This window comes from Coregonus lavaretus, assembly GCF_964263955.1.
Source record: "Coregonus lavaretus genome assembly, chromosome: 1".
Taxonomy (NCBI): Eukaryota; Metazoa; Chordata; class Actinopteri; order Salmoniformes; family Salmonidae; genus Coregonus; species Coregonus lavaretus.
Genome location: NC_139988.1, coordinates 22,430,108 through 22,496,107, shown reverse-complemented (window position 1 = coordinate 22,496,107; position 66,000 = coordinate 22,430,108). Strand labels below are relative to the sequence as shown.

The following is a 66,000-nucleotide window of genomic DNA, read 5'->3' as shown; positions in this document are numbered from 1 at the left end:
TTAATTTTTTTATTTAACCTTTATTTAACCAGGTAAGCCAGTTGAGAACAAGTTCTCATTTACAACTGCGACCTGGCCAAGATAAAGCAAAGCAGTGCGATAAAAACAACAACACAGAGTTACATATGGGGTAAAACGACAGAGTCGAAAGCCTTGGCCAGGTCAATGAAAACGGCTGCACAGTACTGTCTATTATCGATCACGGTTATAATATCATTTAGGACCTTGAGCATGGCTGAAGTGCACCCATGACCAGCTCGGAAACCGGATTGCATAGCGGAGAAGGTACGGTGGGATTCGAAATGGTCGGTGATCTGTTTGTTAACTTGGCTTTCAAAAACTTTTGAAAGGCAGGGCAGGATGGATATGGGTCTGTAACAGTTTGGATCTAGAGTGTCACCCCCTTTGAAGAGGGGGATGACCGCGGCAGCTTTCCAATCTCTGGGGATCTCAGACGTTACGAAAGAGAGGTTGAACAGGCTAGTAATAGGGGTTGCGACAATTTCGGAGGCTAGTTTTAGAAAGAAAGGGTCCAGATTGTCTAGCCCAGATGATTTGTAGGGGTCCAGATTTTGCAGCTCTTTCAGAACATCAGCTGTCTGGATTTGTGTGAAGGAGAAGCGGGAGGGGCATGGGCAAGTTGCAGCGGAGGGTGCAGAGCTGGTGGCCGGGGTAGTGGTAGCCAGGTGGAAAGCATGGCCAGCCGTAGCAAAATGCTTGTTGAAATTCTCGATTATTGTAGATTTATCAGTGGTGATAGTGTTTCCTAGCCTCAGTGCAGTGGGCAGCTGGGAGGAAGTGCTCTTATTTTCCATGGACTTTACAGTGTCCCAAAACTTTTTGGAGTTAGTGCTACAGGATGCAAATTTCTGTTTGAAAAAGTTAGCCTTTGCTTTCCTAACTGCTTGTGTATATTGGTTCCTAACTTCCCTGAAAAGTTGCATATCGCGGGGGCTATTTGATGCTAATGCAGTACGCCACAGGATGTTTTTGTGCTGGTCAAGGGCAGTCAAGTCTGAGGAGAACCAGGGGCTATATCTGTTCTTAGTTCTGTATTTTTTGAATGGGGCATGTTTATTTAAGATTGAGAGGAAATTACTTTTAAAGAACAACCAGGCATCCTCTACTGACGGAATGAGATCTATATCCATCCAGGATACCTGGGCCAGGTCAATTAGGAAGGCCTGCTCGCTGAAGTGTTTTTGGGAGCGTTTGACAGTGATGAGGAGTGGCCGTTTGACCGCGGACCCGTTACGGACGCAGGCAATAAGGCAGTGATCGCTGAGATCCTGGTTGAAGACAGCGGAGGTGTATTTAGAGGGTAAGTTAGTCAGGATGATATCTATGAGGGTACCCATGTTTACGGATTTAGGGTTGTACCTGGTAGGTTCGTTGATGATTTGTGTGAGATTGAGGGCATCTAGTTTAGATTGTAGGATGGCCGGGGTGTTAAGCATATCCCAATTTAGGTCACCAAGCAGTACGAACTCTGAGGATAGATGGGGGGCAATCAGTTCACATATGGTGTCCAGGGCACAGCTTGGGGCTGAGGGGGGTCTGTAGTAAGCGGCAACAGTGAGAGATTTATTTCTGGAAAGGTGGATTTTTAGAAGTAGACGCTCAAACTGTTTGGGCACAGACCTGGATAGTATGATTGAGTTCTGCAGGCTATCTCTACAGTAGATTGCAACTCCACCCCCTTTGGCAGTTCTATCTAGATGGAAAATGTTGTAGTTGGGGATGGAAATTTCTGAATTTTTGGTGGCCTTCCTAAGCCAGGATTCAGACACTGCTAGAACATCAGGGTTGGTGGAGTGTGCTAACGCAGTGAATAACTCAAACTTAGGAAGGAGGCTTTTGATATTTACGTGCAGAAAACCAAGGCTTTTACAGTTACAGAAGTCAACAAATGATAGCTCCTGGGGAGTAGGAGTGATACTGGGGGCTGCAGGGCCTGGGTTAGCCTCTACATCACCAGAGGAACAGAGGAGGACTAGAATAAGGATACGACTAAAGGCTTTAAGAACTGGTCTTCTAGTGCGTTGGGTACATAGAATAAAGGGGGCAGTTCTCCGGGCGTTGTAGAAAAGATTGAGGGCATTATGTACAGAAAAGGATATGGAAGGATATGAGTACAGTTGAGGTAAACCTAAGCGCTGGGTAACAATGAAAGAGATAGTATCACTGGAGGCACCGATTGAGCCGGTCTCGGCGTGTATGGGGGGTGGAACAAAGGAACTATTTGAGGCAGTTTGAGAGGGACTAGGGGTTCTACAGTGAAATTGTATAATAAGAACTAACCCAAACAGCAATAGGCAAGGCATATTGACAAGGGAGAGAGGCATAAAGCAATCACAGGTGTTATTAGAGAGAGCTCAGACAACAACTGGTAATAGCGATAAAGTTTGGGCTGAGGCTAAACAGAATAAACAGGACAGGGTACCGTGTAAAGGAACAGTCCAGCAGGCATCAGCTGTGCAGCTGAGTGATCATAAGGTCCAGTGAACAGCAATATGTGAGTCCGAGAGCAGTTCAAATTGGTGCTTCAGCACAGCTAGCAGGGAGCACAGTTGTAGTTTGCGTGTGCTAGCGGGCCGGGGCTAGCAGATGGATCTTCGTGGTCGTCGCAACGGGAAGCCTGTTGAAACCACATCAGACGATTTTGTCGGCAAACCAGTCGTGTTGGATCGGCGGGGCTCAGTGTCAACACTAGGAGGTCCCGTCCGGTTGACAGAGAGGTAGATAGCCGGGAGATGGGCCTGAGGCTAGCTCAAGGCTAACTGGTGCTTGCTATAGGGCAATGGTAATTAGCCAACAACAGGTTGCAGCTAGCTAGCTGGTTGCGATGATCCAGTGCTAGGGTCCAGTGATTCCGGCAGAAAGTCCGATAAGCTCTGGGTCGATAGCACGCTGTGCAGACTGGCCGACGAATTGTCCAGGCTAGAGCTAGAGCTGGCTGGTGGATAGTGTAGGCCACGGACAATGGTGAAGACGCTAATGGTGACTAATAGCAAGTAGCCATTCAGTTGCAGCTACACTAGTTTCAGCTTAAGGTTCTTGATGAAAGTTATAAAGAAATAATAGAATCCTTTCCACGTTGGGTGAGGCGGGTTGCAGGAAAGTATATTTAGTTAAAGAATGAAAAGTAAAAATTGAGAAATATATACAAAATAGACAAAAAAAACAAGAAACGGGATATTTACACTAGGACAATGAATAAAACCGCGACCGCACTGCTACGCCATCTTGGATCATAATGTCAAGAGCCTTACAGTGACACACCGTCCAGGATGGCAGCACGTGAGGGCAACGCCAGGCATCTGCGGTTACTGATCCGGCAACACTGAATGCGTGTGTGAGCTACTCGCTGCTGCCTGTAAGGTTTCTGTTGGAGATATTCCCACATCTTTCTATCTTCCCATATGTTCTTCTCAGTGGAGGCTGGTGGGAGGAGCTATAGGAGGACAGGCTCTGTCACGCCCTGACTTATGGGACTCTAGTATGTTGAGTCAGGGTGTGGAGTTCTATGTTGTATTTTCTATGTTCTCGTTCTAGGTGTTGTATGTCTATGTTTGGCCGGGTGTGATTCCCAATCAGAGACAGCTGTCGCTCGTTGTTTCTGATTGGGGATCATACTTAGGCAGCCTGTTTGAATCATTAGTTGTGGGATCTTGTTCCGTGTAGAGGCTTGTGTTCTGTTCAGCCTGTGGACTTCACGTTACGTTGTTTTGTTTGTGTGTTTATCTTTTGAATAAACATGTACGCATTTCACGCTGCGCCTTGGTCTGACCCGTCCTTCAACGAACGTGACAGGCTCATTGTAATGTTTCTAATGGAATGAATGGAACGGAGTCAAACATGTGGTTTCCATATGTTTGATGTGTTTGATACCGTTCCATTTATTCCATTCCAGCCATTACAATGAGCCAGTCCTGCTATAGCTCCTCCCACCAGCCTCCTCTGGTTCTTGTAGACTTTTCTATCTGTTCTTACCCAGTAAGCAAAATTACATTGAAAATAAGTATTTTAGATGTAATTTCCAGACGTTGACATCACATTCACTTACACAAATAAGTACACATTTGGTCAGTGTGAACCAGATACAAATCTGAACAAATCATAGACGTTTAGGCTATGTTTCACAAGTTTGAACATCACAGTACAGAAAGGCACAGTTTAGTACAGTAGAACACAGAAGAGTAGAGTACTGTACAATATGGTACGTAACAGTACAGTAGAGTTTTATTTAGTACAGTACAGTATATTACGGAACAGTACAGTATAGTTTAATTCATTAGAGTAGAGTACAGTAGAGTACAGTAAAGTACAATACAGTAGAGTACAGTACAGTATAGTTGAATTTAGTAGAGTACAGTATGGTACAGTACAGTAGAACAGAGTACAGTTTTGTTCAGGAGAGTAGAGTACAGTTTATTTCAGTAGAGTACAGTTTAGTGAAGTAGGGTACATACAGTACACTATACTTTACTTTTCTTTACTTTACTGCACTCTACTGTACTCTACTTTTCTTTACTGTAGTGTGTACTGTACTGTAATGTACTGTACTCTACTGTACTGTATTGTGCTGTACTGTGCTGTCCAAACTTGTGAAACATAGATGTCTATGATTGGTTCAGATCTGAACATAGAAGTCTATAATGACTTCTATGTTTGGGCCAAATATAGACCTGTCTGGACCGGACGTCTGTGGACATCTATGATTCGTTGAAAAATCTACGTCTGTGGAAGTTGAAATCAAGGCTGGTCCGGACTGCACCAAAAAAGTAAGGCCGGTCCGGACACACACACACACACACAAACACACACACACACACACAGCAGTGGAGGCTGATGAGGGGAGGATGGCTCATAATAATGGCTGGAATGGAGCAAATGGAATGGCATCAAACACATGGAAACTGTGTGTTTAATGTATTTCATACCATTCCACCTATTCTGCTCCAGACATTACCAAGAGCCCGTCCTCCCCAATTAAGGTGCCACCAACCTGCTGTGACACACACACACACTCACACCTTGTTTTGTTTGCCTAACAGTTCCATGGCTCTGTTCTGTTGTGTAAATAAATTGTACATAGGACAAGAGCGGTATCTCGTGGTAATACAATAGTACTGCTGAATATTATTTTTTTATTCCCCGGTGTCATTTCATTCACTTTACCTACTCAGTTGATGAGGGAGTGATCTGCAGTGCTTACATACAGTAACAAACATGATCAAGATTAAATAGATTATATAAATAAAAGGTTATGCCATCATCTCACATCACGCCTTTAGGAATGTATTTTTGTCATCTCACTTGATTGTGTCTTGACTGACATGTTCTCGCGACCCATGAAAAGTGCACGTCAGAACCAAGATTGGCGAGTCTCAGTTTGTCAGTAGTGCACTTAACTTGCACACACACAAACACACAAACACACACACACACACACACACACACACACACATTTACAGTACCAGACAAAAGTTTGGACACACCTACTCATTCAAGTTTTTTTTTTTGCTATTTTCTACATTGTAAAACTATGAAATAACACATATGGAATCATGTAATAACCAAAAAAGTGTTAAACAAAAATATATTTTAGATTTTAGATTCTTCAAAGTAGCCACCCTTTGCCTTGATGACAGCTTTGCACACTCTTGGCATTCTCTCCACCATCTTCATGAGGAATGCTTTTCCAACAGTCTTGAAGGAGTTCCCACATATGCTTAGCACTTATTGGCTGCTTTTCCTTCACTCTGCGGTCTGACTCATCCCAAACCATCTCAATTGGGTTGAGGTCGGGTGATTGTGCAGGCCAGGTCATCTGATGCAGCACTCCATCACTCTCCTTCTTGGTCAAATAGCCCTTACACAGCCTGGGGGTGTGTTTTGGGTCATTGTCCTGTTGAAAAACAAATGATAGTCCCACTAAGCGCAAACCAGATGGGATGGCGTATCGCTGCAGAATGCTGTGGTAGCCATGCTGGTTAAGTGTGCCTTGAATTCTAAATAAATCACAGACAGTGTCACCAGCAAAGCACCCCCACACCATCACACCTCTTCCTCGATGCTTCACGGTGGGAACCACACATGCAGAGATCATCCGTTCACCTACTCTGCATCTCACAAAGACACGTTAGTTGGAACCAAAAATCTCCAAATTGGACTCATCAGACCAAAGGACAGATTTCCACTGGTCTAATGTCCATTGCTTGTGTTTCTTTGCCCAAGCAAGTCTTTTCTTCTCATTGGTGTCCTTTAGTCGTGGTTTCTTTGCAGCAATTCGACCATGAAGGCCTGATTCACGCAGTCTCCTCTGAACAGTTGATGTTGAGATGTGTCTGTTACTTGAACTCTGTGAAGCATTTATTTGGGCTGCAATCTGAGGGGCAGTTAAATCTAATGAACTTATCCTCTGCAGCAGAGGTAACTCTGGGTCTTCCTTTCCTGTGGCGGTCCTCATGAGAGCCAGTCTCATCATAGTGCTTGATGGTTTTTACGACTGCACTTGAAGAAACTTTCAAAGTTCTTGAAATGTTCCTTATTGACTGAACTTCATGTCTTAAAGTAATGATGGACTGTCGTTTCTCTTTGCTTATTTGAGCTGTTCTTGCCATAATATAGACTTGGTCTTTTACCAAATAGGGCTATCTTCTGTATACCACCCCTACCTTGTCACAACACAACTGATTGGCTCAAACGCATTAAGAAGGAAAGAAATTCCGCAAATTAACTTTTAACAAGGCACACCTGTTGATCGAAATATATTCCAGATGACTACCTCATGAAGCTGGTTGAGAGAATGCCAAGAGTGTGCAAAGCTGTCATCAAGGCAAATGGTGGCTACTTTGAAGAATCTTAAATATAAAATATATTTTGATTTGTTTAACCCTTTTCTGGTTACTACATGATTCCATATGTGTTATTTCATAGTTTTGATGTCTTCACTATTATTCTACAATGTAGAAAATAGTAAAAATAAAGAAAAACCCTTGAATGAGTAGGTGTGTCCAAACTTTTGACTGGTACTGTATATATACATATTTAAGTATGGCTAACCCTTGTTTAGGCTCCCAGGCTCTAGCCATGTCCCTTACGTTTCCAGTTGTTCTTTACTCTGGTACTTAATGAATCCACATTGTTCATAATAATAACCATAATAACCAACTGATCTAAACATTGTGTTGGTAGATCTCAGGAGCCATAGAGAACAGCCCAGTGTGAAAGAGTTATAGGAACCTGCTAATCCAATCTTAATCTACAGTAAACAGACCAATATAGGTGGTAGGTGTGTGTGTGTCAGAGAGTTAGTAGGGCCTTGGGAATTCAGGGAATGTTTTTGCCACTCAACACCAGTATCAAAGCCATGTGTGTCAACTAGCCTACCATAAAACAGTGTTGGTGACAACAGCAGCTGTCTAGATACGCCGCTCGTAACAAAGTCCTGTTTTAAATTACAAAACAAAAGAATGTAGTGTAATCGAGTTATGAAATGATTGTTTTTGAAAATACAATCTCTTTTTGGGCTTATTTGTGGTCTATTTGTTATGTTCTGGCCATCCGACCATTCACTCCGACAAAAACCGTCCCACGGCTGAAGCTAGTTGTTCTGGTCTCTGGGTCTGTCCCAAATGGCACCTTATTTCCTATATAGTGCACTACTTTTGACCAGAGCACTATGGGGCAGCAATCTGTCCATCATTCATCTCTTCAATCTTTAGAATGGAATGAGTTGATTGACATAAATCACTGAGCCTTTAGAGCTCCCTCCATTAAGGGATTCAGTCCGTCATCACGACAAGGAGCTAGTTACAGATATGTGTGTGTGTGTGTGTGTGTGTGTGTGTGTATGTGTGTGTGTGTGTGTGGTGTGTGTGTGTGTGTCTAAGTCTAAGGTAAGTGAGTGAAGTTAGGATTTCCATCAAACAGGAGACAGCTCATGATGTTGTTGTGAGTGTGACAACTCTAACTTCATTTGCACGTAAGCAGAAAGGCATGGTTTTAGTAGTTTGATATGTAAGCATAATTTTAAGACCTCTATACCTACAGTATAATTAGTATACATGTAGCAGCACGAGCGGTATTGTTCACTGACAACGTCTTGACTATTTTGGCTTCTTTCCAAGTCAAAAGTTAAAATGTAAATCCTGTTGAAATCCTTCTCACATCACACTATTATTATTACCACAGTGCTTAATCAAACCTTTTGTGGCCTCAAACTGTAAAACATTTCCTGTCAAATTTCCTGTAACTTACTAGCAGCAATTGGCCAGTAAGTTACTGTAATTTATTTTAGAGTACAGCTACTGTAATCCATTTTACGGTAATCAATTTTACGGTACCTAATGCTGAGCAATTAGTGTTTTTTGAAATCGGTTCGGTTTCAGTTAGATGATAAAAGATAATCACGGTTTTCGATCTCAATTTTTACATGAAATGCGCTATGCATTATGTGGGTAGAATACTGTAACAACACAGAGTAAAACAATTAATAAAAGTATCATAATGGGAGTGACTTCCCATTACTGCTTATCATCTTATTAAGCGTCATTTATTCACATTACTTTAATAAAACATTTCAGTTGTTGTGCATATTACATTTGTTTTATTTGATGACTTTATTATTTAATTCCAAGTCATCATCTCATCTCTATAGAGCTGCTGCCTATACTGTCGGACAAAATCACAATTTTAGTAGTTCTTCAAAGTAAATAAGGCATACTTTTATGACTGCTGAATACCAACTATCAATCACTTAGATCATGTATTTTCAGATAGAGTTACCTTGCGAAGCAACTCCCTATTGATCAGGCATTCTTCTGTCTCTCTCTGCGTTTGCCCAGACCGGACAAGTAGGCATGCAATGGATTATGGTCATTGTAATTAGTTTAGCGCAGAAAAGGTGGTAATTATTTAGAATATTGGCTTGTTGAAAACTACAACTCTCTACTACATTGCACAGTTCGGGCTTGATCTGATTTTTCTCTAGAGAAACTGCGCATTGGGCTCACAGAAAAAAAAAAAGGAACGAAATGGAATTCAAATAATTGAACCGACGTCAAATAATTGAACCGACGTCAAATAATTGAACCGATGTCGATCAGTTAGTTGTTAAAAATCGGAAAATAACCAAAATATCTGTTAATGTTCAGCACTAATGGTACCAAACATGTTACTGTAATCTAATGTACAGTATATTACTGGAATTACCGACCCAGCGACATATTACCCAGTGTTCTTTGCAATTTTTCGTTTTTAGATTTACATTTTGGCCATTTAGCGGGCGCTCTTGTACTTAGCAACTTACAGTGCATTCAACCAAGGTTGATAAAAAAAACACATATCACAGTCATAGCAAGTGAATAAGTTTCTGTAACCGTTACTGAAAATGTTGCAGTTAAGGATACATTGGCCTTCAAAATAATTGTAATTACAAGAATATATCTTATGATGTATCTCTGACTAGTGCCAATCCAATCCTGAGATATTAATGGTAATTTGAGGCCAGAGCAAAGAAACACAGAACAGTGAAAGTGACCATAAAGCTCTAACAAAATAATTTCTACAGTATTTTACTGTAAGTACTAAGTATTTCAGCAAGCAGGTTGGCTGTAGTCATTTGTATATTACAGCATATTAATGAATAGTACATATTTTATATCGCTTGCACTTCTAGAGGCCTAAACAAAGGCTTCCAAACTGCCCGTAATCACAGGGCAAAACAGATCAAATGGACATGGGTCAACCATTAAAAAGTTTAAGACCCACTACCACTCCGATCTGTTCCCTATATACATTTAATTGTTAGGAAACTACTACCACATATCACTTAAAATGGTACAGGAATCTCACTAACAGGTGCAACAAATAGAGCCTCTTACAAGACACGCCTCAAAATATGAAAATGAATGAAAAACAACAATCCCATGCACCCACTAGCGTTCAAAATCGTTTTGGTTCTCCAAAAAATGTGGTATGGTACTGTATTCTGAATTATATTAAATTACTTGTAGCAAATAGCCAGTAAGTTACTGTTTAGTTTCAGGAAAGGTTCTATAGAATTACTAAAATACAGTATATTACCATATTCTGTGGGGGTACAGGATTCTCACTCACGGATGCAACAAATATAGCCTCAAATATGTTAAAGAGGCAGAGACTCCCCGCCTACAACATTTTCCCACAATGGACCATCATTAATACTGTAAAACACATTTACGGTATTTTACTGTGCAGTCTACATTGTATTACTCTTGAAATCACAAGAAGTTCTTACAGTGTGCTGTAAAACAAATGTACAGTATTTTACTGTGCATTCTACGGTAATCTACTGTATTCAGTTTATACAGTATCATACTGTTGATTAAAACAGTAAGTTACTGATAAAATTACAATAACAGCTAACAGTGCAGGTTAAAGTTGGATTACCTAAACATGTACTTTACATATGTCAAACAATTGAACTACAACAGATGATTCTTAACAAAATGCTGGGAGAACAATTTGTTTCATTTGTCCAGACAATCTGTTAAATCTTGTTTCAGCTTCTCTCTCCCTCCCTCCTCTGGGTCCATTCATTGCTCTCTCTCCTTGTATTTGCCCTTTATCTCTCTCCATCTCTTTTCTCTCTCTAGTCTCCTCAAGTTGCTCTCTCTCCTTGTATCTGCCCTTTCTCGTTTTGTTGTTATTTTTCTTTCATCCCTAATGGTCACAATCTGTGCTCCTCCCTTTATTCTTCCAACCCTCCCTCTCTTCCTCCCTTCCTCTCTCCACTCGACTTGTTTTGAAGACCTAGTCTCTCTGCAGGCAGCAGACAGGCAGCAGTGTTCAGTGTTAGGGGTGAGTTGGAGGAGGATGACACACACACACTGACTGATTGCAGGGATCTGAGGAAGACTAACTGGGATAAAACCAACATAAACTAAGGCTGACGGTGGGATAAACGTGGGCTAAACCAGGCTAAACCAGGATAAAACCAAGACAAAGAACCAAGCAGGATCTTTTCCATATAGCCTTGTGGATCCATAACCTTAGAAGCGGTAAGTGTTGTCGTATTTTCTAGAACGCTCATTTTGTTTAATTGAATCTTAATGTCAGGAATAACGTGTAGATATCTATTAAATTTGAATAACACATGCTCAGATCCAGTTTCTATAGTTTTGCCACTGGACACTGTCCCTTATGAAATGTGTTAACAAAGCCTGTTCTAACAAACACACACACAGCTTCTGTGGAGCTGTGACACGCTGTTCCCAGATGTCGTACTAAAATGCCCTCTTCCCCAATGTCACAGGAATACATCTCTCTGAGGCTTTACAGCGGCTGCAGGGTCAGTGGTAAGAGTTAACCACTCTTACACTCAGCAAAGGGTTTCACTAAGCAAAGTGTTGAATGTTTTGTTTGGAAAGCAGAAACTGTCACCATGAACTGAGTAAGTACTGTAGTGGTGTCATCTAGTCTATATTCAGTTCTGGGACTGCACTGCATTTGAGATAAATCATGAATCATTTCAACACCTCACTGAACTGCGCTAGCTGACAGTCGTTGGATACTTGTCGATAATTGCTGTGTTTGTTTTGTTCTGAGATGAATGCATGGTTTTTACCTCACCCTGTCTCCCGTGACAGTGTAGTCAGATAAGTAAATACTTGCCTTGGTCCCAAGTGCACTATATAGGGAATAGGGTGCCATTTGGGACGTATCCCTTGTCTCTCTGTTAGACAGTAACAATGGTGATAGTATAAAGACAGTGATATAATCAGAGAGCAGAAGTAGAGCTGGTTTGAGAGGGATAGGCATCTGAGTGTCCTGAAGAGGCAAAGAAGTAAAATGTGAAATGAATGTGGGACAGGAATTCTTTGGGCATACCATCACAAAGCCTGCAGGCTGCAGCTCAACTTACTGCTTCTACACTGCTCATGTCCTGCCTTGGGAGGACAGAGAGAAAGAGAGAGGGAGTGTCAGAGAATACAGAAAGCAATCTAAACGTCATACCTTACATAACAAAACGATGTTCTTCTACAGTAGTTCACAAACCAAAAGTATTGCTGCAGTCAAAAGGCAGTTCACTTGTTCAATTCTTGACTGCATACTCTACACTGTTTTTATAATTATATCAGTAACTTACTGTTTTAATCAACAGTATGATACTGTATAAACTGAAAACAATAGATTACTGTAGAATGCACAGTAAAATACTGCACATTTGTTTTACAGCACTGTAAGTCCTTTCTGTAATTTCAACAGTAGTACACTGTAGAATGTACTGTAAAATACCGTAAATGTGTTTTACAGTATTCATTAGGGTGCATTGTGGAAAAATTTTGTGGGAGGGGAAAGTCTCTGGCTCATTAACATATTTTAAGGCGAGCCTTGTAAGAGGCTATATTTGTTGCACCCATGAGAAAGAATGCTGTAACATCCCGTGGGGTTCGTGCTGATTGAATGGAGATTGTGACAGCCGGTTAAATGGCGTCCCTTGAGAAGGCAAGAATAAGATCTATGTCAGGAGAAGTGCAGTATCATCATAAGGAGACATATACTTGGAATACGGAGGAGGAATGGAGGGAAAAAGAGAGGCAGAGGAGGTCTAAGAGAGAGAGGGAGGAAGAGGGTGGTATTGAGTCAGTTAAAAATGGCAGAAAAAGGGAGATGGTTAGTTAAAGAAGAATGGTAGAAAGTATAAATCAAATCAAATCAAATTGTATTTGCCACATGCGCCGAATACAACATGTGTAGCCATTACAGTGAAATGCTTACTTACAAGCCCTTAACCAACAATGCATTAAAAAATTATAATAAATAAAAGCAAATAACTAAAGAGCAGCAGTAAAATAAAATAACAGTAGGGAGGCTATATACATTTTACATTACATTTTAGTCATTTAGCAGACGCTCTTAACCAGAGCGACTTACAGGAGCAATTAGGGTTAAGTGCCTTGCTCAAGGGCACATTAACGTCATTTAGCAGACGCTCTTAGCCAGAGCGACTCACAAATTGGTGCGTTCACCCTATAGCCAGTGGGATAACCACTTTACAATTTGGGGGGGGGGGGGGGGGGGGGGGTTAGAAGGAATACTTTAGCCTATCCCAGGTATTCCTTAAAGAGGTGGGGTTTCAAATGTCTCCGGAAGGTGGTGAGTGACTCCGCTGTCCTGGCGTCGTGAGGGAGCTTGTTCCACCATTGGGGTGCCAGAGCAGCGAACAGTTTTGACTGGGCTGAGGGGGAGCTGTGCTTCCGCAGAGGAAGGGGAGCCAGCAGGCCAGAGGTGGATGAACGCAATGTCCTCGTTTGGGTGTAGGGACTGATCAGAGCCTGAAGGTACAGGGGTGCCGTTCCCCTCACTGCTCCAAAGGCAAGCACCATGGTCTTGTAGCGGATGCGAGCTTCAATTGGAAGCCAGTGGAGTGTGCGGAGGAGGGGGGTGACGTGAGAGAACTTGGGAAGGTTGAACACCAGACGGGCTGCGGCATTCTGGATGAGTTGTAGGGGTTTAATGGCACAGGCAGGGAGCCCAGCCAACAGCGAGTTGCAGTAGTCCAGACGGGAGATGACAAGTGCCTGGACCAGGACCTGCGCCGCTTCCTGTGTAAGGCAGGGTCGCACTCTCCGAATGTTGTAGAGCATGAACCTGCAGGAGCGGGTCACCGCCTTGATGTTGGCGGAGAACGACAGGGTGTTGTCCAGGGTCACGCCTAGGCTCTTCGCACTCTGGGAGGAGGACACAGCGGAGTTGTCTACCGTGATGGCGAGATCATGGAACGGGCAGTCCTTCCCGGGGAGGAAGAGCAGCTCCGTCTTGCCAGGGTTCAGCTTGAGGTGGTGATCCGTCATCCATACTGATATGTCTGCCAGACATGCAGAGATGCGATTCGCCACCTGGTGATCAGAAGGGGGAAAGGAGAAGATTAGTTGTGTATCGTCAGCGTAGCAATGATAGGAAAGGCCATGTGAGGATATGACAGAGCCAAGTGACTTGGTGTATAGGGAGAAAAGGAGAGGGCCCAAAACCGATCCCTGGGGGACACCAGTGGTGAGAGCACGTGGTGCGGAGACAGCTTCCCGCCACGCCACTTGGTAGGAGCGACCGGTCAGGTAGGACGCAATCCAGGAGTGAGCCGCGCCGGAGATGCCCATTTCGGAGAGGGTGGAGAGGAGGATCTGATGGTTCACAGTATCAAAGGCAGCAGACAGATCTAGAAGGACAAGAGCAGAGGAGAGAGAGTTAGCTTTAGCAGTGCGGAGAGTCTCTGTGACACAGAGAAGAGCAGTCTCAGTTGAATGACCAGTCCTGAAACCTGATTGGTTTGGATCAAGAAGGTCATTCTGAGAGAGATAGCAAGAGAGTTGGCTAAAGACGGCACGCTCAATAGTTTTGGAAAGAAAAGAAAGAAGGGATACTGGTCTGTAGTTGTTGACATCAGTGGGGTCGAGTGTTGGTTTTTTGAGAAGGGGAGTAACTCTCGCTCTCTTGAAGACGGAAGGGACATGGCCAGCGGTCAAGGATGAGTTGATCAGCGAGGTGAGGTAGGGGAGAAGGTCACCGGAGATGGTCTGGAGAAGGGAGGAGGGGATGGGGTCAAGCGGGCAGGTTGTTGGGCGGCCTGCAGTCACAAGTCGCAGGATCTTATCTGGAGAGAGAGGGGAGAATATACAGGGGGGTACCGGTTAGTCGAGGTAATTGAGGTAATATGTACATGTGGTTAGAGTTAAAGTGACTATGCATAAATAATAAACAGAGTAGCAGCAGCGTAAAAGAGGGGGTAGGGTGGGGGGGCAGTGCAGATAGTCCGGGTAGCCATGATTAGCTGTTCAGGAGTCTCATGGCTTGGGGGTAGAAGCTGTTGAGAAGCCTATTGGACCTAGACTTGGCGCTCCGGTACCGCTTGCCGTACGGTAGCAGAGAGAACAGTCTATGACTAGGGTGGCTGGAGTCTTTGACAATTTTGAGGGCCTTCCTCTGACTCCGCCTGGTATAGAGGTCCTGGATGGCAGGAAGCTTGGCCCCAGTAATGTACTGGGCCGTACGCACTACCCTCTGTAGTGCCTTGCGGTCAGAGGCCGAGCAGTTGCCATACAAGGCGGTGATACAACCAGTCAGGATGCTCTCGATGGTGCAGCTATATAACTTTTTGAGGATCTGAGGACCCATGCCAAATCTTTTCAGTCTCCCGAGGGGGAATAGGCTTTGTCTTGCCCTCTTCACGACTGTCTTGGTGCGTTGGTGATGTGGACACCAAGGAATTGAAGCTCTCAACCTGTTCCACTACAGCCCTGTCGATGAGAATGGGGGCGTGCACAGTGCTCTTTTTTTTTCCTGTAGTCCACAATCATCTCCTTTGTCTTGATCACATTGAGGGAGAGGTTGTTATCCTGGCACCACACGGCCAGGTCTCTGACCTCCTCCCTATAGGCTGTCTCATTGTTGTCGGTGATCAGGCCTACCACTGTTGTGTCGTCAGCAAACTTAATGATGGTGTTGGAGTCGTGCCTGGCCATGCAGTCATGGGTGAACAGGGAGTACAGGAGGGGACTGAGCACGCACCACTGAAGGGCCCCCGTGTTGAGGATCAGCGTGGCAGATGTGTTGTTACCTACCCTTACCACCTGGGGTGGCCCGTCAGGAAGTCCAGGATCCAGTTGCAGAGGGAGGTGTTTAGTCCCAGGATCCTTAGCTTAGTGATGAGCTTTGAGGGCACTATAGTGTTGAACGCTGAGCTGTAGACAATGAACAGCATTCTCACGTAGGTGTTCCTTTTGTCCAGGTGGGAAAGGGCAGTGTGGAGTGCAATAGAGATTGCATCATCTGTGGATGTGTTATGCGGTATGCAAATTGGAGTGGGTCTAGGGTTTCTGGGATAATGGTGTTGATGTGAGCCATGACCAGCCTTTCAGAGTGAGCTGAAGATAGGAGGAGTGGTGAAGTTCTTGGAGCCCGAGGTTTGCACCGAGGGTCAGGATAAATATGAGTCTGTGACAGTAGGAGTGAAGTTTTTTGGAAAAAGTGGAACCTTGTCTTTTGGCTGATCCATTTGTGGTTTCAGGGTGGGTGAAAACAGAGTAGGGTGCTGTGGAATCGGTGAGGGTAACCAGAAGTGGTCTTGTGATAATTGTTTATGTTTCTGCTCATCAGAGGGTGCACGCGCTCCGCGTTAAACGAATGGGGGCAAGATATGTGAATTGTTTTGCGCTCAAGAAAAGGGCGCCATTGAATGGAGTGATTACTGGGGTAGCAGTACATTTAAAAGTTGACCAACTGAAGGGGAAGATTCCCGGTGTTTGTGATGCTCGTCGTTTGGTGCGACGCAGACAGGGTGGCGTGAGTGGTGAAACAGAAGAGTCATTGTCTGTTCTTTTGAGTTTTGATGTTGTCTTTGCCCAACAAAGTGATGTTAGGATATATAAGTTATCCTGAACGAGCTTTTGTGCTGAATACATTACGTTGTTATAGGTGTCAAGCTTATGGGCATGTGGCAGCAGTGTGTAGGATGGAGGTTCCTAGGTGTGAGAAGTGTGCAGAAGGGCATGAGACAAAGGAATGTATAGCATTGGGGAAAGTAGTGGTATGTGTTAATTGTAGGGGTGCCAATGGGGCTGGGGATCAGAAATGTCCCGTGCGAGAGAGGCAGGTTGAGGTTTCCAGGGTGAGAGTAGTGCAGAAGTTGTCATATGCTGAGGCAGTGAAGAAAGTAGAGGAAGATGGGTCAAGGGGGAGGGATCCTGAGAGGTGTGGTGTGAGTAGTAGATCTGTACCAGTACAGAGGGATAGGCCAACAAGTGATATATGTTTCAGTAAGATTGGATTTTTAGCATTTAAAGCAATGGTTATCAACTGTACTGCAGGGATGGAACGTAAGTTGCAGAAAATTGAGGTTGTGGTGGCAGCTGCAGAGAGGTATTTGGGTGTGCGAGACTTGACATCAGAAGAGTTGAAAACAAATTGTGTGTGTAGTGTTAGATGATATTGTATTTGTTTATTTATTAATTTTTTCAAGCAAAGTATAAGGGAGTTGTACTCCGGTCTAGTAGGTAGCGGTAATGCAACATTTATTGGATGCCAACCTCTGTTAAACCTCATCGAAGAAGAAGAAGAATGCTGTACCCGCACAGAATATGGTACTATAGTGTTATTTAGGAATTTTACACACTTTGTTCTGAACCTCTACCGTAACCTATTGGCCAATTGCTGCCAGTAATTTACTGAAATGTAGAATACAGTACCATACCATGTTTTTGGAGAGCCACATTTATTTTTAACATTAGTGGGTGCATGGTATGACATTTCAAATTTTTGTAATTTAGCAGATGCACTTATCTAGAGCGACTTACAGTTAGTGCTTTCATCTTAAGATAGCTAGGTGGGACAACCACATCACAGGCATAGTAAGTACACTTTCCTAAATAAAGTAACCATCAGCAAGGTCAGAGCGAGCAAGGGGGGGTGGGGGCGAGTCAAGTGCAAGTGCTGGTTCTGGATGGGGTGGGGGCGATTATTTAAGATACTCTTTGAAGAGATGGGTTTCATGTGCTTTCTGAAGATATTGGCTCATTAACATATTTTAAGGCTGTATTTGTTGCATCCATTAGTGCGAGTCCTGTACCAATTTAAGTGATATGTGGTATTAGTTCCCTAAATAGTTTATGTGTATAAGAAATAGATCACTAGTGATGGGGAAACTAAGCTTCCTGAACCATTGAGGCTTTCCAGCCAATTGTGTTGAAAATAGGTTCATTACTTGATGCTTTGATCAACACAGTGTACACTAGTGGCACCTGCTGGTCAAAAGAATTTAGAACAGCCAAATTATTATAGATGACGTACCACATGCCGTAGCTCGTGCACAGTATAGCCTTTTTGTCTTCTACCGAAACCAATGCCAAATCAATCAGGTGCTTGTTCGACGAAACGAAGCTTCGAACGTCATTGATCACGTGCTTCTGATAAAGCGATACAGGCATCTGCACACTGCTACGAAGTAAATTAACCGATTCTGACGCATGCCTCGGAGCTCCGGTATCAAACGTAACATCACTTCAGTGGTAGTGGGTCTTAAACCTTTTAATGGTTCCCTATTTACCCATGTCCATTTGATCTGTTTTGCACTGTAATCACAGCCAGTTTGGAAGCATTTGTTTAGGCATGATAAAAAACCTGGTATTCAATAATATTATGTAATATGCATTGCATATGCAATGTATCCTTAACTACAACAACATTTTCAGTAACTGTTACAGAAACGTTTTACTTGCTATGACAGTGATATGTGTTTTCTTTAATAACCTTGGTAGAATGCACTGACTGTAAGTTGCTAAGGACAAGAGTGCCCGCTAAATGACTACATTTTTTATGTAAATGTGAAAATGACAAGTCAATCAAAGACCGTAGACTTTCTGAAAGAGGTGTTTTGAGGCGTCTTGAAGTTCATACGGAATTGGATAGGCAGCCAGTGAAGTTCGATGAGGATCAGAGTCGGACTTAGAGGCCCCAGGCAGAGGCCAGTAAAAATGTATTACCTTTTAATGTGCCATGAACCAAAGCAGTCATAAAAAGTTTTGGGATACCTTCGCACACTCATCCAAAAATAATTCCAGCATCCGAACAGTGCACTGTGTACCGCCAACTTTCCTTCAATTTGCAAGCATTTTTACTTAAGTACTTTACAGCACTGCAGGTCTGTATACTCTACCAGTGAGTACAGGTCTGTAAACTCTACCAGTGAGTACAGGTCTGTAAACTCTACCAGTGAGTACAGGTCTGTATACTCTACCAGTGAGTACAGGTCTGTATACTCTACCAGTGAGTACAGGTCTGTATTCTCTACCAGTAAGTACAGGTCTGTATATTCTACCAGTGAGTACAGATCTGTAAACTCTTCCAGTGAGTACAGGTCTGTATACTCTACCAGTGAGTACAGGTCTGTATACTCTACCAGTGAGTACAGGTCTGTATATTCTACCAGTGAGTACATGTCTGTTTCCATGTTGTTGTTTTTAGCCTTCACAATGTCATGAATAGGCCTGCGTCCCAAATGGCACACTATTCCCTATTTAGTGCACTACTTTTGACCAGGTTCTATAGGGCTATGGTGGGCCCTTGTCAAAGGTAAGCCACTATTTAGGGAATAGGGTGCCATTTGAGACGCAACCTAGGTGTTTTGTTTAATTGATCCTCTGTCGCGCTACAGGTGAAGATGCTCATGGCATGTTATCATTACTGCATGTGTGTGTGTGCAAAGATGGGCAGTATTTCTGTTACATGTATTTTAATTACGTATTTGAATTACTTTTGAGTATTCCGTCATTTGTATTTCATATTTCACTGGCTTGAATGAAATACAAAACTACAGTCCAATGTCTTTTGTAACAATATATTTTTGAGACCTTTAATTTGTATTTTACTTGTTTCTATACCATTTGTTTTTATAGTGGTTCATCATTTTGTGGCCCCCTTTCACCCTGCATTGATATCAGAAGTCTCATGGCACTATGGTATGATAAGACTGTCTGCTAAATTACCAAAATGTAAATACAAAAATGTACACTTGCAAAGCAAGCTGGGTATTATTATAATGAGCTCTGCCCCCGAAAGAAGGCCAATAATAATACCCAGTGTGCTTTGCAATTGTTCATTTCACATTTACATTTTGGTCATTTAGCAGACACTCTTAAAGTCAGTTAGTTCAACTAAGGTAGATAATCAACCACATATCACAATCATAGCAAGTAAAACACATTTTTTGTTACTGAGAATGTTGTTGTAGTGAAGCTGTGTAATTGCAAATGTCAAAATCAAAAGTAACAGTCAGTATCTGGTGTGGCCACCAGCTGCATTAAGTACTGCAGTGCATCTCCTCCTCATGGACTGCACCAGATTTGCCAGTTCTTGCTGTGAGATGTTACCCCACTCTTCCACCAAGGCACCTGCAAGTTCCCGGGCATTTCTGGGGGGAATGGCCCTAGCCCTCACCCTCCAATCCAACAGGTCCCAGACGTGCTCAATGGGATTGAGATCCGGGCTCTTCGCTGGCCATGGCAGAACAGTAACATTCCTGTCTTGCAGGAAATCACGCACAGAATGAGCAGTATGGCTGGAGGCATTGTCATGCTGGAGGGTCATGTCAGGATGAGCCTGCAGGAAGGGTACCACATGAGGGAGGAGGATGTCTTCCCTGTAACACACAGCGTTGAGATTGCCTGCAATGACAACAAGCTCAGTCCGATGATGCTGTGACACACCGCCCCAAACCATGACAGACCACCCTCCACCTACAAATCGATCCCGCTCCAGAGTACAGGCCTCGGTTTAATGCTCATTCCTTCGATGCGAATCCGACCATCACCCCTGGTGAGACAAAACCGCGACTCGTCAGTGAAGAGCACTTTTTGCCAGTCTTGTCTGGTCCAGCGACGGTGGGTTTGTGCCCATAGGCGACGTTGTTGCCGGTGATGTCTGGTGAGGACCTGCCTTACAACAGGTCTACAAGCCCTCAGTCCAGCCTCTCTCAGCCTATTGCAGACAGTCTGAGCACTGATGGAGGGATTGTGCGTTCCTGGTGTAACTCAGGCAGTTGTTGTTGCCATCCTGTACCTGTCCCGCAGGTGTGATGTTCGGATGTACCGATCCTGTACTGGTGTTGTTACACGTGGTCTGACACGAGGACGATCAGCTGTCCGTCCTGTCTCCCTGTAGCGCTGTCTTAGGCATCTCACAGTACGGACATTGAAATGTATTGCCCTGGCCACATCTGCAGTCCTCATGCCTCCCTGCAGCATGCCTAAGGCACATTCACGCAGATGAGCAGGGACCCTGGGCATCTTTCTTTTGGTGTTTTTCAGAGTCAGTAGAAAGGCCTCTTTAGTGTCCTAAGTTTTCATAATTGTGACCTTAATTGCATACTGTCTGTAAGCTGTTAGTGTCTTAACGACCTTTCCACAGGTGCATGTTCATTAATTGTTTATGGTTCATTGAACAAGCATGGGAAACAGTGTTTAAACCCTTTACAATGAATATCTGTGAAGTTATTAGGATTTTTATGAATTATTTTTGAAAGACAGGGTCCTGAAAAAGGGAAGTTTCTTTTTTTGCTGAGTTTATATACAAAAGGGATGTAATCCAAACAAAGAGCGAGGCGTAACCTCTACACAATACACAGGACGAGACCCGTAAACAACAAAAGCACAATACACGGTACTCACGAGAACAACGGACATGGGACAATAATCAACAAGGACAATGGGCAACAGAGGGCACATATATACACATACTAATCAGGGGAAATGGGAACCAGGTGTGCGTAATGAGACAAAACAGTCCGGGGTTGGTGGTAATGATCCATGTCAGTGACGCCTAGAAAGCCGGTGACGTAGATCTCCGGAACTGGTGAATGGAATGAGCAGCAGTACCGGGGGGATCTGTGACACTTATTCTAAAATAGATTAAATTACATTTTTTCCTCATCAATGTATACACAATACTCCATAATGACAAAGCGAAAACTGGTTTTTAGACATTTTTGCAAATTTATTAAAAATTAAAAACATAAATACCTTATTTACATAAGTAATCAGATCCTTTGCTACAATACTCGAAATTTAGCTCAGGTGCATCCTGTTTCCATTGATCATCCTTGGCTGCGACCTCAGGTCCTAAGGTGCTAACCTTAGAAAAGTAATTCAAATTTCTTCTCCTTCCTCTATTACTAATAGGGATAGACCAAATGGTGTAGTTCTATGCAATCTTATAGCCATACCAACTATATCAATATCAACCATCAGACAGGGCCTGCAAACGCCTATTGAACGTAGCTTGTTTGAGTTGGAGTTTCCATGTGACTTTAAAAATCATAAAGGTCTTGGGTTGATGCATCTGAACATTAGGAGCTTACTTCCAACACTGGATTACATCAAGATCTGGGCTATGCAGACGAATCTGGATAGTCTGGTATTGACTGAAACTTGGACCTCTGGGTAAATTCTGGACTTTGATGTTAATATTGAGGGTTATCATGTGTTCAGAGCTGACAGACAGGGTAGCGGTGGTGGAGTGGCCATTTTTATAAAACAATATTTCTCTGTCTCTTTACAAAAATCAATTTCCCTTGCCAATTTTTTTTGCTACTATCTTTAAGCCTTTGTCTGGGGAAAATCCATAACCGTCTTCCCTCGGCTAACCTTTTTTGCACTCAAGGAGTTAACTAGTTTGTTGTCTTCTTTGACTAAATCAGCTGTTATTATCCTGGATAACCTAAATTATGATTGGGAAATGGAGGCCTCAGATCATCTAAACAACATGTGTAATGATCTAAACCTAACCCAGCTGGTGACTAAGCCTACACAGCCCAACCCTAGAGATCCTTCAAAGTCAACTCTGATTGATTTTACTTTAACGAATACACCAGAGAAATATGTTTCTACTGGTGTCTTCACCCAAGACATCAGTGACCATTGCCCAGTTGTTTGTGTTAGACGTGAGAATACAAAAATCTAAGCCTTGTGTCATCAAAAAAAGGAACTTTAAAAACTTCAGTGAACAGGCTTTTTTTTACATTATCTTTATTGTAGTGACCTTGATTGTATTTCAGCTATCCCTGAACCTGATTTAGCTTTGAGCCTCTTTGCAGATGTCTTCAATACTATTGTGGATAATCATGCTCCCTTCACAAAATGAATGGTTAAAGGTAGATCGAATGCCTGGTATACCCCGGAATTATCAGAAATCATTCATAAAAGAGATGATGCGTGGGTCAAGGCCAGGAACACAGGCTTAGGCCCGGACTGGCAAGCTTTTAAGCAACTGAGGAATCATTGTGTAAAACAAATCAGAAAGGCAACATCTGATTATTATGTAACCACTCTTTCAGATTGTAATGGGAACCCGACTAAATTATGGAAAACTGTCAAATTCTGGATGGGTTCTACTTCCTCCTCTCAGCCACAACAAATTAATTCAGACACTGGCCTCATTACGGGGAAAAAATGCCATCATTAATGCATTTAATCACCATTTTATTTCAGCGGCCTATCTCTTTGAAATAACTTCTAAGCCTATTCACAATGATACTGGGCTGGATGCTGATAGGGGAAACTTGCTGAATGATCAGAGAAATTATAGTCAAAGCTTTTCTTTTAGGCTAGTTACAGAAAAATAAGTCCTGAAATCCACAGGGGCTGACCAATTGGATCCTGGTCTGCTTAAATGTGCAGTGCCCATCATTGTTGGCTCAATAACCCACATTTTTTATTTAAAATTACGCCTGAGCTCTGATGCCTGTTCTTGGTTTCATGATTATCTTAGTGACAGAACTCAGGCCATCGTGAAAATCATGGGGTGAAGTCTGAATTTCTTGAAGTACATAAAGGTGTACCACAGGGGTCGATTTTTGGACCTGTTCTCTTCACTATTTATATAAACACCATTGGTCAATCTGTTAAAAATTGTAAACTTAATCTATATGCGGATGATACTTTTATGTATGCTATTGCCCCAACTGTTGATCTGGCTGTGTCAAAACTACAGTCAGATTTTATACCTATGCAGGAATCCCTTGCTGATTTAAAACGTGTGCTTAATACGGGCAAAACGAAATACATGTTGTTTTTAAACTGTTGTAAGAATGTTTCAGATGAACTACATGTTCACTCATTAGATTGCTCTCCAATCGAACGTGTTCCCGCATATAAATACTTAGGCATTTGGATTGATATGGATTTGACATTTAAAAAACATACAGTGGGGAGAACAAGTATTTGAAACACTGCCGATTTTGCAGGTTTTCCTACTTACAAAGCATGTAGAGGTCTGTAATTTTTATCATAGGTACACTTCAACTGTGAGAGACGGAATCTAAAACAAAAATCCAGAAAATCACATTGTATGATTTTTAAGTAATTAATTTGCATTTTATTGCATGACATAAGTATTTGATACATCAGAAAAGCTGAACTTAATATTTGGTACAGAAACCTTTGTTTGCAATTACAGAGATCATACGTTTCCTGTAGGTCTTGACCAGGTTTGCACACACTGCAGCAGGGATTTTGGCCCACTCCTCCACACAGACCTTCTCCAGATCCTTCAGGTTTCGAGGCTGTTGCTGGGCAATACGGACTTTCAGCTCCCTCCAAAGATTTTCTATTGGGTTCAGGTCTGGAGACTGGCTAGGCCACTCCAGGACCTTGAGATGCTTCTTACGGAGCCACTCCTTAGTTGCCCTGGCTGTGTGTTTCGGGTCATTGTCATGCTGGAAGACCCAGCCACGACCCATCTTCAATACTCTTACTGAGGGAAGGAGGTTGTTGGCCAAGATCTCACGATACATGGCCCCATCCATCCTCCCCTCAATACGGTGCAGTCGTCCTGTCCCCTTTGCAGAAAAGCATCCCCAAAGAATGATGTTTCCACCTCCATGCTTCACGGTTGGGATGGTGTTCTTGCGGTTGTACTCATCCTTCTTCTTCCTCCAAACACGGCGAGTGGAGTTTAGACCAAAAAGCTCTATTTTTGTCTCATCAGACCACATGACTTTTCCCATTCCTCCTCTGGATCATCCAGATGATTGACCGTCATCTTGAACTTCTTCCATTTTCTAATAATTGCGCCAACAGTTGTTGCCTTCTCACCAAGCTGCTTGCCTATTGTACTGTAGCCCATCCCAGCCTTGTGCAGGTCTACAATTTTATCCCTGATGTCCTTACACAGCTCTCTGGTCTTGGCCATTGTGGAGAGGTTGGAGTCTGTTTGATTGAGTGTGTGGACAGGTGTCTTTTATACAAGTAACAAGTTCAAACAGGTGCAGTTAATACAGGTAATGAGTGGAGAAGAGGAGGGCTTACTGGTTGGTAGGTGATCAAATACTTATGTCATGTAATAAAATGCAAATTAATTAATTAATTACAGACCTCTACATGCTTTGTAAATAGGAAAACCTGCAAAATCCGCAGTGAATCAAATACTTGTTCTCTCCACTGTATATATGAGCTGGTTAAGAAGCTAAGCTTTAAAGTTGGCTTTTTCTACAGAAACAGATCGTGCCTTTCTCTGAGCAGTAGGAAGCAGATTATTCAGTCAACCTTTTTATCTGTTCTTGATTATGGTGATATTATTGCTACTACTCTTAAACCTTTAGATGCCATCTACCGTAGAGCCCTTCGTTTTCTTACAGGTGACAGTTTTAATACTCATCACTATATCCTGTATCAAAAGGTTGGCTGGACTTCATCACCGCCTGGCTGGACTTGCATCACCGCCTGGTATGGCAACTGCTTGGCCTCTGACCGCAAGGCACTACAGAGGGTAGTGCGTACGGCCCAGTACATCACTGGGGCAAAGCTCCCTGCCATCCAGGACCTCTATACCAGGCGGTGTCAGAGGAAGGCCCTCAAAATTGTCAAAGACTCCAGTCACCCTAGTCATAGACTGTTCTCTCTGCTACCGCACGGCAAGCGGTACCGGAGTGCCAAGTCTAGGTCCAAAAGACTTCTCAACAGCTTCTACCCCCAAGCCATAAGACTCCTGAACAGCTAATCATGGCTACCCGGACTATTTGCACTGCCCCCCCACCCCATCCTTTTTACGCTGCTGCTACTCTGTTAAGTATTTATGCATAGTCACTTTAACTCTACCCACATGTACATATTGCCTCAACTGCCTCAACTGGCCGGTGCCCCCGCACATTGACTATGCAACGGTACCCCCCTGTATATATAGCCTCCCTACTGTCACTTTATTCTATTGTATATATAGCCTCCCTACTGTCACTTTATTTTTTACTTCTGCTCTTTTTTTCTCAACACTTTTTTGTTGTTGTTTTACTCTTACTTTTTTGTTTAAAATAAATGCACTGTTGGTTAAGGGCTGTAAGTAAGCATTTCACTGTAATGTCTGCACCTGTTGTATTCGGCGCATGTGACCAATAAAATTTGATTTGATTTGATTTGATTTGATTTGACTTCGCAAAATACCCATAGATCTCTACATGACTCCCTTTTTGATTACAAGGCCCTACTTCATAAACTTCCGTCTTATCTAACTTTGCTGTTGAGGTATCGACACCTGAGTTGCCTAACCCGTTCACAGGATTGGTTAACTATTGCTAGGGTCTCCACCGAGCTAGGTAAATCTGCTTTAAGTTTTAATGCACCGTATTGCTGGAACAAAAGTCAAAATCAATGTAATCTTGATGTTCTGGTGTCGTTCGGGAAATTTAAAGTATTGATTGGGGATTTCTTTGTGGATGAATGCAACGTTTTTCTGGGTGATTTGTGATGTTGTATTTGTGCTTACCATGACTGTGTTTTTGTATTCTAATGTGTGTGTGTATATATATATACACTGCTCAAAAAAATTAATGGAACACTTAAACAACACAATGTAACTCCAAGTCAATCACACTTCTGTGAAATCAAACTGTCCACTTAGGAAGCAACACTGATTGACAATACATTTCACATGCTGTTGTGCAAATGGAATAGACAACAGGTGGAAATTATAGGCAATTAGCAAGACACCCCCAATAAAGGACTGGTTTTGCAGGTGGTGACCACAGACCACTTCTCAGTTCCTATGCTTCCTGGCTGATGTTTTGGTCACTTTTGAATGCTGGCGGTGCTTTCACTCTAGTGGTAGCATGAGACGGAGTCTACAACCCACACAAGTGGCTCAGGTAGTGCAGCTCATCCAGGATGGCACATCAATGCGAGCTGTGGCAAGAAGGTTTGCTGTGTCTGTCAGCATAGTGTCCAGAGCATGGAGGCGCTACCAGGAGATGTGGAGGAGGCCAACAACCCAGCAGCAGGACTGCTACCTCCGCCTTTGTGCAAGGAGGAGCAGGAGGAGCACTGCCAGAGCCCTGCAAAATGACCTCCAGCAGGCCACAAATGTGCATGTGTCTGCTGAAATGGTCAGAAACAGACTCCATGAGGGTGGTATGAGGGCCCGACGTCCACAGGTGGGGGTTGTGCTTACAGCCCAACACCGTGCAGGATGTTTGGCATTTGCCAGAGAACACCAAGATTGGCAAATTCGCCACTGGCGCCCTGTGCTATTCACAGATTAAATCAGGTTCACACTGAGCACGTGACAGACGTGACAGAGTCTGGAGACGCCGTGGAGAACATTCTGCTGCCTGCAACATCCTCCAGCATGACCGGTTTGGCGGTGGGTCAGTCATGGTGTGGGGTGGCATTTCTTTGGGGGGCCGCACAGCCCTCCATGTGCTCGCCAGAGGTAGCCTGACTGCCATTAGGTACCGAGATGAGATCCTCAGACCCCTTGTGAGACCATATGCTGGTGCGGTTGGCCCTGGGTTCCTCCTAATGCAAGACAATGCTAGACCTCATGTGGCTGGAGTGTGTCAGCAGTTCCTGCAAGAGGAAGGCATTGATGCTATGGACTGGCCCGCCCGTTCCCCAGACCTGAATCCAATTGAGCACATCTGGGACATCATGTCTCGCTCCATCCACCAACGCCACTTTGCACCACAGACTGTCCAGGAGTTGGCGGGTGCTTTAGTCCAGGTCTGGGAGGAGATCCCTCAGGAGACCATCTGCCACCTCATCAGGAGCATGCCCAGGCATTGTAGGGAGGTCATACAGGCACGTGGAGGCCACACACACTACTGAGCCTCATTTTGACTTGTTTTAAGGACATTACATCAAAGTTGGATCAGCCTGTAGTGTGGTTTTTCACTTTAATTTTGAGGGTGACTCCAAATCCAGACCTCCATGGGTTGATAAATTTGATTTCCATTGATCATTTTTGTGTGATTTTGTTGTCAGCACATTCAACTTTGTAAAGAAAAAAATATTTAATAAGATTATTTCATTCATTCAGATCTAGGATGTGTTATTTTATTGTTCCCTTAATTTTTTTGAGCAGTGTATATACAGTACCAGTCAAAGGTTTGGACAGACCTACTCATTCAAGGGTTTATCTTTATTTTTTTGCTATTTTCTACATTGTAGAATAATGGTGAAGTCATCAAAATGACTAAATAACACATATGGAATCATGTGATAACCAAAAAAGTGTTAAACAAATAAAAATATATTTTATATTTGAGATTCATCGAAGTAGCCACCCTTTACCTTGATGATAGCTTTGCACACTCTTGGCATTCTTCTCAACCAGCTTCACCTGTAATGCTTTTCCAACAGTCTTGAAGGAGTTACCACATATGCTGAGCACTTGTTGGCTGCTTTTCCTTCCCTCTGCGGTCCAACTCATCCCAAACCATCTCAATTGGGTTGAGGTCGGATGATTGTGGAGGCCAGGTCATCTGATGCAACACTCCATCACTCTCCTTCTTGGTCAAATAGCCCTTACACAGCCTGGAGGTGTGTTGGGTCATTGTCCTGTTGAAAAACAAATGATAGTCCCACTAAGCACAAACCAGATGGGATGGCGTATCGCTGCAGAATGCTGTGGCAGCCATGCAGGTTAAGTGTGCCTTGAATTCTAAATAAATCTCAGACAGTGTCACCAGCAAAGCAACCCCACACAATCACACCTCCTCCTACAAGCTTCACGGTGGGAACCACACATGCGGAGATCATCCGTTCACCTACTCTGCGTCTCACACAGACACGGCGGTTGGAACCAAAAATCTCACATTTGGACTCATCAGACCAAAGGACAGATTTCCACCGGTCTAATGTCCATTGCTCGTGTTTCTTGGCCCAAGCAAGTCTCTTCTGCTTATTGGTGTCCTTTAGTAGTGGTTTCTTTGCAGCAATTAGACCATGAAGGCCTGATTCACGCAGTCTCCTCTGAAAAGTTGATGTTGAGATGTGTCTGTTACTTGAACTCTGTGAAGCATTTATTTGGGCTGCAATTTCTGAGGCTGGTAACTCTAATGAAATTATCCTCTACAGCAGAGGTAACTCTGGGTCTTCCTTTCCTGTGGCGGTCCTCTTGAGAACCAGTTTCATCATAGCACTTGATGGTTTTTTCGACTGCACTTGAAGAAACTTTCAAAGTTCTTGAAACTTTCAGGACTGACTGACCCTCATGTCTTAAAGTAATGATAGACTGTCATTTCTCTTTGCTTTTTTGAGCTGTTCTTTTACCATCTTTTGTATACCACTCCTACCTTGTCACAACACAACTGATTGGCTCAAACACATTAAGAAGGAAATACATTCCACAAATTAACTTTTAACAAGGCACAGTTGTTAATTGAAATGCATTCCAGGTGACTACCTCATGAAGCTGGTTGAGAGAATGCCAAGAGTCCTTGCAACAGTTGTTTCACAACAATTTGTGAATAAAATGTTCTACATATTTTCTTAAACCCTTTGTTGTGTGCTTATTATTTTACCATTGATATGTTATAGCTATTTTGAGACCTTAAAGAGCATCAGGTAGCTTACTGCTGGAATGTCTACCTATCAAGGCTCAGGCTAAGACCCAGATGCAGACACAGGAGGCGGATAATATGAGTCTCAGAGTTTATTACTGAACAAGGGGCAGGCAAAAAGGTAAGTCAAGGCAGGCAAGAGTCGTAATCAAAATCAGAGTCTGGCAGGTACAGGACGGTTGTCACACCCTGGTTCTGGGACTCATGATGTTGAGCCAGGGTGTGTGCATTCTATGTGTTTATTTCTATGTTGGTATTCTGTTGGGTTGTATTTCTTTGTTTGAAGGAGTGACTCCCAATCAGAGGTAACGAGTGTCAGCTGTTGGCTCGTTGTCTCTGATTGGGAGCCATATTTATACTGTCTGTTTTCACCTTGGGGTTGTGGGTTTTTGTTCCTTGTCAGTCTTTGTTACTGTGGACTTTACGATTCGTCTATTTGTTTTGGTACTTTATAAATAAAGTCTATCATGTTCGCTCAACGCGCTGCGCTTTGGTCTCCCTCATTTGACGGTCGTGACAGAAAAACCCACCACAAAAGGACCAAGCAGCGTGTCCAGGAGCAAGGAGACTGGACATGGGAGGAAGCGCCGGGTAAGGAGATCGAGAGGCTGGCGATGGCCCAGGTGGGCAAATCGTGGTCCTGGGAGGACATGCTCGGGGGCAAGGGACCTTGGGGGAGGATCAAGGACCTGGCGAGAGAGGAGCAACGGCGTCAGCAGGGCCATCGTCGGAAGGACGAGAGGCAACCCCAAAAAGTTTTTGGGGGGGGGCACATGGCGTGGGCGGCTGGGCAGCAGGAGGCTGCCACAGGGAGACGTGGAGAGAAGGCTACCGGATTACGGGAGCCATTGGCGAGTAGAGGGAGGGAAGTAGTGGAGGCACGGCGTGAGAGACTGAGGTGTGTTACCAGTCCGGACCGGCCCGTTCCTGATCCCCGGTTAAGGCCAGTGGTGTGTGTTCCCAGTACGGACCGGCCTGTTCCTACTCCACGCATCAAGCCCACGGTGTGCATCGCCAGTCCAGCCCGGCCGGTTCCTGTTCCACGTACAAAGCCTACGGTGAGCGTGGCCAGCCCAGCCCGACCTGTTCCTACTCCACGCATCAAGCCCACGGTGTGCGTCGCCAGTCCAGCCCGGCCGGTTCCTGTTCCACGTACAAAGCCTACGGTGTGCGTGGCCAGCCCAGCCCGACCTGTTCCTACTCCACGCATCAAGCCCACGGTGTGCGTCGCCAGTCCAGCCCGGCCGGTTCCTGTTCCACGTACAAAGCCTACGGTGTGCGTGGCCAGCCCAGCCCGACCTGTTCCTGCTCTACGCACCAAGTCTACGGTGTGCGTCGACAGCCCTGCCCGGCCTGTTCCTGCTCTACGCACCAAGTCTACGGTGTGCGTCGACAGCCCTGTCCGGCCCAGTCCTGCTCCCCGCACCAAGTCTACGGTGTGCGTCGACAGCCCTGCCCGGCCTGTTCCTGCTCCCCGCACCAAGGCTACGGTGTGCGTCGACAGCCCTGCCCGGCCTGTTCCTGCTCTACGCACCAAGGCTACGGTGTGCGTCGACAGCCCTGCCCGGCCTGTTCCTGCTCTACGCACCAAGTCTACGGTGTGCGTCGACAGCCCTGTCCGGCCCAGTCCTGCTCCCCGCACCAAGTCTACGGTGTGCGTCGACAGCCCTGCCCGGCCTGTTCCTGCTCCCCGCACCAAGGCTACGGTGTGCATCGACAGCCCTGCCCGGCCTGTTCCTGCTCTACGCACCAAGGCTACGGTGTGCGTCGACAGCCCTGCCCGGCCTGTTCCTGCTCTACGCACCAAGGCTACGGTGTGCGTCGACAGCCCTGCCCGGCCTGTTCCTGCCACCCGCACCAAGTCTACGGTGTGCGTCGCCAGCCCGACCCGGCCTGTTCCTGCCACTCGCACCAGACCTACGGTGCGCGTCGCCAGCCCGACCCGGCCTGTTCCTGCCACTCGCACCAGACCTACGGTGCGCGTCGCCAGCCCGACCCGGCCTGTTCCTGCCACTCGCACCAAGCCTACGGTGCGCGTCGCCAGCCCGGTCCGGCCTGTTCCTGCCACTCGCACTAAGCCAGGGGTGCGAGTCGTCAGCCTGGTAAGGCCCGTTCCTCCTCCACGCACCAAGCCTACGGGGTGCGTCGTCAGCCCTGTCCGGCTCGTTCCTGCCCTCCACACCAGGTCTGTGGTGCGCGTCGCCAGCCCATTCCGGTCCATTCCTGTTCCACGCACCAAGCCAGGGGCGCGTGTCGTCAGTCCGGCTCCGGCCAGCGGGGCTAGACAGGACCAGGGGTACTGTGGGGGGTGTATCGGAGGGTGGTGGTCTAGGCCGGAGCCAGAACCGCCACCGAGGAGGTATGCCCGCCCAGCCCTCCCCTGTTTGGGGTTTTTGAGGCGCGGTCGCAGTCCGCGCCTTTAGGGGGGGGTACTGTCACACCCTGGTTCTGGGACTCATGATGTTGAGCCAGGGTGTGTGCATTCTATGTGTTTATTTCTATGTTGGTATTCTGTTGGGTTGTATTTCTTTGTTTGAAGGAGTGACTCCCAATCAGAGGTAACGAGTGTCAGCTGTTGGCTCGTTGTCTCTGATTGGGAGCCATATTTATACTGTCTGTTTTCACCTTGGGGTTGTGGGTTTTTGTTCCTTGTCAGTCTTTGTTACTGTGGACTTTACGATTCGTCTATTTGTTTTGGTACTTTATAAATAAAGTCTATCATGTTCGCTCAACGCGCTGCGCTTTGGTCTCCCTCATTTGACGGTCGTGACAACGGTAGGCAGGATCAGGACAGGCAGAAAGGTCAGAACTGGGAAGACTAGGTAATACAAAAACTAGAGTACTGGGAACACGCTGGTAGGACTTGACGGGACAAGATGATCTGGCAACAGACAAACAGAAAACGCACATATAAATACACAGGGGATAATGGGGGAAAATGGGAGACTCCTGGTGGGGGGTGGAGATTAGTTCTAATCATTAGTTGTCTTTTTGTGTGGCCTCATCTAAAGTGTGGGCTATTTATACTATATAAATGTTTTGAGTGACCAATGTAATTTCTCACAAAAAGATGGACATGCCATTGGTAGTGTCACGCCCTGATCTGTTTCACCTGTCTTTGTGCTTGTCTCCACCCCCCACCAGGTGTCTCCCATTTTGGTTTATAAGGACCTATACCAAACATCTTATGACTAGAGTAATGATTAATAAAAAATTAACAAACTATTTACTAATCCGTTATAAATGCTTTATTACGTGGAGTTATTATAAAGTGCTACCAATACCTGTATGTATCTGTATTTTATCTAAATACAACTCTACAAAAGTACGTTGTATTTTAGTTCGACACATTGGTCATTGGAATATCTTGTATTTGTAACAAGATTAATTTTGATGTATCTGTTGCCCATCTCTACACACACAGACACACACACACACACACACTCACACTCACACTCACACTCACACTCACACTCACACTCACACTCACACTCACACTCACACTCACACTCACACACACACACACACACACACACAGACAGACACACACATACACACAGCCAGTGCAAGAGTTCCCTGGAGATATGGGAAGCAATAACACTGTGGGTTATGCAACACAGTTTACAGTAAGGTCAGGACGGTGGTTGGAGATTTAAATTTTTTCTCATGTTCCCTAAACTTGCCGTTCTGAAGAATGATGCACTATTGTAGTATGTGTGCACATGTCTCTCTGTGTGTGTGTGTACAGTGTGTGTGTGTATTTATGTATGTACAGTATGTGTGTGTGTACAGTGTGTGTGTGTATTTATGTATGTACAGTATGTGTGTGTGTGTGCGTACAGTGTGTGTATGTATGCAGTTTGTATGTGTGTGTGCATATATACAGCATGTGTGTGTGTCTGCCACTGTAGTGTAAACATCTCTGGAGGGGATCTGGAGGAAAGAGGGGGGATGGTTAGGAAGATATCGGAAGTAGGATTGTAAACATGATAGGGGCTTGAAGAGGAACACCAACTCAAACACAAAATGAAGAATCGTCCTTTGTTCAAAATCATGTCTGTCTTACGAGAAAACTTGGAAAGTGCATTCTTTAGTATTTGAACACTGGCTTTGTTAGATATCAGCTTTGAATATTACAAATCTATATTGATAACATGATTTAGGAGACGCATAAAGTGCTATCTGGTTTGCTGTAAATAGTCACTCACAACCACTGTTTCAAATAAACAACAATGAATTACATGGTCAAGTAAAAGTATACAGGGCCAATTCTGGAGCCATAAATGACCACTAACCACTCCTTGTATAATCATCAACACAACACACACTTGGTTCCAGAATGTTTGGTCATAGAGAACAGAACAAGACAACCATTCCAAAGATTAACCGATATTCCAGTGAGCTGAATGAAATGTAAAAGGCTTTGAGTCGTTACTGTTTGAGCATTGGGTAATTCCATCCCTCTTTTTTTTCAAAGTCAACCTGTCTGCGTCCCAAATTGCACCCGCTTCCATATATAGTGCATTACTTTTGACCAGGACCCATAGGGCTCTAGTCAAACGTAGTGCACCATGTAGGGAATAGAGTGCTATCTGGGACACATAATCTGTCTCTATTGATTGCCCCCTCCTACTCCTTCTGGATTAGAGAGAGGGAAGAACTAATCAGAGAGCAGAGGGTAGAGGGTAGACCTGGCCTGCGTCCCAAATGGCACCCTATTCCCTATATAGTGCACTACTTTTAGCCAAAGGGAATTAAGTGCTATACTGTATATAGGGAATAGGGTTCCATTTGGGACAGATCCACTGCTCTGAACAAACAGTGGGTATAGTGTTAGAGGTCAGGGGTCATAGACTGAACACATCAGATTAGCTAGGCGATTAGAGATTCAGCTGTGGCCTTTGAACCAGAAAAATCATGTCCATTGGGGGCACAATGAAAAAATAATCAGATGTTAAATGAATTACTAAAAATCAGCTTTTATTTGTGGAGGGGGCACACTGACTGGACCAGGGAAAAGAGTACCGCCCCCCCCCCCACCCCCCTATTCTCCCAGTAAGTGGTTCCTTCTAAGGTGCACCACGGAGCAAAGATATGCTAGGCAGGACGCTTGATATTTTTGTGCATGCAGACAGTGTTGTCAGTGGATGAGGAGAGAGAGTGTGTTGAGTGACACACACAGTATTTCATTAGATTTTAGCTGCTAGTGATGGGCAGGACTCGCAGGAGGTATGTTTGTAAATGAATTTGATCTATGTAGCATATAGAGCTCACCAGCTTGTAGTCCTAAAAAACGGAAATGAGTTGTCTCTGGTTCGTTCAGGAAAGAAATTGGGAAAGAATAGGGTTTTGGGATAAACCCCGAAAATAAGGTCTGAGGTTAACACAGGCTTAGGAGATCTTATACGTTTTTGTTCTATGGGATAATATCAGTCAGTTAACATGACCTTTATGAATTATGAAGCCTTTATGTGCTTTATGTGCTTTTTTAAAATTACATACAGTAAATGCTTCAAAATTCACAAAAAGTTACATTCGCTGGTGAAGATTATCTCATAGAACAAAACGTATAAGATCTCCTAAGCCTGTGTTTACCACAGACCTTAAACTCTACAAAAACGAATTACTTTTTTTGTCTATTCGAACCATGGTGGAGATAGTGCCTACAAAACGACGCCATTACTATTTATCTCTATTGATTCCTTCTTGATGAATAAATAAAACAAAAATGTTTTGCTGTTTCTCTGTAATACTAGCCACCTAGCAATTTTATGAAGTTGGCTTTAGCTAGCCAGCTAGATAGGTTCCCAATCTCCCAAACGCACACTGTAACAAATTGCTGTATATTTACAGCAATTTTTTTCCCAGATAGCTAAAGTAATTACAGTTGAAGTCGGAAGTTTACATACACCTTAGCCAAATACATTTAAACTCAGTTTTTCACAATTCCTGACATTTAATCCCAGTAAAAAATCCCTGTCTTAGGTCAGTTAGAATCCCCACTTTATTTTAAGAATGTGAAATGTCAGAATAATAGTAGAGAGAATGATTTATTTCAGTTTTTATTTCTTTCATCACATTCCCAGTGGGTCAGAAGTTTACATACACTCAATTAGTATTTGGTAGCGTTGCCTTTAAATTGTTTAACTTGGGTCAAATGTTTCGGGTAGCCTTCCACAAGCTTCCCACAATAAGTTGGGTGAATTTTGGCCCATTCCTCCTGACAGAGCTGGTGTAACTGAGTCAGGTTTGTAGGCCTCCTTGCTCGCACACGCTTTTTCAGTTCTGCCCACAAATATTCTATAGGATTGAGGTCAGGGCTTTGTGATAGCCACTCCAATACCTTGACTTTGTTGTCCTTAAGCCATTTTGCCACAACTTTGGAAGTATGTTTGGGGTCATTGTCCATTTGGAAGACCCATTTGCGACCAAGCTTTAATTTCCTGACTGATGTCTTAAGATGTTGCTTCAATATATCCACATAATTTTCCTTCCTCATGATGCCGTCTATTTTGTGATGTGCACCAGTCCCTCCTGCAAAAAAGCACCCCCACAACATGATGCTGCCACCCCCATGCTTCACGGTTGGGATGGTGTTCTTCGGCCTGCAAGCATTCCCCCTTTTTCCTCCAAACATAACGATGGTCATTATGGCCAAACAGTTCTATTTCATCAGACCAGAGGACATTTCTCCAAAAAGTACGATCTTTGTCCCCATGTGCAGTTGCAAACCGTAGTCTGGCTTTTTTATGGCAGTTTTGGAGCAGTGGCTTCTTCCTTGCTGAGCGGCCTTTCAGGTTATGTCAATATAGGACTTGTTTTACTGTGGATATAGATACTTTTGTACCTGTTTCCTCCAGTATCTTCACAAGGTCCTTTGCTGTTGTTCTGGGATTTATTTGCACTTTTCGCACCAAAGTACGTTAATCTCTAGGAGACAGAACGTGTCTCCTTCCTGAGTGGTATGACGGCTGCGTGGTCCCATGGTGTTTATACTTGTGTACTATTGTTTGTACAGATGAACGTGGTACCTTCAGGCGTTTGGAAATTGCTCCCAAGGATGAATCAGACTTGTGGAGGTCAACAAAACATTTTTCTGAGGACTTGGCTGATTTCTTTTGATTTTCCCATGATGTCAAGCAAAGAGGCACTGAGTTTGAAGGTAGGCCTTGAAATACATCCGCAGGTACACCTCCAATTGACTCAAATGATGTCAGTTAGCCTATCAGAAGCTTCTAAAGCCATGACATCATTTTCTGGAATTTTCCAAGCTGTTTAAAGGCACAGTCAATTTAGTGTATGTAAACTTCTGACCCACTGGAATTGTGATACAGTGAATTATAAGTGAAATAATCTGTCTGTAAACAATTGTTGGAAAATTTACTTGTGTCATACACAAAGTAGATGTCCTAACTGACTTGCCAAAACTATAGTTTGTTAACAAGAAATTTGTGGTGTGGTTGAAAAAATAGTTTTAATGACTCCAACCTAAGTGTATGTAAACTTCCGACTTCAACTGTATATATTACAGTACAGTACTGTAAAGAGCAATGCATTGTGGGGGCTCAATGGCATTCCGCTACATAAATTTTTTACTGTAGTCAGGTGTTCCAGTAATATGCTGTACATTTATGTTACTTCTGTGCTGTCAGTAATTTACTGTAAAGTACCTTGTCTAACTATCTTAGCTGGCATGCCTGCTGGCAAGGTTGCTAGACTTTAGAAAATACTGAAATGTATTTAATTCTTGGGTTATGATACTACAGATATATATCAGTGTGGCAGTTGTACTAAACTCCTAAGGCGTAAAAGTTCTTAAAGAATCAGTGTACATCATTAATAAAATGACAATTGAACAGGTAAAGAGATATGCTTAGATAACCTATTCAGAAAAATATACATATTATGACATAGAATTAGTCATAATAAATATGGCTCTAGATTGCAGGAAAAAGCTGTTTCAGGTGTTTGAAAAATGCAAAATTCTTCGACTTATGGAGGGGGGACAGCCCACCTTCTGGACCATCCCCCCTCCATCCTCACGTACTTCATGCCCCCTCTAAAATAATAGGTGCATGATGCTGCTGCTTTGAACTTCTCCAGATGCACCAGCAAGGTTATTGTGCTCTTGAGGAGATCCAGTCCCACACACACACACACACACACACACACACACACACACACACACACACACACACACACACACACACACACACACACACACACACACACACATGCCACCCTATTCCCTTTTTAGTGCACATAGGGTCAAAATTAGTGCATTAAATAGGGAATAGGGCACCATTTGGGACGCACACTCTGTCTGATTTACTACCACAGTGGTTCACAGATATTTTGTTCAGTGGTCAATTGGTAGTGTTCTATCTGGCCTGTTGACTTCAAAAGCACAGCTCTACTTACTGTGTGTGTGTGTGTGTGTGTGTATGTGTGTGTGCCACATATTTGTGTGTGTTGCTGTGGTTGTGTGTGATGCCATGTTTTCTAAAGTGGGTGCTTTAAAGGCTGACCGCATGGCTTTGTTTTTGAAAACAATTCCAACCATATCGCATCACTGGAAACAAAATCAAACGCTGAAACAATGACCCCCAGGTTAAAAGCTGATGTGATGCTAGCAATTACCTTGATACGGAGAGAGGAGAGTGTGTGTCTGTGTGTGTCCTCGTGTGTTTCTTGTGTGTGTGCATGCATATGTGTGTGTGCGTGTGTGTGTTGTGATTATAGACTTTAGGGGGATACGATCTCCTAATTGGATAAGAAAAACAATCAAGCCCTACCATTACACTGAAAGGTAATGGTCTACCATTACACTGAAAGGTAATGATCTACCCTGTATTTCACTGAATGGATCAAAGGCAATAGACCACTTCTTTTGATAATGGACGGCGCTCCCACAGTCCCAAATGGCACTCTATTCCCTTTATAGTGCACTACTTTTGACCAGGGGCCACTACTGTATATAGGGAATAGGGTGCCATTTGGGATTCACACTCTGGTAAAACGCAGTGAAACTTTCTGTCAAATTGCAGAGGAAGTCATTATTTGATTGAGGATAAAAATGATCAATGGCCATTTAAGTGAGTGGCTGTTTTAAAGTTGATTTTTAATGCTAGGGTTATGTCCTCTCTTGTCATTCTATTTGTAGATCCATTGTAGCCTAAATATCATATATTGCATTGTATTATAACTTATTGTATGACGCTGCAATATTTCTTGTTATGTCTATATCAAATATACACTGAGTGTACAAAACATTAAGAACACCTTCCCAATATTGAGTTGCATCTCCCTTGCCCTCAGAACAGCTTCAATTCGACAGGGCATGGACTCTACAAGTTGTCGAAAGTGTTCCACAGGGATGCTGGCCCATGTTGACTCAAATGCGTCCCACAGTTGTGTCAAGTTGGCTGGATGTCCTTTGGGTTGTGGTCCATTCTTGATAGACACAGGAAACTGTTGAGTGTCAAAAACCCAGCAGCGGTGCAGTTCTTGACACAAACCGGTGCGCCTGGCACCATCTGAATGGCACACATACACAATCCATGTCTCAATTGTCTCAAGGCTTCAAAAATCCTTCTTTACCTGTCTCCTCCCCTTCATCTACATCATTTGAAGTAGATTTAACAAGTGACATCAATAAGGGATCATAGCTTTTACCTGGATTCTCCTGGTCAGTCTATTTAATGGAAAGAGCAGGTGTTCTTAATGTTTTGTACATTCAGTGTATGTCTATATTCAATGTCAAAACAGCAGCAGACCAATATACATATACTGTGAGAAACAAATAACAGAATACAGGAGTCATAAAAAGTGCCATAAAACATATGCCATATACTTTTAGACCACCAGAGTAGCCTTAAAGAGTTGCCAAATATATGTGCTGCCTGCACACACACACGTCCCCTGATATGTAAAGTGGCTTGCGAAAGTATTCACCCCCATTGGCATTTCTCCTATTTTGTTGCCTTACAACCTGGAATTAAAATGGATTTTTTAGGGGTTTGTATCATTTGATTTACACAACATGCCTACCACTTTGAAGATGCAAAATAAAAATGTGTGAAACAAACAAGAAATAAGACACAAAAACAGAAAACTTGAGCGTGCATAACTATTCACCCTCCCAAAGTCAATACTTTGTAGAGCCACCTTTTGCAGCAATTACAGCTGCAAGTCTCTTGGGGTATGTCTCTATAAGCTTGGCACATCTAGCCACTGGGATTTTTGCCCATTCTTCAAGACAAAACTGCTCCAGCTCCTTCAAGATGGATGGGTTCCGCTGGTGTACAACAATCTTTAAGTCATACCACAGATTCTCAATTGGATTGAGGTCTGGGCTTTTTACTAGGCCATTCCAAGACATTTAAATGTTTCCCCTTAAACCACTTGAGTGTTGCTTTAGCAGTAAGCTTAGGGTCATTGTCCTGCTGGAAGGTGAACCTCCATCCCAGTCTCAAATCTCTGGAAGACTGAAACAGGTTTCCCTCAAGAATTTCCACGTATTTAGCACCATCCATCATTCCTTCAATTCTGACCGGTTTCCCAGTCCCTGCCGATGAAAAACATCCCCACAGCATGATGCTGCCACCACCATGCTTCCCTGTGGGTATGGTGTTCTCGGGCTGATGAGAGGTGTTGGGTTTGCGCCAGACATAGTGTTTTCCTTGATGGCCAAAAAGCTCAATTTTAGTCATCTGACCAGAGTACCTTCTTCCATATGTTTGGGGAGTCTCCCACATGGCTTTTGGCGAACACTAAATGTGTTTGCTTATTTTTTTCTTTAAGCAATGGCTATTTTCTGGACACTCTTCCGTAAAGCCCAGCTCTGTGGAGTGTACGGCTTAAAGTGGTCCTATGGACAGATACTAAAATCTCTGCTGTGGCGCTTTGCAGCTCCTTCAAGGTTATCTTTGGTATCTTTGTTGCCTCTCTGATTAATGCCCTCCTTGCCTGGTCCGTGAGTTTTGGTGGGTGGCCCTCTCTTGGCAGGTTTGTTGTGGTGCCATATTCTTTCAAATTTTTTATTATGGATTTAATGGTGCTCCGTGGGATGTTCAAAGTTTCTGATATTTTTTTATAACCCAACCCTGATCTGTACTTCTCGACAACTTTGTCCCTGACCTGTTTGGAGAGCTCCTTGGTCTTCATGGTGCCGCTTGCTTGGTGGTGCTCCTTGCTTAGTGGTGTTGTAGACTCTGGGGCCTTTCAGAACAGGTGTATATATACTGAGATCATGTGACAGATCATGTGACACTTAGATTGCACACAGGTGGACTTTATTCAACTCATTATGTGACTTCTGAAGGTAATTGGTTGCACCAGTTCTTATTTAGGGGCTTCATTTCAAAGGGGGTGATTGCATATGCACGCAGCACTTTTCTGTTATTTATTTTTTAGACTTTTTTGAAACACGTTATGTTTTTCATTTCACTTCACCAATTTTGACTATTTTGTGTATGTCCATTACATGAAATCCAAATAAAAATCAATTTAAATTACAGGTTGTAATGCAACAAAATAGGAAAAACGCCAAGGGGGATGAATACTTTTGCAAGGCACTGTATGTGAAAACAACATCCCATACATACTTGAGCAGTCAGCTGACTGACCCTTTCTCTCGTCCCATAGTCCTGATCCGAAGAGTAACATAACATTCCTAACCTACTTAAGGATAAGAGAGCAGTGACCCTTAACCTTTGGCTTCAGGTAATCTTCAAACATACTGTATCTGATCTTCAGGGCGGTCCAAGGGAGTTCTGTTATCACTACCTTAAAACTAGAGTCCTTGATTGAAACAACAACAAAGTGGCCAACCTGCCTCTGTTTTGGTAAAAAGCTGAGGAATGGGCCTGGAGAAATGTAGCCACTGTCAAATGCATAGACAGCGCTATGGATGCAAGGACTGACCATCAATGATATCAAAATTCTAGTTATGTTGGAGGTGACTATAACTATTTGAATACAGATCTGAAAAAAGGACTACTTGTTAAAACGTTTTGAATACAGATCTGAGAAAGCAACTACACAGGAAGTCACTTTTCAGAAACTATTGGATTTGCTTCCTTCAACTAATGGCAGGGTTGCATCTGGAACTGCATGTTGCAGATAGAAATATAATGAATAGAGCACCACGTCTTATAATATGTCAATCTATCTGACAGTAGATCATATTTGATCTACACAATACATTTCTATCTGAACATTCTGTACATTTCCATTCTCCTGAACAGGCCCCAGGTGTAGAAAATAAAGTCAAACCAATCAACCAATGATATTGTGTACAGATAAGAATAAATAAGTTGTGACACTATACTGCACAGCAAATTCTCCAGTGTTATTTACAAACAAGAATTTACACTGACAGTATTAAATCAACACTGAAAATGTTGAGTCTGTGGACTCATATAGACACCGTAACAGTGTTAAATTAACACACTGCTTAGCGTAAAGCCTTATTCAAATATTTCCCAAAATGCCTGTAGAGTAAATTGTAGAGTTAGCACCCATGACTGTATTTGTTAAGGACAGAGACATCCATTCATCCATTTTTGGTCCTCTGGACTTCACCAAGACAGATCCAAAGCGATTATGTTATTTTAAAAAATTACAACAAATAACAAAATACTAGTGATGGGGAAACACAGCTTACTTAAGGATTGAGGCTTTACAGCCAATTGTGTCGAAAATCTGTTCATTGCCAGAGGCTTTGTTCAACAGTGTACACTAGTGGCACCTGTTGGTCAAAATAATTTAGAACAGCCAAATTATTATAGACGACGTCCCACACACCGTAGCACCTGCACAGGGTAGCCTTTTTGTCTTCTACTGAAACCAATGCCAAATCAATCAGGTGGTTGTTTGACAAAACGAAGCGTCGAACGTTATTGATCACATGCTTCTGATAAAGTGATACAGGCATTGGCACACTGCTTCGAAGTAAACTGCTTAGCGATTCTGACGCATGCCTCGGAGCTCCGGTATCAAACGTAACATCACTACAAAATACCATACATATTTCATGAGGCCTTATTTTGAGGGCCTAGTTTTACCCTAATACAGGGGCCTGAAACTCATACACATCACTCTGAACCAAAACCACTCCCATCATTATCATATTTCCCAGCATGCGCTATTGCAAGTTTATTTATAGACTTGTTGGTTTCAATATCTATGTTTGTGCATGTACATTGATTTAGTAATTTATTATTTGTATGCTACTCAAATATACATTACAAACAGTTTCTAAACTAATCCAAAATGTTATTTGGACTTATTGCAACCATTTCTGAAATGGTTGTTCCAGTTAGATGCTTTAGGTAGACTTTTTATAGCTTAGCCTTCCCAATCCTGGCAGTCATTCTGAAAAAGTTTGCTATCCCCACACTGGCTGGATTCCAAATGGATTTACCAATTGCCTTGTAAACCAGCATAATGTGATTTGCACTTTTCACTGTAGTGGTACCCAGTGAGGTTATCCTTTGTACTTTTAGTTATGAGCCCATAATTGGCCAGCAAAAACTTTGCCAAAAAATTGTGGTTGAAGGATTTTGGATATTTGTGTGATCTCGCTCTCTGTGGTCGATATGAGCAAAACGTTTAAACAGGTTAACAATCACAGATGGAATACCAGGGCATGTTCTCAAAGCATGCAGAGACCAGCTGGCAGATGTCTTCCTTGTCCCAGTCTTTAATCCCAACATGTTTCAAGCTGACCACCACTGTCCCTGTTCCCAAGAGCTCCAAAGTAAATTGCCTAAATGACTATCGCCCTGTAGCACTGTAATTGAAGTGCTTTGAAAGGCTGATCATGACACACATCAACACCATTATCCAAGACAGCCTAGACCCACTCCAATTCGCATACCACTCCAACAGATCCACAGATGACGCAATTTCAATTGCACTTTAGACTGCCCTCTCCCACCTGGACAAGAGGAGAAATAACTATGTGAGAATGCTGTTCATAGACTACAGCTCAGTGTTCAATACCATAGTCCCCTCCAAGCTCATCATCAAGCTAGGGCCCCTGGGACTGAACACCTCCCTCTGCAACTGGATCCTGGACTTCCTGACGGGCCAGCCCCAGGTGGTGAGGGTAGCCAACAACACCTCCTCCACGTTGACCCTCAACACGGGGGCCCCTCAGGGGTGTGTGCTTAGTCCCCTCCCGTACTCCCTGTTCACCCACGACTGCATGGCCGTGCATGACTCCTACACCATCATCAAGTTTGCTGACGACACGACAGTGGTAGGCCTGATCACCAACGGCGATGAGTCAGCCTACAGGGAGAAGGTCAGAGACTATTTATTTTGGGGGGTAGATCCGCTTTAATATTGCAGATAGATTGTAAATTGCGTCAATGTAATTGTCTACATCACTTCCAATCCCCCATTTTCTTTTCTCACAAATATATACAGTTGAAGTCGGAAGTTTACATACACTTAGGTTGGAGTCATTAAAACTCATATTCCAACCACTCCACAAATGTATTGTTAACAAACTATAGTTTTGGCAAGTCGGCTAGGACAAGTCATATTCCCAACAATTGTTTACAGACAGATTATTTCACTTATAATTCACTGTATCACAATTCCAGTGGGTCAGAAGTTTACATACACTAAGTTGATTGTGCCTTTAAACAGCTTGGAAAATTCCAGAAAATGATGTCATGGCTTTAGAAGCTTCTGATAAGCTAATTGACATCATTTGAGTCAATTGGAGGTGTACCTGTGGATGTATTTCAAGGCCTACCTTCAAACTCAGTGCCTCTTTGCTTGACATCACGGGAAAATGAAAAGAAATCAGCCAAGACCTCAGAAAAAAATGTGTAGACCTCCACAATTCTGGTTCATCCTTCGGCGCAATTTCCAAACACCTGAAGGTACCACGTTCATCTGTACAAACAATAGTACGCAAGTATAAACACCATGGGACCACGCAGCCGTCATACCACTCAGGAAGGAGACACGTTCTGTCTCCTAGAGATGAACGTACTTTGGTGCGAAAAGTGCAAATCAATCCCAGAACAACAGCAAAGGACCTTGTGAAGATGCTGGCGGAAACAGGTACAAAAGTATCTATATCCACAGTAAAACGAGTCCTATATCGACATAACCTGAAAAGCCGCTCAGTAAGGAAGAAGCCACTGCTCCAAAACCACCATAAAGAAGCCAGACTACGGTTTGCAACTGCACATGGGGACAAAGATCATACTTTTTTGGAGAAATGCCTTCTGGTCTGATGAAACAAAAATATAACTGTTTGGCCATAATGACCATCGTTATGTTTGGAGGAAAAAGGGGGATGCTTGCAAGCCAAAGAACACCATGTCAACTGTGAAGTACGGGGGTGGCAGCATCATGTTGTGGGGGTGCTTTTTTGCAGGAGGGACTGGTGCACTTCACAAAATAGATGGCATCATGAGGAAGGAAAATTATGTGGATATATTGAAGCAACATCTCAAGACATCAGTCAGAAAGTTAAAGCTTGGTCGCAAATGGGTCTTCCAAATGGACAATGACCCCAAGCATACTTCCAAAGTTGTGGTAAAATGGCTTAAGGACAACAATGTCAAGGTATTGGAGTGGCCATCATAAAGACCTGACCTCAATCTTATAGAACATTTGTGGGCAGAACTGAAAAAGCGTGTGCGAGCAAGGAGGCCTACAAACCTGACTGAGTTACACCAGCTCTGTCAGGAGGAATGGGCCAAAATTCATCCAACTTATTGTGGGAAGCTTGTGGAAGGCTACCCGAAACGTTTGACCCTTCATTTACATATCTACCCCAAGTACCTCGTACCTCGTACCTCTGCACATTGATCTGGTACTGATACTCTCTGTATATAGCTTCATTCTTGTGTATTTTATTTTATTCCTCTTGTGTTAGTTACTATTTTGTTTTGTATTATAATTTTTTTACTCTGCATCGTTGGGAAAGGTTCGTAAGCGAGCATTTCACACCAGTTGTATTCGGTGTATGTGATAAATACAATTTCATTTGATTTGATTAGGGTCAAACTAGGCCATCAAAATAAGGCCTGATGAAATAGGTATGGTATTGTGTTAAATACATGTTTTTTCAATGATAACATATTCCCTTAGGAACTCACTTGGCAAAGTCCATAGGACCAAAATTAGATGAGTGCAACATCCATGTCTCTGTCACCAACAAATATAGTCATGGGGTGGTAATTCTACAATTTGCTTGAAAGGCACTCTGGGAAATATTTGAATAAGGCTCTACACTAAGCAGTGTGTTAATTTAACACTTTTCCAGTGTCTATATGGGTCCATAGACTCTACACTTTCAGTGTTGATTTAAAACTCTCAGTGTTAATTATTATTATGAATTATAATTATTTTAACATAAAAAAGTGTCTTATCATAAGTCCATGTTCCAGGTAATTTATTTTGTAGATCCATATACAGTATATGCCTCAATGCTAAATGGAAAGATAAGGGAGATATAATTCCCTTGTTTGATTCGGTGCTTATCTTTTCCATTAATTTGGGAATGAGGGATATACCTGAACCTACAGTACATAACTGATGGCATTGGACAGATGCATTTTAATGGAGGAAGAAGGAAATTATGTTTGTTTCAGCATCACTGGAAGAACGTTCAGGCCTGACTGTTGCTCAATGACTGACAAAACATTTGAGACCCTGATGTTCATCAGATGCAATCCCCATCTTAAATGATTAACCAAGATCTAAAATGACCGTTAAAGAACCATAGGCTATGACAATGATGTAAAGAGTAATGTAAAGCATGATATAAGGAAACGCTGAAAAAATAAATGTTAAACAATAAAACAAAATATGTTTGGTTAATATTGGTAATAATTTCCAGTATTTCGATTGATACAGTTTAATGTAAAAACATTTTTTTCAATCATTAAATATTTCATTCTAGGCTATTAAGATTCTTATCTGAAAGCCCTCCAAACCATGTGCTAATGATAATATATTTAGACTCATTAAACTAACTGTTCTAGTTTTTTTTCATCAAATATTTGGCAGCCATCAAATATATACTGAACAAAAATATGAATGCAACATGCAACAATTTCAAAGATTTTGCTGAGTTACAGTTATAAGGAAATCAGTGGTATAGTACACTTGGTCTGCGGTTGTGAGGCCGGTTGGACGTACTAACAATTCTCTAAAACGACGGTAGAGAAATTAATATTAAATTCTCTGGAAACAGCTCTGGTGGACATTCCTGCAGTCAGCATGGCAATTGCACGCTCCCTCAAAACTTGAGACATCTGTGGCATTGTGTTGCGTGACAAAACTGCACATTTTAGAGTGGCCTTTTATTGTCCCCAGCACAAGGTGCACCTGTGAAATGATCATGCTGTGTAATCAGCTTCTTGATATGCCACATCTGTCAGGTGGATGGATTATCTTGACAAAGGATCAAATGCTCGCTAACAGGGATGTAAACAAATTTGTGCACTAAATTTGAGAGAAATAAGCTTTTTCTGCGTATGGAACATTTCTGGGAACTTTTATTTCAGCTCATGAAACATGGGACCAACACTTTACATGTTGCGTTTACATTTTTGTTCAGTGTATATATCTCTCGATATATACAGTACCAGTCAAAAGTTTGGACACACCTACTCATTCAATGGTTTTTCTTTATTTTTACTATTTTCTACATTGTAGAATAATAGTGAAGACATCAAAACTATGAAATAACACATACGGAAACATGTAGTAACCCAAAATGTGTTAAACAAATCAAAATATATTTTAGATTTTAGATTCTTCAAAGTAGCCACCCTTTACCTTGATGACAGCTTTTCACACTCTTGGTATTCTCTCATCCAGCATCCAACAGTCTTGAAGGAGTTCCCACACATGCTGAGCATTTGTTGGCTGCTATTCCTTTACTCTACGGTCCAACTCATCCCAAACCACCTCAATTGGGTTGAGGTCGGGTGATTGTGGAGGCCAGGTCATCTGATGCAATACTCCATCACTCTCCTTCTTGGTCAAATAGCCCTTACACAGCCTGGAGGTGTGTTTGGGTCATTGTCCTGTTGAAAAACAAATGATAGTCCCACTAAGCGCAAACCAGATGGGATGGCGTATCGTTGTAGAATGCTGTGGTAGCCATGCTGTTTAAGTTTGCCTTGAATTCTAAATAAATCAATGACAGTGTCACCAGCAAAGCACCCCCACACCATCACACCTACTCTTCCATGCTTCAATGTGGGAACCATTCACCTACTCTGCATCTCACAAAGACACGGCGGTTGGAACCAAAAATCTCCAATTTGGACTCATCAGACCAAAGGACAGATTTCCACCGGTCGAATGTCCATTGCTCGTGTTTCTTGGCCCAAGCAAGTCTCTTCTTCTCATTGGTGTCCTTTAGTAGTGGTTTCTTTGCAGGAATTCGACCATGAAGACCTGATTCATGCAGTCTCCTCTGAACAGTTGATGTTGAGATGTGTCTGTTACTTGAACTCAGTGAAGCATTTATTTGGGCTACAATAGGAGGTGCAGTTAACTCTAATGAACTTATCCTCTGCAGCAGAGGTAACTCTGGGTCTTCCTTTCCTGTGGCGGACCTCATGAGAGCCAGTTTCATTTGTAGCGCTTGATGGTTTTTGCGACTACACTTGAAGAAACTTTAAAAGTTCTTGAAATGTTCCATATTGACTGACCTTAATTTCTTAAAGTAATGATAGACTGTCATTTCTCTTTGCTTATTTGAGCTGTTCTTGCCACAATATGGACTTGGTCTTTTACCAAATAGGGATATCTTCTGTATACCATCCCTACCTTGTCACAATACAACTGATTGGCTCAAACGCATTAAGAAGGAAAGACATTCGACAAATGAACTTTTAACAAGGCACACCTGTTAATTGAAATACATTCCAGGTGACTACCACATGAAGCTGGTTGAGAGAATGCCAAGAGTGTGCAAAGCTGTCATCAAGGCAAAGGGTGGCTACTTTGAAGATTCTCAAATTTGGTTAACACTTTTTGGGTTACTACATGATTCCATGTGTGTTATTTCATAGTTTTGATCTCTTCACTATTATTCTACAATATAGAAAATAGTACAAATAAAGAAAAACCCTTGAATGAGTAGGTGTGTCCAAACTTTTGACTGGTACTGTATATATATATATATACAGTGGGGAAAAAAAGTATTTAGTCAGCCACCAATTGTGCAAGTTCTCCCACTTAAAAAGATGAGGGAGGCCTGTAATGTTCATCATAGGTACACATCAACTATGACAGACAAATTAAGAAAAAAAAATCCAGAAAATCACATTGTAGGATTTTTGATGAATTTATTTGCAAATTATGGTGGAAAATAAGTATTTGGTCACCTACAAACAAGCAAGATTTCTGGCTCTCACAGACCTGTAACTTCTTATTTAAGAGGCTCCTCTGTCCTCCACTCGTTACCTGTATTAATGACACCTGTTTGAACTTGTTATCAGTATAAAAGACACCTGTCCACAACCTCAAACAGTCACACTTCCAACTCCACTTTGGCAAAGACCAAAGAGCTGTCAAAGGACACCAGAAACAAAATTGTAAACCTGCACCAGGCTGGGAAGGCTGAATCTGCAATAGGTAAGCAAATTGGTTTGAAGAAATCAACTGTGGGAGCAATTATTAGGAAATGGAAGACATACAAGACCACTGATAATCGCCCTCGATCTGGGGCTCCACGCAAGATCTCACACCGTGAGGTCAAAATGATCACAAGAACGGTGAGCAAAAATCCCAGAACCACACGGGGGGACCTAGTGAATGACCTGCAGAGAGCTGGGACCAAAGTAACAAAGCCTACCATCAGTAACACACTACGCCGCCAGGAACTCAAATCCTGCAGTGCAAGACGTGTCCCCCTGCTTAAACCAGTACATGTCCAGGCCAGTCTGAAGTTTGCTAGAGTGCATTTTGATGATCCAGAAGAGGATTGGGAGAATGTCATATGGTCAGATGAAACCAAAATAGAACTTTTTGGTAAAAACTCAACTCGTCGTGTTTGGAGGACAAAGAATGCTGAGTTGCATCCAGAGAACACCATACCTACTGTGAAGCATGGGGGTGGAAACATCATGCTTTGGGGCTGTTTTTCTGCAAAGGGACCAGGACGACTGATCCGTTTAAAGGAAAGAATGAATGGGGCCATGTATCGTGAGATTTTGAGTGAAAACCTCCTTCCATCAGCAAGGGCATTGAAGATGAAACGTGGCTGGGTCTTTCAGCATGACAATGATCCCAAACACACCACCCGGGCAACGAAGGAGTGGCTTCGTAAGAAGCATTTCAAGGTCCTGGAGTGGCCTAGCCAGTCTCCAGATCTCAACCCCATAGAAAATCTTTGGATGGAGTTGAAAGTCCGTGTTGCCCAGTGACAGCCCCAAAACATCACTGCTCTAGAGGAGATCTGCATGGAGGAATGGGCCAAAATACCAGCAACAGTGTGTGAAAACCTTGTGAAGACTTACAGAAAACGTTTGACCTGTGTCATTGCCGACAAAGGGTATATAACAAAGTATTGAGAAACTTTTGTTATTGACCAAATACTTATTTTCCACCATAATTTGCAAATAAATTCATAAAAAATCCTACAATGTGAGTTTCAGGATTTTTTTTGCTAATTTTGTCTGTCATAGTTGACGTGTACCTATGATAAAAATTACAGGCCTCTCTCATCTTTTTAAGTGGAAGAACTTGCACAATTGGTGGCTGACTAAATACTTTTTTTCCCCACTGTACATATATATTTTTTTATATAAGTTGCATATATTCAAATACCTTCAAAAATTATTTGTTTTCCTGAGAGGTATTCAAAATACTTTAAAATATTATTTATTTTTCTGAAACCTGTATTTGAATATCAAAGGAAATAGTTGCCAATAGTTGCCATTAGTTGATTCTCTATATTCGACTACCTCGAGTATTTGAAAAGTTAGTATTTTCAAATAAACTACAAAATACAATTTTCTGCCCAGGTCTGCTGCCAACTAATATCAACACTTATATTTTATTTGGGAGAAATGTTTATGTCTTCTGTAACTTTAAGAAACATTGGCTTGTGCATTGAAATTCCATTACCAAAAACCCATATATCTTTAAGTTATTTTCAAATTTCTCTCCCTCATGACGAGGGAGGATAATGAAAGTTCACAGAAGTAACAAATAAAGGTAGATCATCAATTAGTTATAGTGTTTTTACTAATATACATTTTGTTTATGAATTCTTAAGTAATTAAAACTTGATATGCCTTTACCAAATCGTTAATGGAATTTCCGAAAAATCAGTAATTGAATTTCTGCAATTGAATTGGCTACACTGAGAAATAATATCAGTAGTAGTCACAAACCACAGTTTGGTTCACAAGTTTAGACAACACAGTACAGTACAGTACAGCAAAGTGGAGTACAGTGCAGTAAAGAAAAGTAAAGTGTAGTTCAGTACAGTACTGTTCTGTACAGTAGAGTAGAGTTCAGTAAAATACACAGTAGAGCGCACTAGAGTTGATACACTATTTACTGTATTGTACTGTACTGTACTATAATCTACTTTACTCTGCTGTACTGTACTAACTCTACTGTACTGTCTGAACTACACTCTACTTTACTCTACTCTATTGTACTCTACTGTACTGAGCTCTACTGTGCTGTACTTTGATGTGAAACATAGATGTCTATGATTGGTTCAGATTTGGTCCGGTCCAGACCAACCAAATTTGGTCTTGTTTGGGGACAGAGCCATTAAAATAATAGCCAGTGTGTAGAATAATACCCAAATACGCAAAGGAGGATATTGCATATGTATGCCTTTGTGTACCTATTTAGGATACATCACCATGAAGAAAATGATAATTATGCATTTCTGTGTAATACCAATCATGGACAGATTATTACATTCCATTACCGCAATTCCCTTACCGGGTGTAAATCCACTTCACTTACTGTAGTTCAATAACCAAAATTGATTTTTTTCTATGTCAATGTGTCATGTCATAGCTGACACCCCATTCTTTCTGCAGACATAATTGAATCTTAATTCGGAGCAGATATTTATCAGAGTTTTTTAAAAACATGGACACATAAAAAACTGAGGGAGATTTTACAGAGATTCTGTTACCAAACTTTACATCCGCACAGTTCTTCCAGTAAATGTGTTTTTGTAAAATGTTCAGTGTAAAATGTTAAAAGTAGTTATTGTGCATAGTGTTGTATGGTTTGTTAAACTTTGAAATCAATGGGTTTTGTTTGGCATACATTTTAAGTGAAAACCTGAGTCTCAGCGCAATTCCGTTACCTTGGAATTGCCCTTGTAAGTTATATTCTTCAAGAATCATTGGGTATATAATTTATAATTTATAAGTCCAAAAATGGATGTAGCAACTAAGGATTCTAGCTTTCAAGAAGTTCAAAGACAATCATATTCTCCAGCATATTTTCTCTTGAGTTAGGCTGATGTGTGGAAATGTGTGTTTATTTATTTATTTTTTACTCTGAGAATACAGTCTGTCTCCGTCTCAAATTGCACTATATTCCCTATATAGTGCACTACTTTTGACCAGAGCCCTTGTAAAACATAGTGCACTATATAGTGACATTTGGGACGCACACTCTGTTGTTGTTTGTCATAATGAGGTGTCATAACCATCCAAGTGAAAATAGATGAGAATATAGGTGTGTGGTTTATCCCATAAACACCATATGTAGCAGGCCAAACCACTCTGTCTCCAGAGACACTGGGTCTGTCCCCAACTTCACCAAAAATGTAGTAATCACTGTCCTAAAGAAAGGACTATTCATAGCAAAACTAAAGTGCAAAACAACCATTAACAAAATCTATGGATGAATCTCAATTGTATCTCCTTAATTCCATGTGTCCTCTCTCCTCACTTCCTTGTCAAAGTACATTGGAGAATATATGAGGTTCCTTCCCATATGAGCTCAATCAATTCCTGATCATGACTGATGTCACTTCCTGTTTCCTGAAGATGACAGTGCGGGGTGGGTGGCCTCCCTCTGCCCTGTGTGCGTGGGTGGTACTGCTCCTGTTGGTGGTCTCAGGCGAACCCTACCGGACCCCCTACGACCAGGAACAAGATCAGAACAGAGAGAGAACAGACCACAGGACAGACCCCAGGACAAACCCCAGGGTCTACCACAGAGATGCCAGGTACTACTGCATACTACCCCTCTGATATTACCCCTCTGATACTACCCCTCCAAGTGGCACCATACATTTAACATTTTAGTCTTTTAGCAGATACTCTTATCCAGAGCGACTTACAGGAGCAATTAGGGTTAAGTGCCTTGCTCAAGGGCACATCGACAGATTTTTCACCTAGTCGGCTAGGGGATTAGAACCAGCGACCTTTCGGTTACTGGCACAACACTCTTAACAACTAAGCTACCTGCCGCGCCACCATATTACCTATATAGTGCACTACCATTGACCAGGCTCCCTATATGGGCCAAAAGTATTGCATAAAATAGGGAATAGGGTGCCATTTGGGATGTATTGACATTGTTTTCTATGGCCCCTGGTAGTGAGGTAAGGGGTAAAGACTGTCTGCGGTGTTGTGACCCTGGAGAGCAGCCCCCTCCTCAGTATGCCAACCCCCACTACCCACAACAGTACCCACAGTACCAGGCAGTGCCACAGATCAACATCACCATCCTCAAAGGTAGGTGGGTCACCTGCACTACTACTCACTACCACATTAAGTTAAGTTCAAGTTAAGGAACTTGAATTGATGTACTTAAACTTAACCTTGTTCCCAGGCTCAATTTCTAGAGAGAGCTGGTTGGTGGACGCAATTAACTTGAATTTAACTTCAACCGTTTGCAGCATCTGAATCACTAGGGAACAGCACTTTCCATTTAAAAGGTTGCACAATAACATCAAATGAGTGGTCCAGTGTAGCAGAAAGCAGATTGGTTCACTTGCCTTAAAGGGTCGAATAGCAAATGGGTCTGAAGTTAGCAGCTGAAGGTCGCAACTAGCAACTGCACACAAGGCTTTCGAGAGTCAGCGAGACTCTCATACCTTTGTAACCAGAATAATGTCTCTGCCAAGATCAGTTCAGGGTCAGGATAAACCACACAGGCATGCAGGGTCTGTGGCAAGCAGGGTGAGCTTGGTGACTCTCCACAAAGATGAGACGGGACAAAAGCTTTGGGTTTGTGGGTTAGGAAATTGTTTCCCAGGGTTAGAAAAAGTAGTGGGTTAGGCCTCACTGGTGGGTTGTGAAAAGTTTCTACTGGGTCTCAGCTTTAAGACTGGACTGCATCTGCATTCCAAATGGCACCCTATTCAATACATAGTGCCTATGGGCCCTGGTCAAAAGAAGTACACTATATAAGGAATAGGGTGCCATTTGGGACTCAGGCTGTGTCTTGGGGGATAATGATGAGGTGATTAAAGGCTTTGGTAGAAAACATGTTTGGGAACCAGTGGGTTAGGAGAGGGGACAACAGCTGTGGGTATTTGTATCTGCCACGTTACAGTGAGGGGAAAAGTATTTGATCCCCTGCTGATTTTGTACGTTTGCCCACTGACAAAGAAATGATCAGTCTATAATTTTAATGGTAGGTTTATTTGAACAGTGAGAGACAGAATAACAACAAAAAAATCCAGAAAAACGCATGTCAAAAATGTTATAAATTGATTTGCATTTTAATGAGGGAAATAAGTATTTGACCCCCTCTCAATCAGAAAGATTTCTGGCTCCCAGGTGTCTTTTATACAGGTAACGAGCTGAGATTAGGAGCAAACTCTTAAAGGGAGTGCTCCTAATCTCAGTTTGCTACCTGTATAAAAGACACCCGTCCACAGAAGCAATCAATCAATCAGATTCCAAACTCTCCACCATGGCCAAGACCAAAGAGCTCTCCAAGGATGTCAGGGACAAGATTGTAGACCTACACAAGGCTGGAATGGGCTACAAGACCATCGCCAAGCAGCTTGGTGAGAAGGTGACAACAGTTGGTGCGATTATTTGCAAATGGAAGAAACACAAAAGACCTGTCAATCTCCCTCGGCCTGGGGCTCCATGCAAGATCTCACCTCGTGGAGTTGCAATGATCATGACAACTGTGAGGAATCAGCCCAGAACTACACGGGAGGATCTTGTTAATGATCTCAAGGCAGCTGGGACCATAGTCACCAAGAAAACAATTGGTAACACACTACGCCGTGAAGGACTGAAATCCTGCAGCGCCCGCAAGGTCCCCCTGCTCAAGAAAGCACATATACAGGCCCGTCTGAAGTTTGCCAATGAACATCTGAATGATTCAGAGGAGAACTGGGTGAAAGTGTTGTGGTCAGATGAGACCAAAATCGAGCTCTTTGGCATCAACTCATCTCGCCGTGTTTGGAGGAGGAGGAATGCTGCCTATGAACCCAAGAACACCATCCCCACCGTCAAAAATGGAGGTGGAAACATTATGCTTTGGGGGTGTTTTTCTGCTAAGGGGAAAGGACAACTTCACTGCATCAAAGGGACGATGGACGGGGCCACGTACCGTCAAATCTTGGGTGAGAACCTCCTTCCCTCAGCCAGGGCATTGAAAATGAGTCGTGGATGGGTATTCCAGCATGACAATGACCCAAAACACACAGCCAAGGCAACAAAGGAGTGGCTCAAGAAGAAGCACATTAAGGTCCTGAAGTGGCCTAGCCAGTCTCCAGACCGTAATCCCATAGAAAATCTGTGGAGGGAGCTGAAGGTTCGAGTTGCCAAACGTCAGCCTCGAAACCTTAATGACATGCAGAAGATCTGCAAAGAGGAGTGGAACAAAATCCCTCCTGAGATGTGAGCAAACCTGGTGGCCAACTACAAGAAATGTATGACCTCTGTGATTGCCAACAAGGTTTTTGCCACCAAGTACTAAGTCATGTTTTGAAGAGGGGTCAAATACTTATTTCCCTCATTAAAATGCAAATCAATTTATAACATTTTTGACATGCGTTTCTCTGGATTTTTTTGTTGTTATTCTGTCTCTCACTGTTCAAATAAACCTACAATTAAATTATAGACTGATCATGTCGTTGTCAGTGGGCAAACGTACAAAATCAGCTGGGGATCAAATACTTTTTTCCCTCACTGTATATTTATTGGATGCTGAGAATGTGAAAACAGATGTGGTACTGTAACTTATATGGTGAATGATCGCTAGCTATGCAAAGCAGTGGGCAAATCTGTGTCAGACACAAACACAATAATTTATCTGTAGTCTTGACATAAATCATGAACTTTGACTGCATCCACTGACCTGAGGTATTCTCTTCTTAATGCCTTGAAAAAGGTCTCAGAAACGTTAACAATAGATGTGCAGCGGAGAAATTGCATGTGCTGGAGTTTTTCTAACATTTCTACTTCTTCCTCCTCCAGGTGAGAAGGGGGACAGCGGCCAGCGAGGACCCTACGGTAAATCCGGCAAGTCCGGCCAGTCCGGCCCCCGAGGGCCCAATGGCATCAAGGGCACCAAGGGGAGCATAGGAACCCAGGGTGAACCCTGCAAGGTCCAATACGCTGCCTTCTCCGTGGGCCGCAAGAAGGCCATCCACTCCAACGACTACTACCAGACCTTAGTGTTCGACACCGAGTTAGTCAACCTCTACGGCCACTTCAACATGTTCACCGGCAAGTTCTACTGCTACGTGCCGGGGATCTACTACTTCAGCCTGAACGTGCACACGTGGAACCAGAAGGAGACGTATGTGCACGTGATGCATAACGAGAGGGAGGTGGTGATCCTGTACGCTCAGCCCAGTGACCGGAGCATCATGCAGAGCCAGAGCCTGATGCTACAACTGGAGCGAGATGACCAGGTGTGGGTCAGGCTGTTCAAAGGGGAGCGAGAGAACGCCATATTCAGCGATGACTTTGATACCTACATCACTTTCAATGGACACCTCATCAAGCCAAAGAGCGAGGGGTAGGGGGAAGGGGACAGTTGGGTCTATGTCCCAAGTGGCACCCTATTCCCTATATAGTGCACTACTTTTGAGCAGAGCCATATGGGCCCTAATCAAAAGTAGTGTACTATATAGGGGAATATGGTGCTATTTGGGACGCAACAGACACGGTTGTGGGGTTGTGAGATATTATGGACATGTGTGAAACGAGACGGAGACAAAATCAGAAGAGTGATTGGTTCACAGTTCATAGTAGAATATCTCCTTCATTTTCTTATTGTGTCTTTTAATAAATGTATTTTATATAACATAATCCAGACAGCAAAATATATAGTTTGAGAAGTAAGCCAAGTCTTAATCTGGCAAAAACATGTTGCACACACAGTCCGATAAAGATTGAGGATCTTTTGGATGTTTTAACAGGAAACCAAACAAAATGAATTCAAGATTGTCACTGTTGTGTTGTTGTGTTGTTGAGTTTAAAGTGCCTTGAGGGTGTGAAGAAGTGTCCTGCATCTGCAGCCATCACATTGCTGTACTGATGTCCCTTTTGGCTAGTAAACCTTAAAAAGTACTCCATGTCCCCCGGCAACACTAAGTGAACATCCCAAATGGCACCCTATTCCCTATATATTACACTACTTTCACCAGAACCCTATGGAGCCTGGTCAAAATTAGTGCACTAAATAGGGAACAGGGTGCCAATGAATGACCTTTCAGGAATTATGTATTTTTTAAATGTATTTTGTGTGATGGAAAGTATTATAATTCTTACCAACTTTGCACTCAGATAAACCATATGTTAGGTTAAGAGCACTCCTCATAGCTTTCACATGTAGATGTAGAGATATATCATCTTTTTGAGTTAGACAAAGATTGCTCTTAAATTACACTGTAAACATATCCTAAAATAAGTAGTGAAAGGGCTTTACCAGGAAAAACTTCCAAAAAGGACTAATTCACAGTGAACAGGAGTTGGAACACTTTATATCTCGTTATTCAGGCTTTATTCCCTGATCGGATGAACACAGGCTACACAGGTATACTTCATATATCATAAAACAAGTCATTCAATAACCTGGACTAGATAAAGAAACAGGTGCTAGAAGGGAATGAGACAAAGCATGGCATAGCTGTACATTCATTCACATAGCTGTATTCTGGTTGTTCAATGACTGTGGGCATTCAAAACCTGTAAGCAAACCTCTTTCCATTCAAATAGAAAAGGTCACTCCATTTATGCAGTGTTGTCTGTCTGACATTTGTAGACTGTAGTCAGCCCTGTCTGTGGAGTTATTGTACTAGGGTGGGGTTGCCCTTTGAATAAAAAACCCAGCGCCAATATTGACAATATTGTTCCACTGTGGATGTAACCAAGCCTCCATAATACAACAATAGACTCAGCTTTACTGAAGGTACAATATCGGCTCAGCAATAATGGAAATGAAAATCGTATAGGGCAAAATCAGTTACATATACAATAATAATACTACATGGTGCTTTAACTGTTAAATGTTTTTTATTATGTTGTGCAAAGTTTTTGATATATACTATGTTTATTTAATTTTTACATATTGTAATATCAAGTGTAACGTGTTAAACCTCAGTGGTGAAAAAAATATCTACCGAAATATTTTGCCACAAGCCAGTATTCACTTTCCATGAAACCTTGAGTCATTGAAAATGTCCAGGGTGGTTTCAGAAAAAAAAAAATTATGCGAGTTGACGTCCCTAGAGCTCACCGTTAGCCTCCGAGGCCAGGGCCCCATTCCAAACCAAACCCCAGCCCTGGGTCCTAGTTGGGCCCCGTTCAAAACCAAACCCCCACACCCTATCCCTGGGTCCTAGTTAAATTATTTTTCCTGGTCAGGCAACAGGGTCCGGACAAAGTCATCCAATCCTTTTTTATTAGCGAAAGATGAGCGAAAAAATTATCTAGGGAGAAAGGCCAGATATGGAATTTGGTTTGGAATTAGACCCCAGGAAATACTTAGCCAAGACCAGAAATGCCAGGAAATGTTTTAGTGCATGCAGACGTACATGTTTTATATAATAGACCAGGGTTCTTCAATTCCGGTCCTGGAGGGCCGAAACACTTCTGGTTTTTATTTCTACCTGGTAGTTAATTGCACTCACCTGGTGTCCCAGGTCTGAATTAGCCCCTGATTAGAAGGAGAGGATGAAAAACAGAGGTGTCTCGGCCCTCCAGGACCGGAATTGAAGAACCCTGTAATAGACTGTTTGACTAATGCTGTTCAGCCACTGTGCATTGTTTGAAAGTAGTTTTGATATGATTAAGTTGAGTATGTATATGGGCCATATTCATTAAAAAGAAAAAGAAATAATGCTCTGTTGTTTGTTTGAGGGATAGGGTGCATGAGATATATGGTGGTCTTGCATGCTTGTTTAGTTTTGTGTGTGTGTGTGTGTGTGTGTGTGTGTGTGTGTGTATGTGTGTGTGTGTGTGTGCCTGTCTCTATTTCTTCTGGCTGTTTGATGGTGTGTACCTGCCAAACTTTCTCAGTGGACACAGTGGAATGTGCTTGGGAGAACAAAGCACACCAACCCAAACACAGACCTAGGGACAGCAAATATTATGCCTCTGTCTTTCTTACTGTAGTTAGTACTTTCTCTCTCCTTCTCCATCTCCTTCTCCCTGTCCATCTCCTTCTCCCTCTCCCTCTCCCTCTCTCTGTCCATCTCCTTCTCCTCCTTCTCCTTCTCCCTCTCTCTGTCCCTGTCCCTGTCCCTCTCCCTCTCCCTCTCTCTCTCTCTCTCTCTCTCTCTCTCTCTCTCTCTCTCTCTCTCTCTCTCTCTCTCTCTCTCTCTCTCTCGCGCTCTCTCTGTCTCCCGCCCGTCCTCCTTCCCTCTCCCTCCCTCCCTCCTTCCTTCCTTCCCTCCCTCCCTCCCTCTCTCTCTCTCTCTCTCTCTCTCTCTCTCTCTCTCTCTCTCTCTCTCTCCCTCTCCTCCTTCTCCTTCTCTCTCCCGCCCTCCCTCTCCCTCTCCCTCTCCATATCCTTCTCCCTTTCCCTTTCACTCTCCCTCTCTTTATTTCATTCTCCATGCATGCATGCACACACAGAAATAAGAGCAATTATGCAATTTCACAACTTTATTGCGACAGTAAAACCATTGAATCACTTCTAAAGGCTCCTGGTTTTGCAGAGGTCTTCTGCTGCCATCTTGCGGCTTGGATTGGGAAAGCAGCTCTGTGTTTGATACTGACCAATTCCCTGTCCTGTCCTGTCCTGGCTCAATCCCAGCACTCCTCCTGTTCAACACACACACGCACATACACACTTCACAAACACACTGTCAGCACTACACTAACCCCCTCTACCCCCCACCCCCACACACCCTTGTACACCCTCACCTCAGTATCTCTGGCCTCCAGCCATTTAGCCACTAGCAAAAATGAGCTGCAAAAAACAAGCATAAAAAACCCGGAAGAAAAGGTAACATCAGTAGTTTCTCCCCTCCTCCTTGTCTCACTCTCTCTCTCTCTTCTCTCTCCTCCTCTCTCCTTCTCTCTTCCCTTGATGGAGATAAGTGATTTCAAAAGCTTTTACCCGTGGGGATAGAGTGAACAGAGTATAAATAAGCTATGAGAATAGATTAGTGTGTAGGGGCAATCAGCAGATGCCGGAGCCAGGGAATCTCCCAAGCGCAGCATAAATGCATAGAGAAAGATGGCAGCTAAAATGGCGGACACCAGACTCAGCAGTTATTGACCACATCACTCACACAGGGAGATATCACTGTCTGTACGGGGTGGTTAGCGATGGGGCCTACGTTTTGTACTTCCTACCAGTAAATCTAAAGAGCCGTTAGCTTTAACTCTCTGAATTTACTCTAATCTTTTTCTATTGGAGTAAAATCGTCCTGTGTTTACTTACAGGTGAAGTGTGGAAGTTGTGGTTGGACGATTCTCTGACAGTGCAGAGTGAAGAGTATAAGAAAAGTTTTTCCCTCTGAGTGGTAGTGTTGGGTGTTTTAACAAGATTCAAATGCTAAAACCAAAACCAAAACGCAAGCCTCAACCCTAGCTTAATGTCCACCTCCCGGTTCAACCCTGACCCTCAACCCTTACCCCAATGCTATTCCTCTCCTCTCATTTCCTTTCCTATCCTCTCAAGCTATCGTTTTGAGAAATCCTTGACTTTGAAATAATCATACTCTCACTTTTTTTTTTTTATGCCATTTAGCAGACGCTTTTATCCAAAGCGACTTACAGTCATGCGTGCACACATTTTTTGTGTATGGGTGGTCCCGGGGATCGAACCCACTACCTTGGCGTTACAAGCGCCGTGCTCTACCAGCTGAGCTACAGAGGACCACACTTCAGGCGGTATACCGTATTTTACTATATACCGGTATTGATGCACGGACCAGTTTGGACTTTTAATCTACCTTGTATTACGGTATTTCAAATTTTGGTTTGTTAAATGTGTTACGCTACTCTGCCGTGTGTAATGTCTGTTTTTGTAGTTTATTTGTTTGCTACTTGAGTCATCTCTCTCTCCTTCCACACACACCAAGCCCCGCTCCCTTTCACTCAAGGATAGCAGTTTTTGCTCTACCACCGGTCATAACCACTTGCCTTTCACTTGCAGTGACAGTCTGTCTGCATGGTCAATGCTGCAGATGCAACAAGATGTACTTAGAGCAAATGTAGCTAGTTAATACAGCCTTGTACCAGTGCTGAGGGGTATCCTACAAGCAAGCTAGATCTACTCAGGGTTTTCTAAAGCTAACCAGCTTCAGTTAGCTTCACATTCCTCAACTCACAGCTCAGGGATTTCATTCAGGGTAAGTGGAGGTAGCCGTGAGTTAGCCTGCCCTGGAGCAGGGTAGTTCTGAAGGAGTCGTTGCCATAGAAATATGCCTGGCTAAAAGGTGAGCCACTTTCGTATGACCCATTATCCTGAGTTGAACCAGAAAGGAAAAGGCAAAGTGAGAGGGATACTGTAACTGGGGCCAAAATCTTTCTTCTCCAGCAGGAGGAGTTTTTGTATGGAGGTCAATGAGAGAGTGTCAAATTTGATTAACAAAAAATTGAGTGGCTTATTTGCTAAGTGCGGCTTATTTGATTGAATAGAAGTTTCGTAATGATTAGGTTGTTACGAGTGTACTGATATAATTAGGACACGTCACATTCCGGCAACTTGGGGAAAATAAACGTTATATCGGAGTTGTGCTTGGTCGTCACTAGTTACCACAGCCACAAAGTCATAAACTCTGCCTATTTCTACAATTTTTCTTCTTAAAATGTGATTCTAAACCTAACCATAACCTTTACCACACTGCTAACCTTATGCCTAACCTTAACTTTAAATTAAGACCAAAAAGCACATTTGTCATAGCCGGCCGCGACCGGGAGACCCATGGGGCGGCACACAATTGGTCCAGCGTTGTCCAGGGTAGGGGAGGGAATGGCCGGTAGGGATTTAGCTCAGTTGGTAGAGCATGGCGTTTGCAACGCCAGGGTTGTGGGTTTGATTCCCACGGGGGCCCAGTATAAAAAATAAAAATAAAAATGGTATGCACTCACTAACTGTAAGTCGCTCTGGATAAGAGCGTCTGCTACATGACTAAAATGTAAATGTAATATAACATCTAATTAGGGTCCACTGGGACACAGACCAACACTTTGGTTCCTACCCTGTCACAATACCCCCTCCCATTCAAAGTGCCCACTATATTATTCCAACATTTGGTTAAGTAAGCCCAATTAAAAACACTTAGAATGTATGTGTTGCCACCCTAGGGTAATTCACTACTAATAAAGCATATTTAGAACGTGTATTATACTTTTTTTTTTTTTAAATAAACCTATATCAATCAAGTTGTATTTTTCAAATGCTTCGTAAACAACAGGTGTATGCTTACAGGCTCTTCCCAACAATGCAAAGAGAGAGAAATAATAGAAAAATAATAAAATGAGGAATAAATTCACAATGAGTATCGATAACTTGGCTATATACACGGTAAGTACCGAGTCGATGTGCAGGAGTACGAGGTAAATGAGGTAGATACAGTATGTACATACAGTGCATTCGGAAAGTATTCAGACCTCTTGACTTTTTCCACATGTTGTTACGTTACAGCATATTTCTAAAACTGATTAAATCTACACACAATACCCCATAATGACAAAGCAAAAACAAGTTGTTAGAAAATAAAAAACAGAAATACCTTCTTTACATAAGTATTCAGACCCTTTGCTATGAGACTCGAAATTGAGCTCAGGTGGATCCTGTTTCTATTGATCATCCTTGAGATGTTTCTACAACTTGATTGGAGTCCACCTGTGGTACAATCAATTGATTGGACATGATTTGGAAAGGCACACACCTGTCTACATAAGGTCCCACAGTTGACAGTGCATGTCAGAGCAAAAACCAAGCCATGAGGTCGAAGGACTTGTCCGTAGAGCTCCGAGACAGGATTGTGTCGAGACACAGGTCTGGGGAAGGTTACCAAAACATGTCTACAGCATTCAAGGTCCCCAAGAACACGGTGGCCTCCATCATTCTTAAATGGAAGGAATTTGGAACCACAAAGACTCTTCCTAGAGCTGGCCGCCGGGCCAAACTGAGCAATCGGGGGAGAAGGGCCTTGGTCAGGGAGGTGACCAAGAACCCGATGGTCACTCTGACAGAGCTCCAGAGTTCCTCTGTGGAGATGGGAGTACCTTCCAGAAGGACAACCATCTTTGCAGCACTCCACCAATCAGGCCTTTATGGTAGAGTGGCCAGACGGAAGCTACTCCTCAGTAAAAGGCACATGACAGCCCGCTTGGAGTTTGCCAAAAGCCACCTAAAGACTCTCAGACCATGAGAAACAAGATTCTCTGGTCTGACGAATCCAAGATTGAACTCTTTGGCCTGAATGCTAAACATCACGTCTGGAGGAAACCTGGCACCATCCCTACGGTGTAGCATGGTGGTGGCAGCATCATACTGTGGGGATGTGTTTCAGCAGCAGGGACAGGGAGATTAGTCAGGATCGAGGGAAAGATGAACGGAGCAAAGTACAGAGAGATCCTTGATGAAAACCTCCTCCAGAGTGCTCAGGACCTCAGACTGGGGTGAAGGTTCACCTTCCAACAGGACAACGACCCTAAGCACACAGCCAAGACAACGCAGGAGTGGCTTCGGGACAAGTCTCTGAATGTCCTTGAGTGGCCCAGCCAGATCCCAGACTTGAACCTGATCGAACATCTCTGGAGAGACCTGAAAATTGCTGTGCAACAACGCTCCCCATCCAACATGACAGAGCTTGAGAGGAACTGCAGAGAAGAATGGGAGAAACTCACCAATTTCAGGTGTGCCAAGCTTGTAGCATCATACCCAAGAAGACTTGAGGCTGTAATTGCTGCCAAAGGTGCTTCAACAAAGTACTGAGTAAAGGGTCTAAATACTTATGTAAATGTGATATTTCCGTTTTTTATATTTAATACATTAGCAAAAGTTTATGGAAACCTGTTTTTGCTTTGTCATTATGGGGTATTGTGTGTAGATTGATGAGGGAAAAATACAATTTAATCAATTTTAGAATAAGGCTGTAACATAACAAGATGTGGAAAAAGTCAAGGGGCCTAAATACTTTCCGAATGCACTGTATACTGTAGGTAGGGATAAAGTGACTAGGAAACAGGATAGATAATAAAAAGCAGCAGCAGGATATGTGATGAGTCAAAAGAGTTAGTGCAAAAAGGGTCAATGCAGATAGTCCGGGTAGCTATTTGGTTAACTTTTTAACTAACTATTTAGCAGTCTTATGACTTAGGGGTAGAAAATGTAAGATACTGTCACATACCGTCATACCATCGAAAATGTGAAAAATATGATGTTATGACATTTAGACCATATCGCCCAGCCCTACTCCCACTGTCATTAAATGGAAATCATTAAAAATATATGTAACATTTTGGGCAACCTGACCAAATTCACACAGAATTGTGAGTTCTACATCTGTCATTCTCATTGAAAGCAAGTCTAAGAAGCGGTAGGTCTGTTCTTTGTGTGCTGTTTCTACGCTTTCCGTTCTGAAGTAGATATTTTTTGTCTTTTACTTTCAGTTTTGTACACCAGTTTCAAACAGCTGAAAATACAATAATTTTGTTTTAGATGGTACAACGATTCTCTTCAGTTGCTTGTTTTGTCATATAAACAAAAATTTGGCAAACTATTAGAATTTTAGCAACCAGGAAATGGCGAAGCGATTTCTACATTTTGAACCTTTAACAAATCAAAACAACATCAACAAAAATAAATGTCACATACAGAGATGTACAAAAATATGTACAAAAACTGTATACATTGCCAGAAATCCCTTTACAAACAAATCATATTCATGAATAATTCTACAAATGGAAATTATAAAGCACATATGATATGGTTAATGTCTCGGGTCTGACTGCATTTGAGCATAGAGCCAAACAGACACGAACCAGCCAATCAGGAGTTGGTAGAAGAGCCTAGTAATGCCTAATTATATAAAATTACTAAATGTCATATCAAACCCCTTTAATTAAACATTTTATTTAGTTATACTCTTTAGCCTGCTATGTTTTCCTGCATAGGCCTGGAATATAAAACAGGATGGATAATTGCATACAGCTGAGAGAGAGGTTTGAAACCTATATTTATATCTAAGCCTAGGTCTCTATTAGGGGTGTGAACGTGAACGAAATTGAACCTCCACAATATAAAATCACAGTGCAGTTATCACAAAACTACCACTAACAGGTCCTGACCTTCATCATGAAAGGATTTTTTAAATTTTGTATTTGTACAAATAGTTCTACCTAATGCAAGAATGCTGTAACGTTAATCAGAGTTGATATGAATTAAATCAAAATAAAGTGCTCCGGACATCATCGTCTTTAACAGTTGGGGAAAAAAGTGTTGATTACAGAAATGATTGCAGTTGATATGCAGCCATTGATTCTCAATGGCCTACTTGAGTTACGGGGTAATTTGCTAAATGAAGCGCTATTTGAACCCCTACTGCGTCTTTCTCTTCAATGTCACTGTTCACCGTTTACTCTTGTTTCAACAGGGTGTTATTTCCTTTATAATGGGAGTTGAGACATACAGTTAACAGCATAAGAAAGCTAAAATTCTTCCCTTTTTAAGTAGTAGATAGCCACATTTGGTGTATGTTTTCTTTTGCCTTGTGTTTGATTTGTGAGATTAAATTTGGTGGGCAGGCTTTTGTTAACATGAAACATGAAAGTTGGCCCCTAGACTAATGAACATGCAATTTGCCTTCATCAAAATAATGTTTTTTGTTGAATAGTTCATGCTGGAACCTGCCTAGGTTTAGGGGTGTAACCTATTCTAAATGGGACACTATAGCACAGGGCTCTCCAACCTTTTCTAGCATGAGAGCTACATTTTAAAAAATGAAACGTGGAGAGCTACTCATTTGTTTCTAGCTTTCAAATAGGCACATTCTTATGTTATCCTCTCCCCTGCAAATCTTCCCTGGGTCCTTAGTGTACAAGATAAAGTAGTGCACTGTTTTCTGTCGATATACCTGGTAAAATAATGGTTAATAAACAACTCTAAGGGGGGACCTATAAAGTCTGTGATTTTTTTCTCCCAAGTTATGTTTTATATTTTCACAAATTGTTTTCTCCGTTTTATTTTTCCTGGTTTTAGATTTTGTT

General features: G+C 42.8%; 1 protein-coding gene across 1 annotated transcript; it reads left to right on the top strand.

The window, feature by feature from the left end:
• Positions 1 to 10,847: 10,847 nt before the first annotated feature.
• Positions 10,848 to 58,373, top strand: c1qtnf1 (C1q and TNF related 1). The gene is made up of 4 exons (XM_084185228.1): positions 10,848 to 11,048; positions 52,393 to 52,574; positions 52,949 to 53,085; positions 55,795 to 58,373. Exons 2-4 carry the CDS (start codon positions 52,393 to 52,395, stop codon positions 56,343 to 56,345), a joined length of 870 nt encoding a protein of 289 aa, XP_084041354.1. The 5' UTR covers positions 10,848 to 11,048; the 3' UTR covers positions 56,346 to 58,373.
• The last annotated feature ends 7,627 nt before the right edge of the window (positions 58,374 to 66,000 follow it).

Bases quoted from the DNA above. Each gene is read 5' to 3' on its own strand.
- c1qtnf1 (XM_084185228.1), top strand. From the start codon at position 52,393: ATGACAGTGCGGGGTGGGTGGCCTCCCTCTGCCCTGTGTGCGTGGGTG. The intron at 52,575-52,948 runs GTACTACTGCAT...GGCCCCTGGTAG, and splicing joins GTCTACCACAGAGATGCCAG to TGAGGTAAGGGGTAAAGACT. The intron at 53,086-55,794 runs GTAGGTGGGTCA...TTCCTCCTCCAG, and splicing joins CAACATCACCATCCTCAAAG to GTGAGAAGGGGGACAGCGGC.